Source organism: Pyrus communis, chromosome 1, assembly GCF_963583255.1.
Source record: "Pyrus communis chromosome 1, drPyrComm1.1, whole genome shotgun sequence".
In the NCBI taxonomy this organism is placed as follows: domain Eukaryota; kingdom Viridiplantae; phylum Streptophyta; class Magnoliopsida; order Rosales; family Rosaceae; genus Pyrus; species Pyrus communis.
Genome location: NC_084803.1, coordinates 21,878,325 through 21,950,413, shown reverse-complemented (window position 1 = coordinate 21,950,413; position 72,089 = coordinate 21,878,325). Strand labels below are relative to the sequence as shown.

Here is a 72,089-nt window from a genome sequence, read left to right as displayed (position 1 = left end):
CGTTAAGTACTACATACTCCAAAATAAGAGCCTAATACAAAAAACATCAATACATCACTACAAAATACAAAATATCAAATGTGCAACGATATGCAAAATGAAGGAGTTTTTCTTTTCAAGGTTGTGAAACCTTTCTCATAAATTAAAACCTTGCCAATGAAACTCAAAGCTTGCATGTTGTTCTTTTTACAAAATCCTTCAATTTTCATCAATCATCATGGGGGAATGGTATTGGAACTTTGGCTTGATTTATTGTCTTCAAGAGTTATATTGATGATGTTTGCAGTAGGCTTTCAACATTAGAATTCTCTTTCGCATAAACTAAGTATAGAAAAATCACATTATAAATCATTCAACTTATGAGAAGTTTACCAAAAATAATTATGAAAAGAAAACATTGGGCGGCCAAGATTAAAGCTCAGCCGATCCATCAGTCATCAATTTTCTAATTTAATTAAATATATATATATATATATATTAACTTCTAGTTCAGTTCATAATTAAATCCTACTACTGTTAATTATATAATTTTTTTAGGGGTATAAAATTATTAAGTTAATATTTTTCTTATTGTGTAACGGATTACCCATGTGTATACATAGACCGACCTGTTATCTTAACAAGTGCTTATTGGTTTACCCAATTCATTATCTTGTCTACTTGAAAGCTTGTTAATTTTGTGTCATTCTATGTCAGATTAACAGGTCATGTCAAAAATTATCAGGCCTAGTGTGGTAGGGAGTTTGAATAAAACCCCTTTTAATTTTAAATTTTTTAACATCCATGAGGGCCCATTGTGGCACGTGGTGCCCATTCATTATTCACGTGCGTGTCATGTCACGCTTTAAAGAGGTTTTGACAGAAAGACAAACAGAAGTATGAAAGTGTCACACAATCCTCATTTTCTGTATGAAATTGGTACCTCTTAAATAAAAAAAAATAAAAAATAAAAAATAAAAAATAAAAAATAAAAAACTTGATGTATAAAAGTTTGAAAAAAACTACAATACTTGAGGATAGTAAAATGAAAAATGCCCTTTTAGGTGCAAAAACTAAAACAAGTGACCGTGACTTCCAACTATCCTTACATATTTAATCTTAGATTCTCAAATTTGAATTTTTTATTTTTTATGAACTAACGATATTATCACTTTAAGGGGAGGGGTGAGCTTAGTCTCACAATAAGCTTGCAATAACGTGGTTCAAATCTACCTTTGACGAGAATTGAACATAAGACCTCTCACTTATAAATGAAGAGGAATACCACTATAATGTGCCTCAAATTTGAATCTTGTTCTCCCACTATATGTATATTTGTCTTGTGCTGCATTTTGCAATGCTAAGACAAAAGAGTAGTAAGTAATTAAATGCTTTAAAAACGCATATGGAATCAACAAATGTTTGTCAATATCTCCCGTTTTACTATTCCTTGATTTATGCCCCTTTATTTCCCTGAATCCAACGGATAAGAAACTTATCTGCCCTTGCAAACCTCCCATAATTAAGTCACAATACCTGTTTTTTCTTAAACGAGAGAAAAAGAAAAGGCAATGGCAATTAGCTAGTGTTACATTGGGTTTTATCAAAGGGAGTTGATATTTACTTCAGCAATATTTGAAGTGGTAATAACAATTGTCTTCGTCGGTTTTCCGTGGTTATTTATTTTGAAGCGCTTGAGTGTGCATGCCACTGAAATCTTCATCATTTTCTGCTCCCTGTACTATTGCCACAATGGCATTAGTTAGATCTTCGTCAATTAAATAAGCTTCATAACTTGTTGGCAAAAGGTTTCCTTGTGTTAGTCGACAAGTTACTAATAATAGGTTGACTCGCATGCATATATGAAAACAATAAATCTCTTGTTAACAATAATTTCTAAGTGTTTGGTTAATTTTGAGAGATGCATGAGTGGATGGTATAGGAACTACAGTTTCAGTTTTCAAGGACTCAAGCCTGACGATTTGGTCTGTGCAATAAAAGTGGTAATTGAATTGAATTGAGAAAAAGGGAACTGCAACTGCAAGTCCACGGTGTCGGTAGGATAGTTCAATTCATGCATGGCAATTGGCAATCCTAATTTAATATATATGTTGCCTTCTCTATATGCTTCTTTGACTTCATTCAATTTTATCTATCGATGTCTGCTCTGAAGTTCCTATAGTTAACAAAGCCAACTTGAAAGTTTCAGACATCCTCTGAAAAAATAAACTTAATACAACCACGTCTTTATAAATTTTAAAACTTTCACCGAAGTTTCTTATCATAAACAAAGTGGACATACGACCATAGGTATGACATAATCTTAACTCATTATTCTAGTACGATTCATCTGGTGGTCATTTCCTTTTCTTTTTCTAAAATACTCAATTACGACAATATTAAAAGACTCTAACTCTAGACCTATCAAAATCAGAATTCATTTTCGTAACCTTCCTCACCACTTAATCATTTTGACTGTGTGTAGTAGTGCACTAAACTCATTTCGCTTATGAAGGGTCGACCTAGTTTTCTGTGGTTTGTACGACACAGTACTTGAAACCATAATATAGGTATAACTTATAGGTTACTAAGAGAATGAGGTAGATGTTGGAAGAAAGTGGAATATATGTGGATAGTGCGTGTGAATTAATTGAAATGATTCCATCGTCCCTATTGTAAAATATAAAAAATGATTCGAACTACTAAAACTTACTTTAGATTTCATATAAGAGAGTTGACAAAGAGGTTTTTCCTGATAATATAGATTCATTAAGATGATGTCCATGAAAATGATTATATAAAAGATATGTACGATGGCCAATATTGTGATATTACGTTTGCATTTTGGTCATTTTGAATCACATACATTATTAATTGATTATATGCAAAAGTATAGTTACAAAAAACATACATGCAACATACGTACCTAAAATACCTACCAGTATAATAAAAATATACTAATAACTAGTATGACTTTATTACCTTGATATGAATATACCATTGTATTAAAAAAAATATAACAACTCCAATTTAATAATAAAAAAAGCCATCCTGATTTTGTAAGAGATGCTAGGCTAAATTAATGATTTCATATCTTATTGATTTTTTTTTTCTGATTTTTATAAAATAATTAATAATATAAGGTAAATCGGATAAATGGTCTATGTCGTTATAAGGTATTTGGAAGATAGCACATGTGGTTAAAAAATTTGGATTTAAACCCATGCGGTATAGTCTGTTATCAAAATTAGTTTAAAAGTGATTTTTTTGCAAATGTCCACTAAATGCATGGATAAAACTGTACTTTGACGTGCTGTTGTGAAAAACAATATTTTAGTACCAGTAAAAACATTTATAGTCCGATTGATCCATCATTTTTATTGTGAGGAACAATTTTATTCCAATTCATCCATCATTTTTACTGTGGAGATTTTAGTTTTTTTTTTTTTTTTTTGGGATTATACTGAAATTTAAAAGAAGAAAAAGAATCTAGCTTTGAGGAGGAGGAGGAGGAGGAATAGCTGCTGCTTCCTTATTGTTTGTTGGGATGTTGCCATTCTGGCAGGGATTCACGGGTTTTGTCTGGTGAGTTTGATATGCCAAGCAATGGTTGCAAGATGTGTTGCGAATGCAATACAAACACTACCGGAATCGGTCCTAGATATCCCTGCCAGAGATGTGCAGATGTATTTATGGAAAGTGTATTCAGGGCTATTAGTGGGATGGCATCGAGATCAGTGATGAGGTTGAAAAGAAATTATAGACCTTCTTCTTATCCGTACTTCTCAGACATGGTTTTGTGAAAATACACATTTACAGAGAAAGCATGAGGAAGAAGATGGTTTTGTGAAAAATACAATTTTAGCCATGTATTTAACGGACATATAACTGAACAAATATTTTTGGACAAAATTTGCTAACAGGACCTATACCACAGCGGTTTAAATCTGAATTTTTTTACTACAGGAGTTATCTTCCGAATACCTTATGACCACATGAATCATTTATCTGATTTCGATTATAAACATGAAATTCTGTAATTTGGTTACAAAACCTTAAGTAGAAACTCCATTCATATAATTCTATTTTCTAATTAAAAATAGTTAATCTTGTGTGAAATTACGTCCATCAAATGATAGGATATCAGATCCAGCTGTTACTATTAACCCATGGATGCAAATGATGGAGACACGAAGGGAGAGGACAATGAGATGATTTCGTAAAAAGAAAAAGGGAGATTCGCGACTCTGCCTTCCATCGACATTTGCATAACATTTGAAATTTCAATGTGACAAAGTGCGGTAGGCCACGCAGAAGAACACAAAAGCTGTAAAGGAGATCGAACATTTTTTGGCCTTAAGGTTAAATTAACTATAAAGAGAAGAATAATTCTAGCAGGTATTGAATTGAAAAGCATAAAAGATGCAGGTACAAATGTATACTGTCTACTGTAGATATCGGTGGGGACTCTCTTGACTTGATTGAAGAAGATTCAACGTTAAATGTTTTTTACGAATATGAACTTTTCTGGAAGCTTTTAAGTTTGAATATCCTATCCTTGATGTAGCCTGATATGATCTAAAGGCAATTGCCAATGGATCAGGTTATAGGGCTATGGATTGCCAATGGATCAGGTTATAGGGCTATGGATTGCCAATGGATCAGGTTATAGGGCTATGGATTGCCAATGGATCAGGTCATAGGGCTATTGATTGTGTTTAGCCTGCAATGAGAAAAAAAAAATTATCTCCAATCGAGGTTGGCCCAAAAGAAAAAAGGACCCACCGGCCCAAACTGAAGCCCTTCGACCATTGGGCTGAGCAAGTCTAGCCAACCAGCTAGCCCATTTGAGGGGCCCAACATGCAGTACCCGTTGGATTTAGAATTTTTTTTCTTTTTTTAAGGACGAAATTAAAAAAAAAAAAATTTGGGTAAATTATATTTTACCTCCTTAGGTTTGGGGTCGATTGCGACCTTATACAACATCTTTAAAACATTTCAATTTCATATATTTACTTATCATTTATTTCAATTTCATATATCCGTTAGAAAATCTGTTAAGTAATGACGTGGCAAACATGGGATCCACATTTATGCTAACGTGGCTGCCAAATTTGTCCCACATGGCAAAAAAAATAATTTTTCTATGCATTTAAAATATATAATTTAATCAAAATATTAAATACTAAAATAATTAATTAAACAAAAGTTAAAATAAATAAAATAAATAAAAAAACCTAAAACCATGCCTTCCTCATCCCCAGTCACAATCACCCATTCCACTTCTCCGCCTTTCTCATTGCAAAATTCCTCTCCTATTTAGGGCTGGTTTGGTATTGCTGTACTTTGAAAAAAAGCTGCTTCTGCTGTGCTGTGAGAATAAGCAATTGTGAAATAAAGCAGCAAAGTGTTTGGTAAACTTTTTTGTAAAAGTGCTTTTGAAAAGAAAAAAAACAGTATTATAGTGTTTGGTAAACTTTTATGTAAAACAGATGTGAATAAAAGCCAGTTTTTCAAAGCTGGGTTTTGCAGCTTCTTGTTTTTGGCTTTTTTGCACCCAAAACTGTGAAAAAAAGCTGAAGCTGAATGTTTACCAAACACAAAAACAGCTCCCAGCTTTTCTTGATACCAGCTTTTTTCAGAATCACCTCAGTACCAAACCAGGCCTTAATCTCATCATCCCCGTCACCAAAATCCAAAGTAAATTGACTCTGATTATCAAATTGATGTACAGAGAAATATCCATATGTAGAAACCACATTCCTTAGGTCCTGTTTGGTACGCAGATGGGAAGGAACGGAATGGGATGGGACGGGACGGGACGGGACGGGACGGGATGAGATGGAAGGGGACAGAACAGAACCGAACCTTATGTTTGGTACGCGCAGGAGGAACGAAACAATTGTTCCGTTCTATGTTTGGTAAGCGCATGACGGCACGGAACCAAAAGATTAAATGACTAACTTACCCCTGTTCCGCCTGTTGTTTGGTACAATGTTTATGCGTGGAACAGAACGGGAGACTTTCCCACAAATCTAATTAAATATTTCCATGTAGATTTAAAATATTTAATAATAAAAAATAATTTTTATTTTTATATAATTAAAACTTAAAAAATAAAAAAGAAAAACAAAAGTTTCCCATCAAAACAAAAGTTTCCCAAAATCTCTATCTCACTAAGGTTTTCAAATCTTAAATATTTCAATCTTGATTTTGTTGCTCTAGCAAACCCCCATCAAAACAAAAGTTTCCCAAAATCTCTATCTCACTAAGGTTTTCAAACCTAATAGCAAATAAGCAAAGATCTTTTACTGCTACAAGTTGAGATTTTGTTTTCTGGGTTGCAAGATTTTTTACTCATTCCCCAGAAAAAAAAAAAAAAAAACCATATATACTAAGAACCTAACTGCAATTCAGAGTTGATAAATCTAGGTTCAAAGCCAAAGTCGCTGTCGAGTACATTGCCGTTGTCGGTCACTGGCAGCAATCGACTCGCTGGAAACTCGTTGCTCAAACTGAACTCGGGAGTACCCATCTGAGAGTGAGAAAGATGAAGCAGGGTTTGGGAAAGAGGAGAAGCGGGGTTTGGGAGGCAAAACCTGTAGTGACTAGGCGGCCGGAATGGGAAGCTCAGTGGGCGGCGAAATGAGCGTTGAGGTAAGGAAGATGCAGCTGGGTTTGTGGGGAAGGAGGATGAGGAGGCTACAGGAGAGAGGGAGGGTAGAAGAGATGGAGGTTACGGGAGAGAGAGGGAAGGTAGACAATGGAATTAAGGAAAAAGATAAAGGGTATTGTTGTCCAAAAAAATTATAATTTTGTGTTCCACAGGCGTGGAACGAGTCGTCCCAGAGGGGTAAGGTGGAACAAAAAAGTAACCAAATTTGGTTCCGCGGGACAGCGCGTTCCACTATTTTTGGTGCACCACACGTGGGACGGAACACCTCGTCCCACTGTGTTCCGTCCCATCCCACATACCAAACGGTACCTTAGGTCGCGTTTGGTACGCAGGACGAGACATCATAGAGTGGGATGAGGCGTTCCATCCCACGTTTGGTGCGCCTAAAATGAGTGGAACGCGCTGTTCCACGGAACAAGTTTTGGATGATTTTTTGTTCCACCTCCCCCCTGGAACAGGTTGTTCCACGTCCGTGGGACAGAAATTTCCAACATTTTAAGACAAAAATGCCCCTTGTCTTTTTCAAAATTTACATAATCAAAATCATACAACACACCCACCTTGGATGGGTTAGTGAAAGATACTGATCTGATGGGTATTTGGACCACCTTAGATGACTCACAGAAGCCAGATTTCATTAAAGTGTTTATGGAGAGCCTTTGAGCATTTGGGGTTTTAGTATTTGTGGTTTTAGTATGATGAACTTTATCAACTTCTAGTGTTTTCATTATTGCTTTAGCAAGACATTATTTGTTTTTTAAGTGAGGACGAATGTTTGATTTCTGATATTTCATGTTTAAGTTATGCATATTTCATTTTCTTTGTTTAAGTTCTAAATGTTTAAACCCTAAAACGTTTACGATATGCATGATCATTAAACTTATATATTTTTCAACATTTCTCATGTGCTCTTGTGTGGTTTGCCTTGTTCCTGCAATGGGAAATATTTAGAGGGGTGTCCTTCTAAACAAGGCCAATTCTAATGTTTGTAGAACCTGAACTCCCAGAACAACAACCCACAATTGAAAGGACCAAAATTAGGGACTAAAAATTGAATTGGGGTGTGGGTTTTGCAATTTGCATAATAAAATTTGATGGGTTTGTGCTGAAAATTCGAATGGAGGTGTAAAAAACAGAAACAATTACAAATTTAAAAGGGGTTTGCATGTGAAACACAACATATACCTATTAAAATTTGGACCAAGAAAAACAAATAATGGATAATAGTGTTCAAATTTGAACAACTTATAAAAAAAAAAAAAAAAGAGTCTTGTCCCATTCTGCGCATAAAATTGTACCAAACAACAGACGGAACATGGGTATTTTAGTCATTTTAATCTTTTGGTTCCGTTCCGTCCATGTGCTACCAAACGCAGGACGGAATAACCATCTTGTTCTGTCCTGCGTGTACCAAACATAACACAGAACATCCATTTCGTCCCGTTCCGTCCCGTCCTGTCCCGTCCCGTTCTGCCCGCATACCAAACGCTACCTTACAGAACCAGCCTAACCCCATGAGCCAATTTCGGATAATTTGATTTATGGTTGTTGAATTCAAGCATTATAGAAATATACACACATCAATTAGGAGAAGTAACAGATCAAACAGTTCAAGAGGAACATCGACAAAAAAAACGGTCACGCTGTTGCTACTTGCCATACTCACATCACGACTGCTCTGCCTAGATCAATTCTTGATCTGTTAAAAGCTTGAAACCAAGAAACCCGACCATGGAGTCCAAAATCATACGACCCACGAAGGACCCTAGCAGAAAACAGAGAAAATAGAAAACAAAAAAGGAAAGACCTTCATTGAAGGCTAGAAGCCATGAAACTTGCCCATGGAGCCCAAAATCCAACGACCCGTGAAGCCCCAGAAGAAAAACTACAGAGAAAATAGGGGAAAAAAAGGAAAATGACCTCCGAGAGGGCGCTGACCAATCTCATCTCCCTAGAGCATTTCCCGACGAACTGGAATACGATTGAGCTTTCTGTGCCCACAACGACCCCTTCAGATCGGCGATGGACACCACGTCTGCCGAAAGGGCTGGAACCAGAAGCAGCTGGAACTGGTTCACCTCTGCTCCACTGCGTCGCCTCTGAAAAAGTGTTGGCATGAATCAACATTACCGTGAAAAACACACTGAGCCAATTTAGGTTGTGAGTTTTTGTTGGGTTACGGGTTTTAGATGAAAGGAGTATTGGAAGAAGCATGTGTGTTGTTACAGACAGCACGACACACATGTGTGCTGTTACAGACAGCACGGCAAGCATGTGTGCTGTTACAGACAGCATGGCAAGCATGGGTGCATGTTATTGCTGAATCTGGAAAGGGAAGAAGCATGTGTGCTGTTACAGACAGCACGGCAAGCATGTGTGCTGTTACAGACAGCATGGCAAGCATGGGTGCATGTTATTGCTGAATCTGGAAAGGAAAGACAGCAAGACAACAAGGTTGTGCATGTGATTGCTGACTCATGGACAACAGTGAGGTTGCTGCATGTGTGTTTTTGCATCCGAAGCTTTCTTTGTATTGTGTATAAATATGCCTTCCCATAAGGCTTTCTAAGATATGAAATATATTACAATTCAAATCAGAAAATTCAATATGGTATCAGAGCAGGAAAAATAACCTGCTTCTGCATTTCTTCCAGCTGATCGTATTCCATCTCCGACATGACGGAAGAGAATTCTTATTCGTTTGGAGATGAAAATTCCCAGATACCTTCCTCCTCAACCGTGTCTGAGGTGGATGTCAATCCAAATCAAAGATTAAGCTCGGTCTTGTTAAATGAGTTTAATTACTTACCTTGGTCGAGAGCAGTGAGTCTTGCCCTAGGTGGAAGGTCCAAGCTAGGGTTCATAAATGGAAGCATCGAAGTTCCTGATGTTTCTTCACCAACTTATGAAATCTGGCTTTGCAAGGATCAGCTAGTTATGTCATGGCTCCTAAATTCCATGGAACGTAAACTAGCTGAAATATTCAGTTATTCTGAATCATCATTCAAACTATGGGAGACAGTCAAGGAGATGTATGGCAGCCAGAACAATGCTGCACGTGTGTTTCAATTGAAGAAGAACATTTCCAACATACAACAAGAAGGAAAGCCCTTTGTTCAACTTCTAGGCAGCATGAAGAGCATGTGGAATGAGCTGGAAATGTATCGGCCTCACACAACTGAGGCATCTCATGAACCCCGAACTACCTTCTTTCACCAGCGTATGTGCAACAATCCAACGTGAAGAAGTACGAAGGAAAGTCATGAACACTAGCACAAAGACTAGTGTAACTGAAGCAAGGGCTTATCTAGCCAACGAAAGAAAATACAAAGTGAAGAATCCACACTTAAAGTGCCAACACTGCAACTATACTGGTCACGTTAAGGAGACATGCTGGATTTTACATCCAGAATTAAAGCCAGAGTTCATGAAGGATAACAAGGGCTCACAAAGACTGAACCGTGCACCACATAGAGCCAACAATGCAACTACCTCAACCTCTCATAGGTCTGATGCACTCAATAGCTTTGCTAGGCAAGTTTGTTGGATTTCTGACAGAAACACAACACATGGCCCAAGATGACATACAAGGTATCATGACTGCTTTTAAAACTGCTCTTAATGTAAATATGATGCATGATTTGTGGATTGTTGATTCGGGTGCCACAGATCATATGACCAACCATGTTTCTAAGTTTCACAAGTTTGAAAAATTTTCAAAACCGTCTCAAGTCTCAACTGCCAATGGTGAGAGTTCTAAGGTTTTAGGGAAGGGAAATATCAACTTAATATCGGACAAAATTGAGTCAGTAGCCTTATTTGTTCCTTCTTTTCCATTTCAACTTCTATCTGTGGGAAAAATCACCAATACCTTAAATTGTTTGGCCATTTTCTCTCCTCACAATGTCATTTTTCAGGATTGCCTCACCAAGAAGACGATTGGTGAAGGGTTTTACCTAGATGGCCTCTATTACATATCAAAAAACAGTCCCAGAGGATTTCAAGCCAAGTCCAGTCCATCCCAAGATAGTCAATTGTGGCATTAACGTTTAGCTCATCCTTCCCAACCTGTTTTGTCTTCCTTGTTTCCAAACTTAGGGAATGATTTAATTTCGTGTGAAACATGTCATTTGTCTAAAGCCACCAGATTGTCTTTTACCTCATCCTTATCTAGGACTAGTAAAGTTTTCGAACTAGTTCACTCAGATGTATGGGGACCAACGTTTGAATCTTTTGATGGTTATAAGTATTATGTAACTTTTGTCGATGATTTCTCTAGAGCCACATGGTTGTACCTTTTAAAGTCTAAGAGTGAAGTGATTGAAGTTTTTAAGGATTTTCACAATCTTGTTAAGAATCATTTTTCCTCTCAAATTCAAACCTTAAGATCTGACAATGGCACCGAATATATGTCCCATATCATGTCATTATGTTTGAGCAAGCATGGTATCATGCATCAAACAAGTTGTGTCGGCACACCTCAACAAAATGGTGTAGCTGAAAGGAAAAATCGTGACATTCTGGAAAAAACGAGAGCATCAATGTTACAAATGAACGTACCAAAGAGATTTTGGTCACAAGGAGTCATGGCGGCTGTGTACATCATCAATAGACTTCCTAGCCGAGTCTTGGGGTTTAAATCTCCACTTGAAGTCATGAAAGGAAGAAAAATCGACCTTTCACATCTAAGAGTCTTTGGCTGTGTCTGTTTTGTTCATATACAGTCACACCATCGAGATAAGTTGGACCCTAGAGCTCTCAAATGTATTTTTCTTGGTTATTCATCAACACAAAAAGGATATAAGTGCTATGATCCTCAACTAAGAAAAATAATTGTATCTAAAGATGTACGATTCCATGAAGCTAACCCTTTTTTCAGCAAATCACATGAAGCCACAAGTCAGGGGGAGTGTATCTTAAACCTAATTCCTCTACCAAGAATCTGTACTTCTACACCTCCCATTGAAGTTAATAATGAAGGTACTCATCCTGATAATTCTGTGCATGATGTTGACTCGGTGCATGATGATGACAACGGCAACATAGAAAATCCTCAAAGTGTGGATGACAATTTGAACGAGGATGAGACAAACCTCCTAGTACCTCGACGCAATCCTCGGCGTGATAGACAACCTCCCACAAGGTTTCAAGATTTTGTCACATATAAACCGAGGCATCCAATTTCAAATTACGTGTCGTATCAAAAGGTAACTCCATCTCATGCTGCATTTCTTAACAACATTTCAAGTCACAGTGAGCCTCAAAACTTTTATGAGGCTAATAATCAAGTTGTGTGGAAAGAAGCAATGAGAGATGAACTCAAAGCACTAGACCAACACAAAACCTAGAGCATCACCAAACTTCCACAAGGAAAAAAGGCAGTGGGCTGTAAGTGGATCTATAAGATCAAGTTTAATTCTGATGGTTCGATTGAGAGGCATAAAGCCAGGCTGGTGGCTCGAGGATTCACTCAAACATTTGAGGTCGATTACAAGGAAACATTTGCTCCTGTTGCAAAAATGAACTCAGTAAGGGTTCTACTGTCTGTTGCCGTCAATAAAGGTTGGTCTATGTATCAAATGGACGTGAAGAACGCCTTTCTACATGGTGATCTTGAAGAAGAAGTCTATATGAGATTGCCACCAGGACACCCTCAAAGCCAAGAGCCTAATTTGGTGTGTAAGTTACATAAGTCAATTTATGGACTGAAGCAATCACCACGTGCTTGGTATGCAAAACTAAGTACCGTTCTTCATAGCATTGGTTTCAAAAGAAGTAATGCAGATTCATCATTATTTGTTCGCACAAGAGCTGCAAGCAAATTAGTTGTGCTGATATATGTGGATGACTTAATAATTACAGGTGATAATGCTGCTGAAATCACCACACTCAAACAGTCACTTCAACAACAATTTGCGGTTAAAGATCTTGGGGTGTTGAAGTATTTTCTTGGAATCGAAATGGCATCTTCTTACAAGGGACTATTTCTTAATCAACGAAAGTACGTCATGGACCTACTTAAAGATGCCAATATGAGTGATGCCAAGCCTGCACTTACCCCTCTTGATAGCAAGCTCAAGCTTGACTTGGGAGGCACACCACTCTCGGATATCAGCTTATATCAGAGGCTTGTCGGCAAGCTGATCTACCTAACGATCACCAGACCAGACATCTCACATTCAGTAAGTATTGCCAGTCAGTTCATGCACTCTTCCACCATCGAGCATCTGAACCTTGTCAAAAGAATCTTACGTTACTTAAAAGGGTCTGTTGGTCGTGGCATCCTCATGGCAAAGAATGACAACACTCAAATCATGGGGTACTGTGATGCTGATTGGGCAGGAAACGCAATCGATCGCAAGTCCACCATTGGTTATTGTACCTTTGTTGGTGGAAACCTGGTCACGTGGAAGAGCAAGAAACAAACTGTCATCGCTAGATCAAGTGCCGAAGCTGAATATCGTGCAATGGCCTCAACCGCGTGTGAGCTGATATGGCTAAAAGGACTTTTATGTGACTTAGGTGTGTTCACAGCTCAACCAATGACCTTATTTTGTGACAACCAGGCTGCCATGCACATAGCATCAAACCCCGTCTTTCACGAGAGGACGAAGCATATTGAAGTCGACTGTCACTATGTCCGTGAACAAGTACAGTCGCAGGTGATTCAGACACATTATGTAAAAAGCTTCGATCAGCTGGCTGATATATTCACCAAACCTCTGGCTTCTCATCGGTTTCAAAGACCCCTCTCCAAGCTTGGATCCATCAACCTACTGGATCCAGCTTGAGGGGGAGTATTGGAAGAAGCATGTGTGCTGTTACAGACAGCACGGCAAGCATGTGTGCTGTTACAGACAGCATGGCAAGCATGGGTGCATGTTATTGCTGAATCTGGAAAGGGAAGAAGCATGTGTGCTATTACAGACAGCACGGCAAGCATGTGTGCTGTTACAGACAGCATGGCAAGCATGGGTGCATGTTATTGCTGAATCTGGAAAGGAAAGACAGCAAGACAGCAAGGTTGTGCATGTGATTGCTGACTCATGGACAGCAGGGAGGTTGCTGCATGTGTGCTTTTGCATCCAAAGCTTTCTTTGTATTGTGTATAAATATGCCTTCCCATAAGGCTTTCTAAGATATGAAATATATTACAATTCAAATCAGAAAATTCAATAGGGAGGGAGAAGAAATTATGGGTTTTCGTGGTTACAGACTTCTTATTGTGATTTTGAAAATTAGCATCTACGTTCATCGGAGGAGATTGCTGAAGAAGAAAGATTGGGTGAAGAAGACAGAGAAAAAACGATGTGGGGGTTCATGTATATTTTTAGTTTCTTTTAGATTAGTTAAAAATTTGGATTTTTTATTAAATAATATTTTTTATTTGCATGCTGTAAAGTTAGTAGCCACATTAGCATAAATGTGGATCCCATATTTGCCAGGTCAGCACTTAATGGTTTACTTGACCAATTTTCTAACGCATGTATAAAATTAAAATATATGATAAGTATATGTATGAAATTAAAATGTTTTAAAGATGTTGCATGAGGTTGTAATCAACCCCAAACCTGAGGGGGTAAATTGTAATTTACCCTCTTTTTTTTCTTTCCTAAATACATAAACCATTTCTAACCATTTCTCACATCATTTTCACCCTCACCTTCTATTGACCTCAAACACTCTTTTCATAAACACCCTTACCTCTTCCGATAATCTAAATTAAAAATTTCCAATATTTTTCAAATGACTACATCTTCAACCAAAGGAAAGAATTGGACCCAAAAAGAAGATGAATCTCTTTGCAAGACTTATAGATGGGTCTCGGAAGATAGTATTAAGGGTATTTCTTAAACAAGTGAAGGCAGTTGGACTTGTACGTATGTCCAAAAAGTATTATGAGTTCTACAAAGGCACCACTCCACCGAACCCTAGAAACCACGAGAGTTGTTCTTCACGATGGAAAAAGCAACTTCATCCAAGGTTGAACAAATGGCATCAAGCCTTGATAAAGGCCGAAAGGAGACGTGCTAGCAGAGCTAATGTATACGACGAAGTAAGTGTTTTCACAAGTTCTTTTAAATATTTAATTATATTACATTTAATTCAATAAATTAATTTCCTTTAGTTTTTGTAATTATATTTTCTAGGTACGCCAAGCAGAGCAATTGTATATGGATGACATGAAAAAACTCCTTACTCATCAAGGTTGTTGGGAAATTTGTAAAGGATGGGTGTTATTGGAAATGTTTCCTCAAATACAGTTGGGGATGAAGAAGTATCTCCTATCATTGAAGAAAAAAGGTTAGAAACTCTGTCTCCGGGTCAGTCTATTATACCTAGGGCTATGAGATGAAACAAGGCTAGAAAATTAAAGGAAGAGGGTAAGGAAAATGAGGAGTTAGCCTTTTGAGACAAAATGGCCTCTTCATTGTAATTAATGGCGGAGCAAAATGCCATTGCCGCAGAAGAAAGGAAGCGGAGACATGAAGAACAGGAAAAACAAATACAAGAAGAGATGAATGATAGGAACATGGAATGGGACACCACGATTATGACTCCAATGAGTAAGGCATATTTTGAAAGGAAAAAGAGGAAAATTATGGCCCGACGGGAGTTGTTTTCAACATCTAACTATACTCCTACAATGACTAAAGATCATTAATAGTAGTTGTTGTAGTTTTAATATTTAAGTTGTTGTAATCTTTAATATTTAAGTTGTTGTAATCTTTAATATCTAAGTTGTTGTAGTTTTAATATTTAAGATGTAGTATTTCAATTAAATTGTGATCTTTGAATTAATGTCTAAGTTGTTAACATACAAGTAAAATTAAAATACTTATAACATGAAACAACATTTAACAAATAACAACACAATCTCCGGCCTAATACTACTTCGTGCAGTTATTGAAACTTAAACAACATTTAACAAATAACAATACAATCACCACCCTAGTACTACTCCGGGAATTATTTAAACTTAAACAACATTTGGTCCATTAGGCCTACTCCATTGTTCTTTTGGCCTAAAGATGTGCAACAAAATCCTGTTGTAGTACTTGTTTGTGGTACACAAACGTATCATCCTATAATGCCTCATGTATTCATTTAAAAAGATGTTACCAGTTCTTAGATCTAAAGGCAAATTAGGCCCATCATATATCCTCGCACGAGCCCTCCTTAACCTATCTAGATCGTTTTGGTTGTCATCAGACTCTCCATTAATATAGTCATCTCGCTCATTCTCCACAATCCTGTTGTGTAATATGATGCACAACGTCATGATGGAGTTCAATTTATCTAGACTCCACCCTATTGCTGATTCCTTAATAATTTTCCACTGTGCTTGTAGAATACTGAAAGTTTTCTCAACATCTTTCTGGTACGCCTCTTGGTGTAAGGTAAACCATCTTTCGGCGTTATCCACAAAGTTTGCAATTGCTTGGACAAGTGTTGCCACCTCGACTAAATGCCATCTGCTAGGTAATACCCCAATTGTACTGACGTTCATTGATGTAATAGTCCAGTCGAGGTGATTTACCCTCCATCAGGTTAGTAAAAAGGGATGAACGCCCGAGTACTATAATGTCATTTTGGGATTTGGGACTCCAAATAAAGCATGCCAGGTCCATGTGTCAAACGAGGAAAGCGTCTTTAACACAATAGTTAACTTTCTCGATCTTCTTCTAAATCCTCATTGCCAACTGGTGGGACAGTTCTTCTACTTTCAATGCATACAATCTAATGACCCGAAAAACCACGATCTTTAGCTTTGCAAATGAGCCGAGCAAGATCTGCTTGATTTGGTTCACGGAGGTATGTATCTTTGTAAAGCTAAACAATTGTGTAACAAAATTGAGCAAGATTATAAAGGCATATAGACTTAGACATACCATATGTATCATCTATCACATTAGCTGGGGAGGCATAGGCTATCATTCGGAGTGTAACATTAATCTTTTGGTAAGGCGAAAAGTCAGGACGGCTTGCTTTATCAATCTTCTGCCAAAATTACGGATTGACATGTTGGACATCATGAAGCAAACACTGGGAGACATGACACCTCATCCAAAAACGACGTCTGAAATCCTCTTTTGGGTACACTGTGTTGAAGTTAAGTAGTTGTTCATCAAAGTTTCATGCGTCATCTTTCTTTGTCGTCGTTTGTAAGAGCGACCAACAACAGAGCCATCCCATTAAGATTATTGTTGAATTTCCTTACAAACCATGGTTTCGGCCATTGTCGCCATAAATATTGTGTTACGCCATGCCTCATCTTCTTCATCGCACTCCTCATCTTCTCATCTCTGCTCTGTCCATTTATCTTCTAACTTGAAATTGGATGAAGACCCCTAGTTGGAATTAAGGGTGGGTTCAAAAAATTGAAAACCGAAAAAAACTGAAAACCAAACCTAACCAAAGCTGAAAAAACCGAACCGAAAAGTAATCGAGCCGAATCGCATTTGGCTGGTTCAGTTTCGGTTTTTAAGGTCCAGAAATCGAACTGGACCGAACCGAACCGAAAAAAAAATCATATATAAATACTCAAAAACATATTGGCATCATGGTTTGAACCCTTAACCTGGAGTTAGGGATAGTTGCTTCAAGCCAACTTGACTGCAAGCTTTGTGTTGTTATAATTATGCCAGCAAGTTATTTATAGTTTCTAATATTTAATGCTTTATAAAAAATTTTAACTTTACAAGCCCTAGCCATCTCATTCCTATTTCAGCTTTCACCTTTTCTCAAACATTCTCCCTCTCTCCCTCCTTCCTCTCTTCCTCCAAATCACTTTCTCTCCAGTCTTCTCCTATCCTCCTCATGGATTCCTTCTTCCAAACCATGATTTTCCCTCACCCCTTTCGAATCGGAACCCCCTCTAAATTGGAAGACTCTAATCCGGGTTCATTCTCTCACAGGTAATTTTGACTCAAAACGAATATGATTTATATTGTGATTTTCGGAATTAAAATGGGTTTTTCTTTTAATTATTTTGCTGGGTTTTTCTTTTAATTATTTTGCCATGGCTGACAAAAGGTTTAGGAATAAAAACATACCCCCAAGGTAAAAATCTCTCATGGCTGCTATTTAGTTCTATTGGGTTTATTTTCATGGAAAAATCAAAGAACTAACACATGCATGCGTTTTCTCTGTGAGGACTCTCGGATCCACAACAAGAAAGATGCACCGACACCCAATAATAATAATGTCAGATCCATGGTCGATCGTCCCAGTTCATATTCATTTGATGCAGAAGTTTCTGCATCTTCATTCTTCAGTGCTTATTTGTTGCAGATTTTGTTCCAAATTAAAAAAAAACAAAATCATGGAAAAAACCGAACCAGACTAAAACAGAACCGAAAAAAAAATTGAACCAAGCCAAACCGAAATTTCAGTTCGGTTTTGGTTTTGGCTAAAAACCAAACCAAGCCCTAGTTGGAATGTAAAGAGGATCTAAAGTTGGAATTCATTGCAAACTTGAATTGAAATGACAAATTTTAGACAATGACAAGGGATATTGGAGAGGGCAAAGGTGAGGTGTGAAAATTTTACCCCAATATCCAACCAATTTATTAACATTGGAAGCTGGAGATAAGAAGTGTCACATAGATAAGAATGCTATTTGAAAATCCTATCCAAAAAATTATTAAGATTACATAAAGATAAGAAATATGGAGAGTTACTCATTTAGCAACACGTGTCACTCAAAATACTATCCGAAAAATTATTGAGATTATATAAAAATAAGAAATATGGAGGCTTATTCATTTAGCAACAAGTGACACTCAACATATGTATGCATAACCTTATTTTAATATGGTAGTTTAATTAAATTAACTAATAAAGTTAAAGAACAAACTTAAAAATAATAAATTACTTGAAAGGGCTAAAAATATCTCATTCGGTTGGAGATGATATATAAATATGGTCTGACACTATATTTAAAAATAATTTCTTGCATGGCTATAACTCTGAATGTGACATCCCACATCGTCCAGGGGAGTGATCCTTATATGTATATTCCTATCTCTACCTAGCACGAGGCCTTCTGGGAGCTCATTGGCTTCAAGTTCCATGGGAACTCCGAAGTTAAGCGAGTAGCGCGCGAGAGCATTCCCAGGATGGGTGACCCATCGGGAAGTTCTCTTGTGAGTTCCCAAAAACAAAACCGTGAGGGCGTGGTTGGGGCCCAAAGCGGACAATATCGTGTTACGGTGGTGGAGCGGGCCCGGGAAGTGATCCACCCCGGGTCGGGATGTGACAATTTGGTATCAGAGCCTAACCCTGGTCGCGTGTGTGCCAACGAGGACGTCAAGCCCCTAAAGGGGGTGGATTGTGACATCCCACATCGCCCAGGGGAGTGATCCTTATATGTATATTCCCATTTCTACCTAGCATGAGGCCTTTTGGGAGCTCACTGGCTTCGGGTTTCATGGGAACTCCGAAGTTAAGCGAGTAGTGCGCGAGAGCATTCCCAAGATGGGTGACCTATCGGGAAGTTCTCGTGTGAGTTCCCAAAAACAAAACCGTGAGGGCGTGGTTGGGGCCCAAAGCGGACAATATCGTGCTACAGTGGTGGAGCGGGCCCGGAAAGTGATCTGCCCCAGGCGGAGATGTGACACTGCATAGGGCTAAACATAGCCCCTTCCGTTGGAGATAGCCTAACAGACATTGTTCAGATTTTTCAACCCAAAACGGTAAATATGATGTAGCTAGATAGGTTATTAATTAATGTAGGATAGTTTGCTTCAATTATCCATTGAACTGCTTTGCAACTTGCAAGGTAGTCTTTCATTAATTTGCGAGTAATGCTACTATTACCACATTATTATACATATTTTATATACCACTTTACTTGGCAACTTACTTTGACAATGCCGCATCTTTAGTTTTATTTTTATTATGAATATAATTAATACATTTAATGTTTAAAAAAATTAATAATCAAAACACTCTAATTAGAATTCATTAGGTCTCACGTCTGTGCTCCACTCCATCTTCTTTCTCCCTCTTACCCTAGTCTCCTTCCCTTTCAACCTTCTGCAATCTCCATTTTTTGTCAATTTTATTTGGTTTTTAACTGATCGTATTTGTTTTCCCTTTTACTGTCGTAAAAAAGGGTTAGCTAATCGTTTCTTTGAACAATGCCTGTATATGCATTTAAGAAAAATTAAAAAAAATTGATGAAGAGTCAAATGAAAGAAGTTTTCTATTAGATTGAAGGTCATGGGGCTACTATTCTTGTTCCTCAAATTTGTGCTGCAATTGCTTGGCAATTATTGAAATTAATTATGCTTTTTTTTCCTTTCTCCATTGGCATTTTTTTTTTAATGTTCTTTCTATTTGTTCTGGAAAAAGGAGGAAGGAGGATGAAGAAGCACAAGACAATTAGAGGAACTTTAAGGAGGGAGGAGGAGATTGGGGATGACGAAAAGAGTATTTGAGGACGACTAAACAAGGAATGCAAGAATATGAAAATTGAAGTGTTTTAATTCAAACTAATATCTGTTTCCAAATAAAAATGAATGAAAATTAATAAAACCTACGTAGAAATCTAAGTATACTGTAATTAAGTGATGTGGCATGTTTAACTCAGCCGTCACATACGGTTGTATAAAATTATGGTATAATAATGCAGTATGAATAGCATTATTGTTAATTTGCATTTCTTTTAGAATGAAGATATCCTCACTTTCTCGTTATAACTGGTCATTGGGTATAAGTTCAATGGTTGTGATATTGACAAGTGTCATATAAGCTGTTGTGAGAATATCTTTATTTGCAAGCTATCATAGTTAGGATATATATTGATATTGTATAGTGTAAAGTTCATTCTCTATTACTGATATTGCAAAGTGTAAAGTTCAACCATTATTAAATACTTCATAGCAGCCTTTGAAATTATATTCAATATTATGTGTACCAAAATCGCCTCAAAATTTGCTTCTTAGTTCATAAGATTTGTCTTGATAATAATTATTGGTTAATCTTTGATGTTTTTTTTTTTCTTCTTTTGGATTGAAGACAAAACCACAGGGAGGATTTTATTCAAAAGATGGATTATACCACATACCTTCATCAACCCATTCTGGTTCAAAGAGTAAGATAGTGATTGGTGTTGCCTATCTTGGACAACAAGTTATATCAAGTGTTTGGCATACCAAACTAGGTCACCCTCTAGTCCCATAATCTCTCACATATTAAGAAAGTCCAATGTACTTGTTTATAATAATATACCTATGTTGTGTCATAGATGTTTGGAAGGCAAGTTTACCAAACTTCATTTCAATAATGATGTGTTTACGTCTATATGTCCATTTGAGGTTGTTCATACTGACGTGCGGGCCCGAGTTCCTTGTGTTTCAACTGAAAGATTTCAATACGATGTAATCTTTATTGATGAGTGTACTAGATACTGTTGGATTTTTCCACTATGCAATGAAGGTGAAGTTTGTTCCACTTTTGTCTCATTCTACATATTCATTTTGAATTAGTTTAATGTTTCAATTAAGATTTTAGAAAGTGATGGAGGGTGAGTATATAGGAAAATCTTTGTTGGATTGGGGAATTAGCCATCATACGTCATGTCCTTATACACCATAACAAAATGAGCTAAAGAAAGCACATACACTTCATTGAAACCATTATTACACTTTTACAAACAGCATCATTGCCTTCTTTTTTTGGTCCTTTGCTTGCCAAGTATCTGCGTATCCTAGCAACATAATGTCTACTCTTACCTTGGATCATAAATCTCCATTTGAAGTATTGTTTAAATCTGCTCTTGAGACTAATCACCTTAGGATATTTGGGTGTTCATGTTTTCCATTACTGAGGCCATACAATAGTACCATATTGTAACCAAGAACCACAAACTGTGTATTTCTAGATATGCTTCTAAGTTCAAAGTCTACAATTGTTATGAGGGAGGGGTCCAAAAAGAGAGTATGCATATCTAGGCATGTACTCTTTAATGAGTCTAAGTTTCCATACCTTGCTCTTGTCAATCAAGTGTCTCATAATGTCTCTCATACTATCTCTCCATCTGTCCAACCTTTGATACCAGTACCAAATCATAATAATGTTCCCTTAGTCCAATGAAATCACTTCAATTACTCCTACATTTATTCAGTCTATGCCTCATACACCTTTTATGTCTAGTCCTGTATATGTGCCCATGTCATCTACTACACCTAGTCATAACTGTGCAACAGAAAACTAATCCATTACTACTTCTACAACTCAGTCTTCCTCTTCTCATATCCATGTGGTACTTGAATTCCATCCTAAGAGTTTACAAGTTGCCTTAACGTATGCCATACATGAAAATTGGGGGTGTTGATTTCACTAAGGTTTAGCCTGGAACCTATAAGTTAGCTTAGAAATCTCTAGTTTGGGCTGCTACTATGCAAGAGGAATTGTCAGCCTTATATTCTTAAGGAACTTGGTCTTTGGTTCCCCATCCCCCAAAAAAGAATTTAGTTGGCTGTAAGTGGGTTTTCAAGATAAAAAAAAAAGGATGCAAATGGTACCATTAGACGATCTCCAACCCATGGGATAAAGTTTCAAACCTTTTTTTGTTTGTTACTTATAATTTAATGACTATGATCAAATGATATCAAATCTAATGATTAAAAAAAAAAAAAAAAGATTTGAGGGCCCAAAATTAAATCTAACATCTAAAATAATTTAAGAAAATTATTTAAATCAAATTTAACTCAAAACTTTATAAATACCTATGCATTTATATGATTTTTAATTACTTATTAGAATTTAAATATTTTTAGATTAAAATGTACGTAAAAATAAATTAGGATAATTTACATTTATTTAATTTTCAAAAAAGTTACCGAAAATAAAAAATTAGACTAAAATCATTATTTGATAATTTCAGGCTAAATTTTTAAGCCATAAGGGTTGGAAGAGAAAAACTGTTTCTGGGAAACGGCTTAATATTTTCTGGGCTAAATTTTTAAGCTTTATCCCCAAGGGTTGGAGAGGGTCTTAGGAGGTATAACGCTAGGTTACTTGTTAAAGGGTTTAATCAAGAACAAAATTTGATAATGGTGAAACCTTTAGTCGAATAACTGGAAATGCTACTGCTACTATTACTGATGTTATCACTGCTCTTACAAAGGAAGTTGATATTAAGGATTTGGGATCTTTACATTATTTCTTGGGAATCCAGATTGTTCACAAAAAGGATGGCATTTTTCTTTCTCAGGGTAAGTATGTTACTGTTTGGGCCCAAAATAATATTGTTGGGCCGAGTGTAAGTTTGTGCTCGGCCCAAAGCCGTGTCAAAAATACTATGGGCTACCTGATGATTCCGGGCCATTTAGCAGGGATGGTCGAGTCCTATCGTAAGAAGGAGTAGTTCATATAAGCAAAAAGAGTCAAGGAAGTCCTGGTGCAATTAGGATTCTTGACCAACGATCAATAAAGCCCCAAACGGGGATGAGTTCAAAATCCTAATGGGAGTGGGTTGTTCGAAGCAAAGTTGGAACGAAACAAGAACTCCCAATCCAGGTGGGAGTTTAATTCGATCTCAAGGAGTTAGTACTATAAATACAAGAAATCAGGCAACAATTGAAGACCTTTAATTCAACACACAATTGCCTTGCGCAAAACCTCTCAAACAACTTGAGATTTTTATTTTCTTTTTCTCGCCGACAGACCTTCAGTTTGGACAAACACCACTGTGGAGGCAACCGGCGAACACCTTCAGTTTGGATAAACAGCACTGTTGCCGTAGAATTAGCCGACCGAGGAGCACCTTCAGTTTAGATAAATAGCACTGCGTCGAGGCCGACTGGTTACCTATCCAAGTCTCGGCCGACTGGTTACCTATCCAAGTCTCGGCCGAGAAGGGTTTTTGAATCCTTGTTGGCGGAGGTCACCTTATTAGCCTTTTCGGCGAAGTAGGGTGTTACGAGCTACAACATTCGGCGTACTGGACGCCGAGTGATTTTATGATTGGATACTCACAAGTGAGTTTCAGAGTTCGGCATTCTGACGGCCGAACATATTTACCATCAAGACATACAGCACCTTTGAATATTTGTGTCCGTATATTCTAGTGTCAATTCGACGTGCTTATACTCTTACGAATATAATCACGGTGACCGAATCAGGCACCGATGATTTGTGAACTTCGCAGAACTAGCAGCCTTATCTTCAGGCTCTAGAACCTAAAGACCGTGAGTGTTCTTTCCTCGGTCGCAGTCGCAAGATAAAGAAGTCAGCAACGCGCTCAGCGCAACATCAACAAATTCTACTCCTCGGCCAGGCTCGGCCGACGAGTTGGCACGCCCCGCATTCAACCGAATGACTTAGTTAGCTTATTAGTTACTCGGCTTGCGCGCCGCGTAGGTTTTGTAATTTTAGAGTCAACATTTTGGCATGCCCAGTGAGACCTTGTGCTAGACCTTCGGAGTTCATGACCATTGAGACATAGTTCGTAAAAAAGAAAACAATCATGGGAAAGTCAACAACTGACTTACCAGTGCAAGGCCTTGGGTAGGATTTTCCTCAGGTGAAAAATTCGATCATTGTTACGCTGCCCGAGGCTACAAGTGTGACACGCTGAGATAATGAAATCTGTCTCGGCGAACAGCGTCGCAACCCAGAAGTTCCCAACCAAATGGCAGGCATTTTCGTTGAAGGAATAGTGGAAGATTGCGACGAAGATGGTAATGAGGGTTCTAATCTGCCAACTGGGTCGTTTCTTCGAAGACGACTCGACGAACAATATCGACAGGTCGAACAGTCGATTGGCCAAAAAATGAATGATTTGCTAGACGCAATACGAAGCAACAATGACACACAAACCAGGATGCTTGAACTATTGGTCAGTAAAGTCTTCGAAGATGGTCATATTAACCAATCTCGGCAGCCTTCTTTTACAAATGTGCCAGTACAAGCCGAGAAAGGGTCCGCTTAGCTACAACCATTTGACTTAGAGAAAAGAGGCGGATCAGGCAATAGATCTGACGGACCGAACCAAGGGGAAAAACAGCATCCGTCAATATGACCGAGGTCCAAAGAATGATCGACTCGGCCCTAAAAAAAGGGGCCAAAGTTCCCAAAGTTCATCCACCCGTACCCAGCTTATGTAGAAAGGTTCGAATACCCTAAAGGCTTCAAGATCCCCGATTTCAGTCTGTTCGTCGGAGAATCGTCCTTATCCTCGCTAGAACATGTGGCTCGGTTCACGGCGCAATGTGGAGACGTCAATAGTGACTTCCATAAACTACAGTTGTTCAACTTCTCACTAACAGGGTCAGCTTTCGCTTGGTACATTAATCTCCTACCAAACTCTGTCCAAAGTTGGGATGAATTGGTCGAGAAATTCCATGAACAATTCTATCGACGAGGGATAGAAATGTCCGTTTCATCGTTGGCTGGGATGGCTCAAGCATCCGACGAATCCTCAATGGAATACTTAACAAGGTTCAAGTCGGCTAGGAATTGGTGCCGAGTACCTCTTCCTGAAATTGAATTCGTCAGAATCGCCCTAAACGGTTTAGACGTGGAATACAAAAAGAAGTTTCTGGGGGGCAAATATTCGAGATATGTACGAACTTGCTCAACAAGTTGAGCAGTATGATTATTTGCTCCGATAGGAAAAAATATCGAAGTCACCATCCCGGGGAACATTATATAAGAATCCCACGGTTAGCTATGCATTGGTCAAAAGCGAGGACCCCTAGTATGCCAGTGTGGACGCGGCTAAAATAGTGATAGATAAACCTTACGTTTGCAAGGCGTTATCTCAAGTTAGTCCCAAAGACGCCAAAACCTACTCGGCCGTCGAGGAGATGAGTAAAACATCGAAAGTTTACACTTTCGATATCACCAAAGCTGATGCAATTTTCGACCAGTTATTATTAATAAAGATCATCAAACTTCGGCCAAGACACAACATCCTTAAGGCCGAAGAATTGAAGGGCAAAACATATTGCAAGTATCATAATTCAAACAAGCATGCTACCAATAATTGCGTTGTGTTTCGAGACGCGATTCAAAATTGGATTAAGAAGGGTAAGCTAAAATTCCCGGAGAAACAGATGGCAGTCGATGTCAATCCCTTGCCCTCGACAACAATTAGTATGGTGGACGCTCATCTCCCTAAAAACAAAGGAAAAGGGAAGGCCGAATACGTTCCAGTGCAGCACGTCCGTAAGCAGAATGGTCAACCAAGATTGAAGATTGATTTATTTTCAAATGCACCACCTATGGAGCCCTCAGGGCTGGCCATCGATGAACCCATGATAGGTTCTAGTTCCGAAGAAACTCATGAATCAATGGTTTTATGTGACCACTGTAAAACACAAGTTGAACCTAAAAAGAGGGAATCTTCGGCACCAACTTTAGACCCACCATCCATGACCGCTACAAAACCGCCAAAGGAACTCGGCGCTAGTCCACGACGCCAAGTGTTTGAGAGACTCGGCCCACAGGTACAAGCAAAAGACCCAGCCCTAGTCAGATGACGTCTTGACTTTGATGTGCCATTCTATAATGAGGATTATTACTCGCGCAACTCAAGCAGTTCAAGTTCGTTAGTCGATCGAAAAACCTTCAAACCGCCTAGGCCACAAGACCAATGTTGGTATAGTTACAATTCCCCAACTGGCCTATATACGGCATTATCTAAATCTCAAAAACGTTGTCGCCAGCGGATAAATTGCATGGCTCGACGACAAGAAGTGTAGGCCAACTCGACCACTCGATAGCAGCCAAAAGAAGCAGTAGGAAGTGGTGACGATCGGCCAACCCCAACTATCATCACCGAGTTACTTGAGGGAAAAAGGCAGCTGCTCGCGACTTTGAGACCACCATTAAAGAGTCCGAGAAACGCATCAAGCTCATTCTTCGGCCCGGGGAAATGAGAGCCCGTCTCGAGCATTTTCGACAAGAGGCCGAAAGGAAACTTTATCTGCTATCATCACCAGAATCGATAGTCAAAGTACGGCGTAATCTGCACCCTCCATTTGTCGGTGAATCATTGGAGTACATGCGGGAATTTCATAAAAGATATTCCGCCAATAACTTATACGGACTACCCAAGGCATGTTAGGAAGCCCTCGACCTAGCACTAACTTGTCCTGATGTCGAGCAAATTATCCAAAAAACTTGCAATCCAGCAATGAAAGCTAGGCTCCAGCATACACGTGAGTCTCGGGTTCTCAGCTTTGAGGTCGACCCCTACACGGATATCGACACTGTCGAATTACCCTTTTCACTCGACGACCTTCAGCATTTGCGATATCATTTCGAAGTTTTCTCGGCAGTGTCTCTTTTCGACCTTACGACCGATGAGAAAAATTGTGTGGTGCATTTCGACGCATACCTGGACACAAGGAACGCCCGCATCGCCTACGAAGAACGAGCCCGTAAAGTACTACAAAAACGAAATAAATCTTTGGCAGTAAATGCGCTCGAGGAAGGTAACCAGAATAGGATAGATTCAGCCCACACGCCTCAGGAGCAGGTTCATACTGAAGCGCTAAGTAGTCCAATGGAAGACGTTCCAATGACTAATGTTATGTCTACTACTCTGGAAAGTGACGACCAAGACCCGATGGGTTCCTCGGTCCTCGAGCATATGGAGATCAATATGGTCCATGTCCTCCCGGCTGTGTTCCAACCAAGCACCCATCAATCAAATTTCTTGGATGGGGACGTCGTTGCCGAAGAAGCAACACAAGTGGATTTCGTCGCTACTAACGACGATGGGGAAGTCAGTAAAGGTGACAACCTTAAGGCAGCCTTGGCCGAATTATTTCCCTGCTCCTCCTCGATTAATCTCCAACATCTAAAGCCGTTATACGTCACGGCCCATATCGAGGGATATCCCATTTCTAAAGTGTTTATCGACTGTGGAGCCACAATCAACATCATGCCGATATCAGTCATGAAGGCATTACGCCATTCCAATGACGAGCTTATCCCATTAGGGATAACGATGAGTAGCTTCATCGACGAGAAGTCTCAAACCAAATGAGTGTTCCCGTTAAAAGTCAGAGTTGCTGGTCGTCACCACATGACGACATTCTTTATAATTGATTCAAAAATTGACTATAACGCATTGCTCGGCCGCGATTGGATCCACCAAACCAACTGCATCCCTTCATCACTATACCAAGTTCTCATCTTTTGGGACGGCAAATCGGTTGTAGTACACCCATCCGATAATTAGCCCTTTGAGAACAACATGATTTAAGCTCATTATTATGACGACCACGTCGGCTATATCACCCTCCAGGGTTTTAACGAGGATGGAAAGCCGACCAGAATTTCGGTTCAGAAAGCTATCGAGGTAGGCGGCGAGACTGTACAACAGGATTCGGCGAGAATCGGCCTGGCAGATCTAATTACCAATGCCGATGATTGACGCCACCAAACAAGAAAGATGTCGGGCTGCGATTTTGTCAACCATAGAACGTCTGTTGGCCCATTGGTACGCCATTGCCAAGCAACCACATTCCGGAATAAACTTAGTTGAATTTTTGGCCGAAGCGGATAACGGCCCCATTCTATCTTTCGACAAAGTTCAGGTCGCACCGGCCGAACTCGAAGATAATCGGCCCCAGGTTAAGGACCCATTGGAAGAAATCAATGTGGGCATAGCCGATGAGCCTCGACCGTTGTTTATTAGCGTGTTATTACCACCTTCTATGAAGGACGAGCTTTGTAAATTGCTTCATGAGTTTAAAGATTGTTTCGCATGGAATTATCATGAGATGCCAGGCCTTGATCGAAACCTCGTCGAACAAGAGTTACGCATTAAAGGTGGGTGTAAGCCTTTTCGATAACCCCCACGTCGGTTCTCAACCAAAGTACAACTTGGCATAAAGGATGAATTAGTTTGGCTTCTAAAAGCCGGGTTTATTCGGACCGCTCGGTACGTCGAATGGTTGGCCAATATCGTCCCAGTGTTAAAGAAAAATGGAGCCCTCCGCATTTGCATCGATTTCCGTAACTTAAATCTGGCCAATCCCAAGGATGAATTCACAATGCCAATCTCGGACTTACTAATTGATGTCGCAGCCAATCATGAACTGCTGTCTTTCATGGACGGCCATGCCGGTTACTACCAGATCTTTATCGTTGAGGCTGACGTCTATAAGACCGCCTTCCGTTGCCCAGAGGCACTTGGTACCTATGAATGGGTTGTCATGCCATTCGGCCTCAAGAACGCCGGCGCCACATACCAACAAGCCATGAATACGATATTCCACGACTTGATCGGTACGATCGTAGAAGTTTATATCGATGATGTGGTGGTAAAATCGAAAAGCCATCAAACGTACTTGGATGATCTTCGGCAAGCGTTCATCCGCATGCGCCAGCATAATCTAAAAATGAACCCGGCCAAATGCGCATTCGGTGTATCGGCCAGTAATTTTTTAGGGTTTTTGGTGCACCATCGCGGCATTGAAGTCGATGAAAATAAAGCTCGCATAATCATTAGCGTTCCACCCCCGACAACCAAGAAGCAACTCCAGTCATTGCTCAAGAAGATAAATTTTCTTCGCCGTTTCATCGCTAATTCGGCAGGCAAAATGAAAGCATTCTCTATGCTCCTCAAACTTAAGGATTCCGACAAGTTTGAGTGGCGCGAAGAACACCAAACGGCTTTTACGCAAATCAAGGTGTCCCTTTCGACACCACCCGTACTAGTTCCACCTTGTCACGGTAAACCTCTCAAACTGTACATTTCGACAACTGCTTAATCCATTGGTTGTCTCCTCGCGCAAGATATCGATGTTGGGCGTGAACAAGCTATCTTTTACCTCAGCCGTAATCTGAATTCATTGGAGCTTAATTATTCACCTATCGAAAAACTTTGCTTAGCTCTGTTTTTTGCTGCATCAAAACTTCGGCACTATATGCTCCCATCAGTCACGCAGGTCATTGCCCAAACAGAAGTTATTCATTACATGCTCACTCGGCCTATCGTCAAAGGCTTTATTAGAATTTAGTTTGCAGTACGTACCCCAAAAAGCCGTCAAAGGCCAAGCTTTCGTCGATCTTTTGGCCCAACACATTTCTCCGTATGGCTTTGGGGGCAGCAACGTCGACATCGGTTTAATCACAACTCGCGACAGCCACTGGACGATGCATTTTGATGGTTCCAGTACCTCGACCTCGGCTGGTGTTGGTATTTTTCTCTCGAGTTAGATTTTGGCTGTACGAATAATCAAGCCAAGTATGAAGCTCTTATCATCGGCCTTCTCATCCTACACGATTTAAGAGCAACTCGTGTTCTCGTCATTGGTGATTCTGAACTGGTGATTAACCAACTCAACGGCAATTTTCGTTGCATGAATTGTACTTTGGCGCCCTACCACATGGTCGCGACTTATTTGGCCGAGTCGGTTGAATGGATCATATTTAAGCACGTTTCTCGTATTCGAAACACTAACGCCGATGAACTCACCCAAATCGCCTCCGGAGCACAACTCATAGGGGGCAAGCTAAGCTGGATAACACCCACAGTCTTGCGATCGTACCCAGCCTTGGTCAATCAGTAAATTCTCCAGCACAATCACATGATACGCACGAGGGTGATGTCGCTACCATCGTTACTGGAACGGGAAGACCCCGTAGAAGTATGTGTCATCGAGACACTACCAGACGATTGGAGAAAGACGATTCTACAATATCTCGATAACCTGAACGGGAAACATGACCGGAGAATGAGGGTCCACGCCACGAATTACGTGTCATACGAAAATGAATTATACCGAAAGGGTGAGGATGGGCTACTATTATTGTGCCTCGGCCCACAGGAGGCTGTTTCGGCAATGGCCAAGGTACATGAAAGAATTTGTGGAGCTCACCAATCAGGATGCAAAATGCGCTGGTTGCTTCGACGACACGGTTACTTCTGGCCAAGTATATTAAAGGATTGCATCGAATAAGCACGAGGATGCATACCGTGCCAGATTCATGGACCAGTGAAGAGAGCCTAAGTCGAATTACTCCATCCAGTTACGAAACCATGGCCGTTCAGGGGATGGGCAATGGACGTAATCGGCAAAATCACACCATCGTCGGGAGCGGCGAAACACGCATGGATAATAGTAGCAACCGATTACTTCACTAAGTGGGTCGAGGAAAAATCATACGCCGAATTATCAGCCAAAGAAGTTTGCAGTTTTGTAGAGGAAAATATTGTGACTAGATTCGACGTGCCAGAAACGATCATAACCGACAATGGCACAATCTTCACAGCCGACAGGTTTAGGGAATACACGGCAAGTCTGAATATCTGACTCCAGTAGTCTATCCCGTATTACCCACAAGCAAATGGGCAAGCCGAAGCAAGCAATAAAGTATTAATTGGCATTCTTGAAAAAACGGAAAAAGAGAGGCTTAGGATGTGGCATTTAAAGTTAAATGAAGCATTATGGGCCAACCAAACTTCACCTCGGTCCGCCACCAGAACAACTCCTTACGCGTTAACTTACAGACACGACACTATGTTACCAGTTGAGTTAAGTATAAACTCATGACAAGTAATCGAGCAAAGTAGTTTGTTTAGTGTCGAATATAGCCAAGCTATGCGACAAGAATTAGAAGACTTAAAAGAAAATCGGATCAACGCAGGTAATTTATTAAAAGCACAGAAGAAAATTACCGAGCGAGCTTATAATCAACGCGTCAGACAAAAAACGTTCAGCGAAGGAGAATTGGTTTGGCAAACGGTGTTGCCCGTAGGAAGTAAAGACCCCAGGTTCAGCAAATGGTCGCCGAATTGGGAAGGACCATTCATCGTCCACAAGGTTCTCGGCAATGGGGCATATCATCTTAGAGACCGAACCAAGTTAATTCATAAATTACTAATCAATGGGAAGTTCTTAAAGAAGTATTATCCGGTCACATGGGAAATGCAAGAATAGTCTGTTTCATTAACAAGCTTGTAAAAACGAGTATACAAGTACATATGATCGACCTATTTATAGCTGAACACCTTTAAGGTGATGAGGGAAGGAAAGTTTCGAGAACAGCCTTCAATTCTAACCACCTCACTTGGCCTATCGTAACCTCGGCCTGTCGATTCCTCTTATCCATCTTCAATTGCTCGACGTGCCACACACTAGCCACATATTCGGTCAGGCAGGATTTGCCGCCCGACTCGAAGTCTCTTGCTAGCTCAGAAGCAATGGCTGACCTACGTTTCTGAAGTTCCGTAATTTGACGGTCAAGGTCGGCCAGCGCATCTTTTTTCTTCTTCAGCATATCGACCCGTGGACGCAAAGCTTCTTGAACGACCATCGCGGCTTTCAAGTCATCTTCGGCTCGGAGAATTCTCTCGAAAATACCGAAATACTCTCGATTTTGTTCTAGAGCAGAAAAAGCTTGAGTAATAGCTTCGGTGCTTAACTGACCATCAACCACAAGATCGTTTAGATATGCTCCTACGGAGTCAAGGCCTTGGTTCGACCGTGGACGCGGAAGTTTGGTTCAGCCGTGGACGCGGAAGTTTTTGTTATGAGAGTTGAAGAACCAGCCGCCCCTGAAGTGGTCGCAATCAAGGCGTCGAGCTCGACCTCCCATGAAGGCTGCACAGGAAAGGAAAATGTCAGCAGAAGTTATATGGAATGCATAACAAAGGGAATGTGTTTCTAGATGGAATGCATAACAAAGGGAATGTGTTTCTAGACCTTTCGGTAGGAGACTTCGACCATGCCCTCTGGTTCATTGCTCGAACCTAGAGAACTTAATGGCCGAGCCCAGTGCCTAAGACCGCTTCTCAATTCACGCGGCCGATGGAGGTTATCTACATTTAATGGCCACGACGGTGGCCAGGAAATATAGCCAACACCTTTCGGCGCATAAAATTATCGGTGAAATGAACGTTCGGGCACCTGACATTTAATATTTTTTTTTAGTTCAGATGCGTCATGATAAGATTAATAAAGAGAGAAGAGTGAGCCTTACAAAAGCCGAGGTAACTTCTTGCGGAGGAATGTTGAGGTCTTCATCATGTGGATGGAGCAGCGTTTCAACCGTCGCCTCAGGCTCGACCAGGGGTTTCTTCCCACGATCGACCATAGGAGGATCCGGTTGGATGGCTGCCTCGACCACAAGGGGAGGATTGATGGGAGAAAAGTTGGTTGGTCGAGGGCGACGCTCGAGCGGGATCTCATCACTCTAGTCGCTCTCATCGTCCTGAAGAAAATTTTGTTACGACTGGAAAATTGAATAAACAAAGGTCATTAGCAGTGGAATCATACCTCTTCCAGAATGACCGTCGGTCGCTGGATGGGGGATGCCTCGACGGGTCCAGCCGTTTCCTCCAAGATAGGCGCAATGGTCGGCTCCGAAGCTATAACTAGAGCAGTAGCCAGTTTGGCCGTAACCCTAGTCGTCGGTACGGCCGGAGGTAGTTGGTCCGCCGAGGCCTGGGAAACCAGGACGGGAGGAGAGACGACAGGAGTGATCGCTCCCGTGGTCTGGCTCGAGATAACGTGAATCTCCCGTTCCCCCTTCTTCGCCAACTTCTTGACGCATTTCGAAGGGTGAGGAGCGTCATCTCCCGTCTCGGCATCCCGATGGGGGCGCTTGGTCGGCGGGGTTCGCCTGGTAGTAATGGTTTTCTTCGAGGGAACCGATTTTTTCTTGGCCACCGCCACGACGACCACGTCCGCCCGTCTCAACACACGACCACCTGAGAGAACGAAGTAGAGTCAGTAACAGTGGGCAAGTAGTTGAAGTAGAAAGGGCGAAATGACAATGTACCTTAGGTCGTTTCTTTGGATTGGGCTGCAGAAGCTTGTTTGGGGCGGTTGCCGAAGATTTTACTGACCACGTCTTCGGTCGAGACGCCAAAGAAGTCGCGGGTGTACTCTTCCCACCAGTCCCCAAATGTGTTAGTACCCAGAGATTCAGGAACGGTCAGTTGGAGCCGAAATTTCTTACACTTATCCTGAAACTCTTGTTCCGTCGTTTTACACTTCCTCTCGGAGGAACCAGAAAGACGTCCTTGACTTAAGAGGGAGCGAGAAGCGAGTAGGGGTAATGGGCAACCTTGGAGGTAGCCGAGCTGCCAGGCGACAAAATTAGGATGATAAACTTCCTAACTAGCTTGGCGGGCGTCACAACCGAGGGAAAGGTCGCGGGTCAATACGAACGCCCCCAATGTTGACGAAGATTAGCATCTTCGGTCCTATGCTATGTCATCGTCGGAAGCTTGATCGAGGCGTGGTATTCCTGACGTCGGCATACCAAGAACTCGTCGTCAGAAATGACGTCTAGGCCAAAGAAGTGTTTAAGGACTTCGTCGGCCCGGTGAGGAGGCGCCGGTCGAGAGGCCAATTGAGGACCAAGCACTGCGGTAGGTTGGAAAACGGGGACTTCGGGCCGAAGTGTTGAGAAATAAACCTGTAGCCAAATTTGGAATACCCAGAGGGTTCTGTTCTGGTGCGGGTCGATTTTGTTGATGGTTGTGTCGGCCAAACAATGGAAGAGATTGGCGAGGATGGCCGGACTGAGCACCAAGGAGTAACCGCTAGCCAGGGCTTGGGCCACCGGCATGTTCTCGATCAAACATTTGTTCGACCGGGTACAATAGATGAATTTGTTGTACCAGTAGAATGGAAAGGCTTCATGTTCTCTCTTCCTAAGACTCTCCTCACCTCGGCTAGCGAAGTGGAGGATAAGGGTGTTATAGTTGAAGAAGTTCTTGTGAAGCTTCTGAACTTCTTCTTTCGAAGGCTCTCGATCTCCTCGGCTGAGTGTCTCGACGGCCCATTCGTCGAACAGCGTTTTTAGGTCGAGGTTCGACAGACATTCGAAAATGGCAGCATCTATTAGGAGACCAGATAGGGAAGTCCTAAGAATAGTTGAAATATCAAGGACGGTGGGGCCAAGAGGGCCGAAAGGAAGGATCATGGTGTTGGTGGCCGAACACCACAAACTTAGGGCCGCCATGAGCAGCTCTTTATCCATGGTGATCTCCATGGTCGAGAGCTTGATGACGTCATAAATGCCTAGAGCTTCCCATTCTTTGCCAAATAATGTTTCCATTCGATCGACCCATTTCAAGATATAAGAGTGCGGATGTCAGTGGGAATGAACCCATTTCACACGTGATGCCAGAGCATAAGTAAAGTCCAATAAAGTAGGATGAGAATTATACCATCAAAGGTAATCTCCAATACCAAGATTTGCCAAGAGTCCTTGTCGATACGTATGCTCAGCTACTAAAACCTGGAGGGGCAAAAAGCAAAGGTGAGTGGGCCTAAAAATAAAGATATATAAAAACATTTTTTAAAAACATTATAACCCCTCGCCGTAAAACAAGTATAGCTTTCAAAATATACATACTACATATAGTATGAAAATACTTACCATAACCTGCAATATCTCAAGAATTCAATACGTCACATAACTCATTAATAAATACATGACATATGTAATCACATAATCTGGCATAAGCAAACATATCATATCTAGTGCTCATCGACACATGCTGACACACAAGTTCATGTAGAGATATTTTGACATGAACAGGACTAGGTGTAACAATGATATACGCTCTAGTATAACAATCACGTGAAGATTGGCGCTATGCACATCACATACGAGTCCTAATTGCCTATAGCAATCTAGGATAGGACTGGCACCTACAATGGATCCAAAGTGAGCGTACGATGCGATGTGCACATACAAGTGAAAGACTGGCCCTAGCCCAAGCGAGTACTAACACCGGTGTAGCAAATGATGAGCATATAACATAAATATAGTTATGCCACAATGATTCGATAATTCTAGTCAACATAATATTATTCATAACCGTAAATATAGTTATGGCATAAATAATAAAACACATACTTGTGCATCCCATAGGACGTAGCATAACTTCATAATTTCTATCAATATGCTAAGTTTTATAAACGTCACGCTAACCTAGGCATATTGTAGAAAACTCTTTATGAAATGTATAAATGGAAACTAACAATTATATATGTATGCTATATAAAAGAAAAGACCCACTCACAGTTACTTGCGATGTCACATCCGTCCGAGCTAGGAAGTCGAAGTCTCCAATAGTAAGCGCACCTAATCATAATATTGGCACCCATTAGTAAAACTCAACTTAAATGGGATTTGGAATCAGGGCATTGAAATAAGCTAAGGAGGGTCCTCAACAAATTTTACAAAAAGTCAATGGTCAATCCTAAAAAGTCAATCGAGATGTCGGGACATTCACTAAGTTAAAACTTTGAAATTTCACTAAATGGATGTCAAAAACAGACTCAGAGCGTTGAAATTAGCCTATGAGGGTTTACGAGAAAATTTCAAAAAAGTCAACACGCCAAAGAATATTCTAAGAATATTCTAGGAATATATATTCCTAGAATATTTTGAGCCCAATTTGGAACAGAGCTGGGCTAGAACATCGGCCCAAGGGTTTAGGCCGGTTAGGCTAAAGATTTGGGCCAAGATTTTGGGCTGGGTTTTGGGCCTATAGAACCTTTTTTTTTTTTTTTCCTTTCTTTCTTCTCCGACCGGTTGCCGTTGCAATCGCCGGATAAATCCCTGCTCCGACCACCTAAATTATTCACTAAACCTAGCCTTCCAATAAATCAAATCGAAGCTCGAAGAATAAAAAGCCGAAATGTACCTTTGGTTTCCTCAGCCGCCCCCAGAGTCGGCTGGAAATGGGCTCGAAAGCCGCTGGAAAACTTAGGGAGAGTTTCCCCTAAATTGTTCTGCACCAAAACTTTGACATTTCTCTCAAATAAGTCAAGAATTGCAAACAAATCAGATATCTAAGATGATTGACGTTAACTTTTCGGGTTTACCTTAATCGGAAACATCATGTCCTCACCGGAATCCTCTTGGATTCGAATGGAGCTCGGCATCTATTGCTAAAATTAGATTAATCGAAATCAACCCAATTAAGTCCAAAATTTTAATGCTCGCAAGTGTACTAATCATAATATAATATAGTAAGCAAGCACAAGATCGTTCCAACTAAGATTGAATGTAATTCTAACTATCTAACTAAATTTAAGTTTCACTTGAATTGGAAAATAAAAATTGATGATTTGAATAAGAATTTTGAAATGGTGACTATAAATAAAATGAAATGAACTTAGCTAAGTGATGACAACGACAAAGAAAACAAATTATAATTCAATTGTGAAAAGCACTAGAGCATCCGATTCACCATAACCAATCCTACTTAATTCCAACAGTTAATTATTAACAAATAAACATCCAACTTGACGGTCTAGTTCCTCTAATTCATATAGTATCCATGGCATCTAGATTACTACGTATACTCATATGTGCTAATAATCTATGGCATCTAGACTACTAAACACATACAAGTTCATTAACAATTTGGGAACTAACTAAAAGACCGCATGAAACCTAGTGTATGGCATCACTACTACAAAAGTTCCTTATTGTGTCGGTGGTTGGTGTCGGTTTTATATAATAAAGTGGCGGCTAAGATATTTCCGACACCCCTTTCCAAGATGTCGAAATTACTGTCGAGTATAACCGACATAAACTATTAATGTCGCTTATAACCAACATAAATTTTAATCTTTTTAAATGGTGGTGTCGTTTAAAAAGAAAATCACGTCGCATTATCAATAATGTTGCTTCTACGCGACACTAATAATAGTTTTTAAATATTGTAAAACCCAATATCGGTTGTAGCCGACACTAACAATTATTTTTTAATAGTTTAAAACCTAATGTTGGTTGGTTCCCATTACTTCACGTGACTCTCTCTCTCTTACACACATATCAGCACATCACATCATTTTTTAATTTCTTTCTCTTTGGCTGGTTCCCTCACGTGGGTTCTTTATCTCTCTCTGACACGCATGCCTCATTTCTCTCACTTTTCTTTCTATCTTTCCTTGTTTTTTTTTTTAATTGGTTCTCTTCACTACCTCTCTTTTCCGTCTCCATAATATCTCTCTCTGTACCCACCCACTCAACCTTCTTTTATCCCTCTCTCTCATTCATTTTCTCTCTCTTTTTCCTTGACTTCTCCATTTTCCATCCCTCCATCTTCTTCTCTTTTGGGCGGGATATTTCCCCCATTTTTAAATGAAAAAGAGGATGTCAGTCTCCCTATTTCAAGAGGCTCACCTCCCTCATTTATCTCTCCCTTCTTCCAAGCACACCCTAAAACCGTAGCTCCTTTCTCCACATTTTCTTAAACCCTAACCTCCGTTTCTGCAAACCAAACCTTAATCTTCCATCATCAACCCATAAGACCTCGCAGCCATGAATTTACTACATCACCAGAAGGGTAACAGTACCGATCTTCGTGCCGACGCACTCAAAGGTAAACTTTTCACCCTTCCTTGACGATTCATGCACTCAGGTTCACAGATTGAAATATACCATACAAGAAAAAAAAATCTTCAACTCTCATGCACTCAGGTTCGCAGATCCATAATTTTTTAAAGGTATAAAACCTGAGTTTAATCTATAGAGATTAGAGCCCTAATGTTGAAGTAGTAAAGTATTGGAGTACTGATCTGATGGCAAGCATGGCAGCATGGAGCTACTAGTATCATATATGGCAGCATGGAGCTACAAAATCTATGGTCTTCGACAAACGCAAGCACGGGAAAGCATCATGGCAACTACTAGTATTATATGTAAGCATGAAGCTCTGATTAGTATTATATGTAATTGTTAGTTTTTTATCTTCATCTTGTAACCGGTTCTCTAATAGCTCCTATGTATGTGTTATTTGTACTTCCTTATTTATATGAAATAGAATACATTTAACAAGAAATTCTACATCCAAAGACCCCAGTCGAATTCTTGAGTAAATTGAATCTGTGAGTTTGCATCCCATGTGCCATCTATGTAGGAATGCATGATAATTATTCTATTTATCAAGATGTTGGGTAATGTCAGTTAAGACCGACAAGAGATTGAGTATTTTATTTGTTAGCTGCTAGTTGACGTCGGTACTTAATGTCGCTTATATCCAATGCAAGCTTCGATGTCACTTTTAAGCTACGCTATTGTTCTTTTTTATTTTATATTACTTTGCTTCTTGGTGGCAGATTAAAGGGTTAAGCAACGTCAATACCCTTTTTGTGACGGTAGCATTGGTGTCGGTTCCTCTATCTGACATTGCACGATTTAATGTCAGATTTTTACTAAAAATCCAACAGTAATTGGGGTTTCTTGTCGGTTTTGCGACCGCCATTGATATCCCCTTTTGTAGTAGTGCATCTACAACAAGGAATTCATGGTAGTGCTAAAACCAAATTAACAACATGGCATATGTGTTAACTCACATCACATAAACTCAATTCAAGCCCAAGTGGTAGCTAATCACAAGAATTAAAATCAAGTTCATAAGCACAGCAAAATGATACTCAAGGGAATGCAAATTCATAAATAATTAAACTTAAACATTAACCAATCATGGTTAGGCTACATCATAGCCCTAGCAAAATGAAATTAGTTCCAAAACATAATCAAAATTGGTACTGAATCCACAAGAAATAATAAGAAAATTTATTATAGAAAAGGCCTCAAAAATCCCATGCTTTGCCGCTGCCGTCTACCCCTTTCTTTTCTTGTGAATAATTGATCCGTCCCCTTTTCTTTTTCCTCTTCTGTTTTAATTTTCTTCTCTGTAACCGACAATGAGTTAAAACCCATTTATTGACAACATTAGAAGAAAAGAAAACCGAAGAACTCTTCAATTATCTACTAGCCACTTTGTTCAATAAACACACCTTGATTACTTTCTCCATTTGCCAACGTTTTCCCTTGTACCTTTAGTCTACTTGCTGTTGCAAACCCCCTATGTGCCTTCTTTAATTATCCGCTCAATTCCAGTCGAAGTTTCATCTCCAAATAGATATCCACCATGGCTGAAAATGATCAGACTTCCTCTGCAATTGAACAAATTGTGCAGCCAAATATCCCGAATTATGCTTCTGGCAAAGACCCATGAATTAGAAACTACTTTGTGTAGGTGGTTCACCATATTTCTCTCCAATTTAACTTCACTAAGATCTCTCTTTATTCTGGTTTTGTATGGAGGCTAACCTTAGAAAATGGGCGAGGAAATATGCAGCTTTCTTTTGTTTTTGTTTTTCTTCTTCTCCTTGTCAGTTCAGTATTGCATAGACTTGTGATCTATGAAATAAATACGTGCTGAAGGCTTCTCCAATTCCAATAAGTGACCTGCACTACAAATAAATCAGAAGAAAATGAATGTAGACCATAAGTATATTATAAAGCCAAATAAGTAGATACTTAAATCATAACAGACCACTTGGTTTAATTAAAAATAATGAATTATAACATGTTATTTTCCTCCACCTCATTAATATAACTATAAAAGCACAACACTAGGTAATTCATTTCATCTAAGTACAAAATATCACAGGAAAATCTAGTTTTCAAGAGAAAATAAATACTAAAATATTTGCTCAACAGCATCCTAGCCATGAGCAGAGAGAAACTAACAAGAGGGAAAGAGAGAGAGGGAGAGAGTTCGGGTGTTGGTTTGGTGGATCTCACCGGAGATGACAAGGTGGTGTGGTGATGCTTGTCATTCCGGCGAGGGTGGTATGGTGTGGGTGGCTCTTTGCACTTGTAGAAAGAGAGAGGTAAGACGGAGCTGTGAAAGAGAGAGAGAGAGAGAGAGAGAGAGAAAGAAAGAAAGAGAGGGAAACAGGGACAGTAGGGATAGGAGACACACGTGGGTAGGTTCCACCATGCAGAAAATCTACACAAAAAAATTAATAAAATAATGAAGGGTGTTTATCTAGAATAATGAATTTACCAAAATGCCTTTGAACTTCGTAAGTCCATAAAATCTCCATCGTAACTTCAAATTCAATTCTGCTTGCATCCACGCGTTCGTAGTGATGAGCACTATGAGGATACGCTAAATGAATGTTTCATATGTCTCACAACACGCTGGCCAACGAAAGTCAACATCCACGCCTATAAGGGCATTTTCGTCAATTCACTCTTTTAAAATTAATAAAATTGTAAATATAGGGACGGGTTGTCACAATCTACCCACCTTAAAAAAAATTCATCCCTGAAATTTGAAATAAGTTGTTATACATAAAACACTCAAAGATAAAAAGAAATATATATAAAGAAGAAATCAAGCTAGAGCGGTTGCATGAAAGAGAGTGACATTCCATCAAGATCGGATTGCAATGATTCCTCTTTCATGCCTCCAAACTCATACTTTCCTTCTCCTTCAGTACAATACTAAAATTTAAATCATTTCTTAAAACATAAAGTCAAAAATAGATATATAGTAACATATCGTCAAAACCGAACATAGAAAGATTTCACCTACACACTCATAGTGTATCGTACTCCGAGAATAACTGTGTAGTATCTTTGGGCCAAGCTCAAACAATAAATAAATAAAATAATGTAAACGGCCTAATTGTCCACTTGCTTAACGAATCCAACAAATAAGTTATCAATATTACGGTATGTAGCCCGCAATACCGACAACTCACTGTTGTCACAATAAGTAAGAAGATAATTTTCGAAGGTGCAATATTACCATCTTGCCCTTCCCTATGCAACCGAACATTGTAAGTCACATATACCAAAGCAAGTAGATTCATTATTAATTTCCACTCGGCTTTAGCAAAAAAACTATATCAAGAAGGCTAAAAGAACACTCAAGAATTTGAGGGTCAAAACAAGTTCATCGAATCTAAAGTACAAAGTAACTAGATTAAATGTATAACATCTCGCTATAACGGTAACTTCTGAAAAATTCAACCACCAACAATAAAGATTTGCTTAGCAGAGTATTTATTAGGTGATTGAGTAATTAATGGTCGCAACTAAAATTTCAACGTCCGAGCAATTTTTCTAGACGATCTGTCTACCCTAGAAACCATACGAAGTGTAGTAGGGTAGACGCGTACCCAAGGTCGACTAGAATGCCTTCTGGCATAAATAGGTGAATATGGAATCACAATCAGAGTAGATGCTGATTGAAATGCCAAAAAATCTGATAAATTCAAGAATGAGCAATTTTATCAAGAGATCTAAAATGCAGTTCATCTGGACCAACAAAAGGTGAGTTGACTTGTCGAGTCAGTCAGTAATCATTGAACATTTTCATATTATCCAGTTGTACGAGATGCCTCGTACCAGAAGCTTATTGTGGTATTTCCCCATCTCCATTTGGACACTAGAGGTGATTACAACCATTCGAACAATTTCTTGATGGTTTGTAGGTAACACCATATCAATACTCATGAATTCCAACTGAAATGGAATAGGACAAGCTAAATGTGTTCATTAACTACGTTTGCACAACTGGGGTGATACACGATGGTGCAATCGTAGACGTTGATTTGGTATCTCCATCGTCGTTGTTAGATTTTAGCTCTTCTCAAAAGAATATGTATTTGAAAGGTCTAAGGTTGATGAAGATTTTAGGCACGTTTCTCCACAAAGAAGTGTCATCCGGTTTCAAGTAAAGATGGTAACTGTTGACTCTAGGTCATGAATAAGGTGGTTCATTTTGAATGGTTTTAACCGTTGGGAAAAATAAGTGACACTCCGTCATGTGGCATCTACACAGCCAAAACATCTAAAGAAAACGTCATCGTGGATTTTGAAATGATCAATGTCATCGAAAGGTGTAAAACAAAGGTAAGGTGAGACAACACTTCAGTTGTCAGAAACTTTATTCATATCCAACATCTCAAACTAAATTAACTTTCCTCGGTCGTAAGTGAGGAAAGACACTATAGTCGAAAAATCGCTAACAAATTGTCGATAAAATCGACAAGACCAAAGATATCTCGAATTTCACAACACTTGTTGAGGATTTCAACTTTCATCTGCCACAACCTTTTGAGAAAAAGAAAATAATATTGTTTACTGAGATCACGTCTCCCAAAAAAAGTACCAATTTAATCAAAGTTAACAGTTGAGAAATTTGGTATAAAGCTGACTGTTGGTGTTTAGAAAATTTGATCTCATTGCTGAAGTAGGTGGGAAAGTCATCGGTAAGACCACTCTTGAATACTGGTTGACAGTTCCTAGATATTGGATAATATCATCACTTAGTAGCACCACCGTAGGCTCATTACAGGTTAGAGCCCGCTCAGGTGGATGGTTTCGAACGATTGGTAAATGACTGGTCCGGTGAGGTGGTTTCATTAATCCTAGGGAAAATACTTACAACTTCGAGGATTTCTACTGATCGTAGGTATAACAACTCATACACTTGTGCCTATGCTCGTTGAAATGACTAGTACATCACCAAAAGAAATTCTAGAGACTAGTATTGGTTAGAATATCCTAAGGTCGGAAATCTGGAGTTTGGTAATAATCTACTTTAGAACGGACTAAACAGAAATCAATCTTCCTCCTGAAGATCCGAAATGATAACTAGTGCATTTAAGAAGATTAGTGCTATCGGGGACCAAAAATGACTGTCCTCCAAATGTTCTTCTGTCGATTGCTACCCATTTAGCACCACATTATCATTCGGGACATTTCTGGAAATTTCAACAAAAATTAAAACTCCGTAGGAATTCTGATACTTGGTATACTAACGGGTACTGCCAAGGAATCAAAACTATTTATGGTTTCCTAACTCAAAAGGGCTAGTAAAGATAACGAGATAATAGTAGTGGAATTGATGAGCAAAGTCTTCGGTGGTACACAATTACCGACACAATAGCCCTACTTTAAGGCCACAAACTCGTCTTCAAATTGGGATTTTCCTTGGCCGAAAGGTTCTTTGTTTATAGTCTAGAGGTGGTCACTGAAATGTTCATCTAGAACGTCAATACATCATCTAAAATGTCCAAAGCTTAGGGAAAACTAACACATTTTTCATGCTCGACGAGGTGGTAAGATTCGACATTTAGGTTCAAGAACCAAGAATGCTTACATCATGCATGTGATGAATGCAATACTGCCCAAACTTATGCTCTGATACCAAACTGACACAACATGATTTGGAATGTCCACTTGGACTCCGAATCGAGCTATGTTAGCCGACACTCGGAAGGTGACGAAGCCCTAAAGTGCAGTGATGTGGAAAATGTGAATAAATTTAAACCTAAAAGTACCTAAATATAAGAGTACGCATGTGAGCAGGATTGAACCCATTTCACATGTGATGTCAAAGCATTAGTAAAGTACAGTAAAGTAGGATGAGAATCATACAATCGAAGGTAATCTCCAATACCAAGGTTTGCCAAGAGTCCTCGTCGATACGTAAGCTTAGCTACTAAAACCCGGAGGGGCGAAAAACAAGGGTGAGTGAGCCTAAAAATAAAGTTTTATAAAAACCTTTTTTCGAAACATTATAACCCATTGCCGTAAAACAAGTATAGCTTCCAAAATATACATACTACATATAGTATGAAAATACTTACCGTAGCCTGCAATATCTCAAGAATACAGTCCGTCACAAAATTCGTACATAAATACATGACATCTGTAATCACATAATCTGGCATAAGCAAACATATCATATCGAGTGCTCATCGACACATGCTAACACATGAGTTCATGTAGAGATATTTTGACATGAACAAGACTGGGTGTAACAATGATATACGCTCTAGTACTACAATCATGAGAAAACTGACGCTATGCGCAGCACATACGAGTCCTAATTGCCTATAGCAATCTAGGATAGGACTGGCACCTACAATGGATCCAAAGTGAGCGTACGGTGCAATATGCACATACACGTGAAAGACTAGCCCTAGTCTGAGTGAGTACTAACACCGGTGCAGTAAACGATGAGCAGATAACATAAATATAGTCATGCCACAGTGATTCAAAGATTCTAGTCAACATAATATCATTCATAGCCGTAAATATAATTATGGAATCAATAATAATACGCATACATGTGCATCCCATAGGACGTAGCATAACTTCATAATTTCCATCAATGTGCCAAGTCTTATAAACCTCATGCTAATCTAGGCGTATTGTAGAAAACTCTTTATGAAATGTATAAATGGAAACTAACAATTATATATATATATATATGCTATATAAAAGAAAAGACCCATTGATAGTTACTTGCGATGTCACATCCGTTTGAGCTAAGAAGTCGAAGTCTCCGATAGTAATCGCACCTAAGCATAATATTGGGACCCATTAGTAAAACTCAACTTAAATGATCAAATTTGAGAAAACGAAGCGCAGATTTGGAATCAAGGTGTCGAAATACGGTAAGGAGGATCCTCAATAAATTTTACAAAAAGTCAACTAAAAGGTCAATGGTCAACCAAGACGTCAAGACAGTCACTATGTTAAAACTTCAAAATTTTCACTAAATGGATGTAAAAAACGGACTTAGAATGTCGAAATTAGCCTAGGAGGGTTTCCGAGAAAATTTCAAAAAAGTCAACACGAGGAATATTCTGAGCCCAATTTGAAACCAGGTTGGGCTGGAACATTGGCCCAAGGGTTTCGACGGGTTGGGCTAAAGATTTAGGTGAAGATTTTGGACTGGGTTTTGGGCTTAAAGAACTTTTTTTCTTTTTCTTTTATTCTTCTTTCTTCTCCGGCCGATTGCCGCTGCAACCGCCGGATAAATCCCTGCTCCGACCACCCAAATTCTTCACTAAACCTAGCCTTCCGATATATCAAATCGAAGCTCGAATAACAAGGAACCAAAAAGTACCTTTGGTATCCTTAGCCGTGGCCGAAGTTAGCTGGAAAAGGGCTCGAAAGCTACCAAAAAACTGCAGGAGAGTTTTCCCTGAATTGTTCTGCACCAAAACTTTGACATTTCTCTTAAATAAGTCAAGAATCACAAACAAATCAGTTATCTAAGATGATTGACGTTAATTTTGGGTTTACCTTTGTCGGAAACATCATGTCCTCACCAGAATCCTCTCGGGCCGTGAGCAGTGAGAGTCCATGAGAGAGAAACTAATGAGAAGGAGAGAGAGAGAGAGAGAGAGAGAGAGAAAGAGAAAGAGTTTAAGCGTTGGCTTGGTGAATCTCGCCAGAGATGACAAGGTGGTGTGGCAATGCTTGTCATTCCAACGAGGGTGGTACAGTGCGGGTGGCTCTCTACACTTGTAGAAAGAGAGATGTGAAAGAGAGCTGAAAGAGAGAGAAGGAAACGAGTGATGGTGAATTGAGAGAGTATAGGAGAAAAAATGACACGAGGACAATAGGGATAGGAGACCCACGTGGGTGGGTTCCATGCGGAAAATCTACACAAAAAAAAATAATAAAATAATGAATGGTGATTATCTAGAATAATGTTTCATATGTTATTAAAAGAATGTTTCATATGTCTCATATGTCCCACGTATTCGTAGTGGCAAGCACTACGAGGATACATTAAAAGAATGTTTCATGTCTCACAACACGCTGGTCAACGAAAGTCAACATCCTCACCTATAAGGGCATTTTCATCAATTCACTCTTTTAAAATTAATAAAATCATAAAATTAAGGACGGGTTGTCACATCTCAGAGTGACAAAGGGATGTGTAGTACACTATCTTAAAGGGGATTTGAATTCCGTGATGCTGACTGGCAGGTGATCCCAATGATAGAAGATCTACTACTGCAATGTTTTTGTTTCTGGGTTCCAATCTTATTTCTTGGTCCTCAATGGTAGTGCTATTGACAAGTGTCAATTAATTAGATAGGCAGTTATAAGCTGTTGTAAGCTATCATAGTTAGGTTTTGCACTAATATTGTGAAGTGCACAATTCATTCGTTCTTAATGACACTACAGTTTCAATTCTTCTTTTCTAAGAAAAATCTCGATTTCTCTTCTATGCAATCAGCTTCTTTCTCTGATAATCTTGCTCTCTAGGGTTCATCTCATCTTCGTTGACAGTTTCTTGTCTTTAAAAATGAAAGGAAAATGTAATATTTTGAATATTTTAGGGTTATTCTTTAATACCATGAATTGGTTTGGCATAAAAATTTTATTTCACTAAAAAACTGTATCTAGGCATACATAAAAAATTGTTATGAATCCATTCTTTTTTTTTTTTTTTTTTTTTGTTCATACAAATATTTTGAAAACACACAAACTCCCAATAAAATGATATTGTTTTAAACTTATACAGGGTTTCATATTGCCATTGAAATCAATAGTAGCCTAAGTTAAGGATAAGGAGTAAGTTATGTATAAAAATAAAAAATAAAAAATGATTGCGATATTAGCTAAGCAGGGTATTTTAGTAATTGATGAGCGAATAATTCACTATCCTCGTACAAGATGAAATTAAACACTCTTTAATCTCCCGGATAAATTGGGCAACCCCACCAAGAATAGGTGAACTTGATTGATCTATAGTGTATGCATGTTAGAATGTTCTGATATTAGCTGGTGAATTGAAAGAGATCATTGTCATAAAATGACAACAATTTGATGGATGTTCCACGGCAGGGGTTTGGTAGGGTAACAAAATTGAGAATTGAGAAAAGGGCAGTTCCTACTTTAATAATTAATTTCTAGAGGACCCTTAATCTTCATAGTTGTTGAACTAATCTTTGGATGTACCACTACCACTATTTTTGCCCTATCAGTCCGTCCGAGGGGTCAAAATTTTTGAAAGATTCAAGTACATTCATGCATTCTGATTGCTGAATAGGTGGCATATTGTTATCCTATCTTACTATGTCCTTAATGCATCCACCAACCAACAAAGTTACAAAACAAGAACATCCCACTTCCCAATAGTAATATTCTTTTGTCTAGTTTTCTATTTGGCTAAATGGCATGGATTTGTATGTTATTAGACTATTAAGTATTTGTCATTTTTCAATGAAATCACACATTTACATTGGATTGTTTTGTCTTACACACTCATGTTCAATTATGACTTATTTGGAAAAACTTTTGAAATTATTGAAAGCGCTTTTGGTGAAAGTATTTTTGGATTCCAAAAGCACCTGAAGTGCTTCATGCAAGAAATACCACTTATGTGCCTCTTCTAGAAAGTACTTCAAGTGTTTTTCCAAGATTCACCTACATTTGTAATAAGGATTAGTTCAAAAAGCATTCTAATCAAAGTGCTTTCAGTCATTTTAAAAATACTTTCGAACGAACCTTATTTTGTTTTTGCTTGATTTATTTAATCTTATGGCCAAAAATAAAAAAAAAAGGTATGTCAAAATGGAAAAATGGTGTAATTATCATTTCTGTTTCAATATTATTTGAGCGGTTTTGTGTTATTTTCTTGTTGCAAATATTTGGCAACATGGATGCAACTTCTCCTATAACAAACTACAAAGAATAAATCTCAGTAAAACAATCTATGTTGACATGGTAAATCAGTGGCCTCTTCCAAAAATAGTGGGATACTCGATTAAGAGGCTTTTAAGCCATTTAGCATGTATAGAAGCCTTTGTACTTGGGTTCCATAGACCTTTCCAGTAATCCATGGGATATTGGTGTACCCGCATAAATACATCATCTGCAAAATGAGTGTTAGGCCTGCAAGTCAAGCAATTAGGCATAGATTGAAAATAAATCTTTGTATCTCCTCGTATGCTTATTAGTATTCCACATTGTACATATTAGAAATATCTTGCAAACACATCAGATAAATCAAAATGATTTCAGATGATTCTTAACCCCTCAAGATATTAAATCAAAGAGATTCTGATACCCACCACATTTTCATATATATCGTAAACTGTTCTGTTTCATACAAATGGCTCTCCTACCCCCACAATTCGAGAAGTATTCTCAAATTCATTTGACAAAATTCATTAGTGACAAGATATCAAACAGACGCTTCGAACTCAGAACAATAATTAGTATTATCATGCACATTAAAATATATATCATACGTTGTCTACATGTACTGAAAATTCTGGGCTCTTCCAAATCAAAGGTCCTGAGCAGTGACACCTTTTGCACACCCTCTAGACCAGCTTTGGTTTTAGGGAAGTCAAATTTTGATCAAGACCTTTAACCATGACTACCACTCAACTACTTAAGAATATCGTCTGAATCAAAAATTTGAGAAACGCCAAGAGATTTTTGACTTTTGGTCGAGGGTGAGAAGAAGTCCAAAAGTTGGTTCCTCATCTCAATCAGATGATCACTAAAAGTGGACTGTTGACTGGATTTGTGCACGACCAACGCTAAATCGGACAAGGCCCTTACCAACAGTATGGCATAGTCTTTTTAAGATCCCAGGGCTGTCTCTATAAGTCCTTTCTTTAACCCAACGTGAAAACAACACAAAATCAACAGGTTCAAATTATCGTGTTGACTCGTATAACACACAGTTGATAAACAGTTTGTGCTTCGGGTCGGTCCACTTAGAAACTAACAGCTTTTACAAATTTACATAATCATGTGACCTACTAACCATAAAACACAACATAGTACATCTAAACTAAAGGTGAAATGACAAGTTTAACGCGTTTATTTGATCATCTGCTAAACGGGCTGATCGTGCCACTGTCGAGAAACATATTTAATCATCGTCGTGTTCGGGATTGGAAGGTCCAGAGTAACAAGTGTGTCATGTTTGAGTTCACCCTAATCTGTCCGTGTCCAAATCATGTCAACGCGAATTGACCCGTGAACAGGGACACCCCAAACTCTTGGGATAATTATATTCTCTTCATAGAATTAGCGCAGCTGTCTGAAAATAACCAGTACAGTAGTCCAAGCATGTTCAAAGTTAGGTTGGCTTCACATTTTCTACTCTTCATCTCTTCAGGCTTGTATTTAACCAGACAAGACCGAGCCGGACCGAGGACTCCCTTGAAATTGGGGTTCTCCTGGAGATGGACCACTCCTCCACGACACATGCATCCCTTTCCCATTTTCAAACGGAAAATGCAGGCGTGGAGGAGCGGCACTTTCCCCGAACTCAGTTGCAAGCTACCCCCCCCCCCCCCCCCCCCTTGATGCCCAAGTTTATTTGAAAAATACAGTCGAAATCCAAACAAAATCTCAACCCAAGGCAAGAACGAGAAAAATACCGTTTTCCTTTTTTCTTTGGGTTACAACAAACATTACATTTCACTTCAATCTTGGGTGGATATCAGTGAATTTAAAGAAGATCAATTGCTACCTGCATACATTTTATTTTGAGGAACGTGGTTGAGTACCATACCATATATGCCACAACTCAAGGAGTTGTAGAGAGCCTCTTAGTTCGCATTTAATTGATTGATTCCCTACGGTTTATTTTCTGTCAACGTGATGTTGAGAAAGGGTATCAAGGGACCATCTAAATTCTAAAACGGTTTCATCTCCAACGTAAAGTAGTAACCACACCTTTTCATTTTCTGATGAAAGAAACCCCCTTCTGAATGCTTGTTGCTAGTTCTCTCTTTGCCTTCTCCAAGCCGGCCCTGTTTTGTATACTCAGAAAAATGTAAAACTTGTTGAAAGGAACAAGGCAAGTCAATTATAAGGGCTCAAAACAGGTAAAATTACTGACCTCTCATACTCATTCAGGGGACCAAGAGGGTATATTCCCTCAGCTCCAGTACGGCCAAGCCGTACCTTGGATGCAAAGAAGGGAAGTTCAGTAACCTACAGTAGGAATGCATTCCTTGTTTGCTATAAAAAGAACAGAGACAAGTTTATGAGATACACTCGGTCCATGCGAAGTCAAATAGAATGCTAGTAACATGCCTGAGAAGCCACAAATGCACATTCGACTATGCCAGCATCTCCTCGCAAGCCTCGGAGGCATGCATCTGCAAATTTAACAGCAGCATATGCCTGTATTTGTTTTCACTTGTAAGATTAACATGGATCCAAACAGCTAGAAACAAGGACTTGTGAAGAAATGGTGAACCAAAAATAAACTAAGCCAAAGAAAGAACTGTTAAAATTACTAACCATTGATAATGTTGCAGAACCAGCTCCAGCTTTTGCCTGAAAACAATGTCAAAATTGCCTAGTCAACTAACACTCTTGAGTCTCAAAATAAAATGGCAGCATGAGATTGCAAAAGGTTTTGAAGCAAGGCACCATTTATTAAACTTCCAATTATGTAAAAGAGACACTTAACTCCTCTAAAAGATGAAACTATAGTATTATTGTCATCATGGACTTAACTAAACAATCACAAAAGCTAAGTAGTGTGTCAAAGGACCATTTGAGTATTGAGCACACTTATTAGTAGCCTAGAGACAGTAAAGCAGGTTTCTATACGAAGCAAAAGAGAATTCCAAGACTACTTAACCCTTTGCATAAGATCATATTACAAACTTCAGGAATCCATGCCTACACACACTGAGGGAATAGCCAAAACTCTCAACACCATATGCATCCATTTACCAGGACATTATTTGTTCGCATCCTAAATGGTAATTCGTTGAGGAGCTAGCTCGTGATAACTAAATACCTTATCCGACCCTGTTCAATGAATATCACGTTGCAAACCCTAAATTGCACCTATTGCTGTACCATAACAACAAACAACTACAGCCACTCAGTTTCTCAAGATCCTTATGGCTTTTCAGCCTCCACTTCATTTAATTATCCCACCTGTTAAAGCATCTTCTGAGTTACTTTCTCAAAGTATAGAACTTATAATTCTTCCAAACTACTGTCTACCAGGTGTTGGGGCTGTATAACTAATTTCCAACACTTGTTCTTTGAAATTATTCTATAAATCCTATTCATTAAAAAAATAACAAATAAGAGGAAAAATCTATGATTATTTCCTTCACTTGAAGTAATGTAGAGTGTCAATGTAATACCAAATAACAAGCAACCACTCAAGAACCTTAGCATTTTGTTACTCACCTCCACAACCTCAGTTCCACCATTCTGTATGCGATACGTTAGATCATCAACTTCTTTCGGGGTGAAAGAACATGGAGGCTTAACCTGCATAAAGCAATAGCAAGAATGGATTCAAATAAACTCTATACCAACCTGTAAACAGACACATAGTTGATAATCTGAAAATAAGCAGTCCCTACCTGAGACAGAAGAGGCAAAATTGTAACCCCTGCATGACCCCCAACAACGGGAACATCGACGTCCCTAGGATCAAGTCCCAAAACCTCTGCCTGCAATCATATTTCATAATCTGTAACCAAAACGCGCAATTGGGTATCAATAAAAACATGATAATTGAGTTACTAAATGCATACCACAAAAGTATTGGCTCTAACAACATCAAGCATGGTAACTCCCAACAGTTTCTTAGGGTCAAAGGTACCGGCTTTTTTTAAAACTTCAGCAGCAATGGGAACAGTGGAGTTCACAGGGTTGCTAATCACGTTAACAATGGCGTTCGGACAGCACCTGGCGATTGCTTCACTGATCGTCTTGACAATTCCGGCATTGATGTTAAACAAATCGTCCCTTGTCATTCCGGGTTTTCGAGGCACGCCGGCCGGGATGATCACCAGTTCCATTCCGGTTAGCGCTTCGTCCAGCTGCTGCTGCCCCAAAAACCCGCGCACCTACAAAACTCAATAACCCAGTTTTACAAGTTTCGAAATTTGTGAATTGAAATCGATGAATCAAAACAAATATGAAATTTGGAGTTTGGAGTTTGGGAGCTTACGACGGCGCCGGTGTCCATGTGGCTGATATCGGAGGTGACGCCGGGGGTGTTGACGACGTCGTATACGTGGAGAACGGAGATCAAAGGGTTCATCTTCATCAACATGGCGAGAGGCTGGCCTATGCCGCCGGCTGCTCCGAGTATGGCTACTTTGTAACCAGCGGTACCGCCTTTGGCGCGGCAATTCAAGCGGCTAACAGTGGCAGCGTTCTCCATCTGGATATTTGGAGGGTCCAGATGGGCGGAGATTCTAGCAATCCGTTGATTCACGTTGACTTCTGAGCTAGGATGCTGCTGCATCGTATGATCTTGTGAGGGGAAATTGATCTGATCGTCGATAAATAAATGAACAGAGAGGGAGATGGAGAGGGTGAGTGATGACGTGAAAGCTTTGCTGGGAAATTTGGAAGTCTGGAATATGGAAACTGATCTTATCCCAAGTTGAAGTTCCCAAAAACCAATAATACGACCGATCCGAACTTTCTGACTTCTGGCGCTTCACAGCCCGGACCTGGCTTCTCATCCCATACACTCTCATCTCTCCTATTTGTGCGATTACGGTTAAGTCACGTCAATATTTTATATCACTATTGTTTTTTATCTTATTATATCCGTGAAAAAAATAGATAAATTAGAATTAGATGCCTCATGTTAGATTTTTCTAAATTAAACATATGTTATTTTTCAACGTTTGATTAAAGTGCTTTTACTTTTAATTAAACTTTATATTCCAAGTATATTCTTAATTTAAGTATTTTATAAATTCTTTTAAATCCATTTCTATGTAAAATAAAAAAAAAATGCACTCAATAATATTCATTAATTTATTGCTATTTTTATGGAATCTCATACCTTCCTCAATTTAAGGATTCAATTATAACTACTGGGGTTCAAGATTAATGGGATGAAATATAGTTTTTCCAATTTCCAACTCAACATTTTATATAGATTATAAAAAAAAAAACAAGAGTTCGTTTATAATTAAAATTGAGATGTAGACTAGACTGCCTAATTTCATGCAATTGAAAATAAATTTGAATTTTTCAACAACTACTTATAGTAGACACGTGAACTAAGAGTTTTCACATTTTTATTTTTATTTAAAATGAGTCCTTATTCCAATAATTAATTATTAAGAGTTGACAAAATATTTTTTAGTGCAATGTTTTAATGTGAAAAGTTATCTTTTTTTTTTTTGTTACACAACTTACACATAACATACAATAAGTTTTGTACGTACCAAAATAAAGATAATACAACGTACTAATAACTTGGTACGTACTAACTAAAGAATTGCATAATGTACCAAAAGCAATATTTTATAACGTATCAAAATACTAATACGTACCCAGATTAAATTTATATAACGTACCAATAACGTACCAAATGATTGCTACATTATATTTAATATACCTGTTTGGTATGTTATATTTGATATATGTGCATGTTATATTTCATAATTGTATGTTAATAGGTATCTTATATTTGTAGATATGACCTTTGATTTTCCTTAAAGCCCTTAATGAGATCGCATGGCCTAATAGTGTGATATTCGGGTTCATATGAGTAAGTATGAAGGTACATGAATGTGTAATAAGGAATCTATCCCCATCTGATAATTGTTCGATAGAATGAGATATGCCTCAAAGCCACTTGAAGATTCATCTTGGAAATCTCTAGCAGAGTAGATGTTGATCAATCTATATTGGTAAGAAATCATTTAACATGAGATTCATCATGGTGATTATAGATGACTGTTCATGATTTGACTTTAATTCCATATCACATAAATCTTGATCAAGATATGAATGATAAAAGAACTTAATTGCCTTGTAACTACAATTAAGTTCGAAATAGTATTATGATTAATTTGCATACACTTTTACTAATTTGGGTAGCCATGACAAGTTGCTAAATGTCACTCATTATTTGTGTAATTAATTTCATTGTCAGCATTAGCTAGAACCTAAGAGGTCACACACATATGATAAATTCTTAGAACATTATATGGATGATGATTACAAATAATTAATTGTTAATTATATTGGATTAATTACTTTGGTTTACTAGACATGATTTAAATTAAATAGGCAATGAGCCTTATTTAATTCAAAGGGGTCCAAGTCATAAATCCAAAGTGGGTAAGTGAGTGGGATTGGAGTGTGGGATAAAACCCAACCGCCAAACCCTAAGGAGGTGCTGCAATAAATACTCCTTGTGTTCTCTTAATGTGCGCAATGCAAAAGTTGTTTAGTTTTCTCCCTCAAATAAAAGGGAGAGAAAACCCTATGCCAAAACACCTTAGTGCCGCCCATTTTATACTAATCCAAGTGAGATATAGTGTTCTCATATTTAAATCAATCACTCTATCATCCAACGCTAGATTTATCAATGTGGATGATCTTAGAGACTCAACACTTGGGGAGTTTCACGTGATCAATCATGAAGAGGAAGATTGCAAGCATAGGGATGATCCAATCATGCGTCGTGCACGTGGCTAGATATTCAAGTAGGTTAATCTCTTCTACTTCTTTGTTTGTTGCTTGATCAATTACAATGAACCAAATATATAATTGGCATAACATATTGTATGTTTTTATTATTACTTTTCACTGCGTATTTGATTAGTTGAATTAAACTATTTCCAATAATATGCCTGGAAACCGAACAATAACCTCTATCAAATACTTATTATTCTTCTACAAGTTTTAGTAATTATTCTTCCTTAGCCAGCAAGGCAATCTGAACATGTCGAATTAACATTAAGATCTGGAGATCGTTCAAACACGAATTGCACTTTCTCATCCTTAATCCGATCAATGTGTCAAAAGCAAGTCTTAGAGTAAAAGATTTTTCATGGGTGTTAGACTTGAAGTCCGAATACGGTGGTAATCTGATTATCGCAGTCAAATTTTTTGTAAACACTAAGCTTAGGAGATAGCATTTTTCGTTGCAATGTTATCAAGGCGAGCTTAAAGTTATATCATAGGCATACAAACTTAATCGTGTTTAACTCCACGACTCAAACTCCGAAGTTGGTTTACTTTGAAAAATTGTTCGATTAAACTTTATTCCATGATAAGAAAGTAGAGGATGAAATGTCCTAAGTATTTTACCCTAACAAGATCAATCACTTGAGTAAATAACACTTAGCAAAAATGTGTGAGCAAGTTTTTATCAGATAGAATAATCAAAGTCCCATAAATAGGGAAAAATGAGTACAATTTCGGTGGAGACAAGCCCTCACCCCTGATGCAAAATTTCTCTAATCCATTATTTTCCAATAGAGATCCTTGTTGTTGCAGCTTGCCTAGCTCACTTTAAGAGGATGCCGAGAAGGCTTCAATGAAGAAGAACCTGCTCAAGAATCTTGTCACTCTGCTCAAGTTAAACTCGCATGCAAAGATTGCGAGGAGGATGTCGCATTTGGCTAAGGAGCATAGTATGAAGCTAAGAAAGGGAAACTTGATAAGGGAAATGAATTCACCCTTAAAAAGTTGTTGATCATCCTTATTTCATTCAATAATTCCTCATAACAACGAATAAGTGTATCTCTAATTTCTTGACTACGTATCCTAATCATTGAAGACTCAAAGTGAGGGATGGGTTCAAGCAGTGAAATATTGAGAAAAATCATGTTTTCATCAGAAATATGGAACAAAAAAAAAAGATTTAGAAGAAGCAGAAGCGAACTTGTTCTACTTATAGAAGATTTTATGAGTAATCTCAACATTGAATCCAAAGAGTTTTTGTGTTGACATCTATTGTCTGATAGCCGGAATTACTAGGAGATGGTGAAAAGCAACCCTTCGCTCCTCATGTGTGCGAGAAGTGAAGTTTTTTCATCATTGTCATCTTAAAGTCATAGCTTTCGAGGCCCCACATCTAAATCTGGAACACCTCAATTACCATGCAACAGTAACGAGGTTAGAATGCCACATGTTAGAAGAAATTAAACATTATGTATTTCGATTTACTTTGACAGGTATGGTCTTTGGATAACTATTCATCCTCTAGAGCCCATTTAGATACATAGTTAAGAGTAATTGTGAGACCATGATTTTGTAGGGCTGCAAAAGAAGGATCAAAATACAATATCTCAGAAGTTTGGTCAATAAACTCAACAGCTCTGATCAAACTAAGCTACACAAATGGACCAACGATGCAACAATCATATAAGTTTTCTATATTCATGGAGATTCTTACAATCTGGAGATTAGTGTGCATCACAAGTAATCACACTCCTACGATGCAATATCTCCTCTTAGATATCCTCTTGGATTCTCCTTGTTTAATATGGATTTTATATCCCAAAAAACTCTATGTCGACTAGTGTAAAAACACTCTTCTAAGATTCCCCTCTAGCAACACAGTTCAATATAAGCGATTTGATCACAAGCACTAATACATTGTTGAAAATATGTACTATAGAAAATGTGAAAGATCATAATTTTAATCTATATTTTATAAACCATATGATTTGACAATTGATGATTTTTTTTTTTTACCTTTTTTTAATACTTGAAGAAGTAATTCAACGATCAACTACCAGATCATGTGATTTACGGTTAAAAAAATGAATCTCCCTACCATCACCTATAAAATATTGGAGTAGGATTCTCTCCCCTCCTAATCTCTCTCCCCTTCCATCCCTTCTTATTTAAACGGTTGTGATTACGCCACGTCTACATCTTGTTTTGAAATTTTTATATAGAAAATAAGACAAAAGTGTGAGAGGAGGGGATGAAAGGGGATGGTAATAGGAGGGGGAGAATCTTACCCCATTTCCAATGAATTGGAAAAGTTAAATAAAAAAGTTATATTTGACCCAATTCCAATGTTCTTAAAAACAGCCTAGGCGGCCGCCTAGGTGCTAGGTGGTGGTGACCCGAGGCGTTTTCTTGCAAATCGGTTAGGCTCTAGGCGGGTGAGGCGGGCTAGGAGGCTAGGAGGTTTTTGTTGTTTTTTTTTTTTTTTTGAAATTAAAAAAAAAATTCCTATCTACATTACTATATTTCCTTATTTTCCTCCTATTTTGCATTTTGTGTGGTTTTAAATTGGGAACTTATTATACATGTGTCATTCTACAATACTACTCACTATGGTTCTATGACATATATGCTTAATGTGTTTTTAAATTTTGGACTTGTTAGATACTCTTTTTGCATTTTATTATTCTTTTATTATCTTATCCATGGATTTCATACAAGTTTAAATTTTTGTAAGTGTCAATATGCACTTATTTACAAGATATACAAGAAATTTACCTAAATCCGTCTAGGCCGCCTAGCCGCCTAGGTGCTAGGCGCCAGTCCGCCGCCCGACTAGCGCCTAGCGTTTTTTAAAACCTTGCTCAATTCGTCTCAAAAGTATCTATTAAGGTGGGGTCATATATGATTTTTGAGTTGATGTAAAGTTATATTTGACTTTGAATAGACTCTAAACTTAGGGGTGGGCATTTGAAATTGTGATGCCAAAACCATACTAATATTCTCACATACTGTCTCGATACAATTGAGTTTTTTATATAACGAAGTATTTACACTAAGGGGTGGAAAATTGGTTTCGAACTCGTCATTCACAAGATTTGAACCTAAAACTTCTCACTTACAATTGAAAAGGAATACAACTAAACTATAATACTAAATAACAATACAACTCAATTTTCTTAAAGAAATTTCCAAAATTATCGTACTTTAGATTCTGGAAATGATTCATTCAGACTCATAAGCCCACAACCATTTTTTGGGCCTCCAGAAAATACCCCATTCTTCATTCTTGTATTTCATAAGATGGAGCCCAATTTTCTAAACCCTAAAAATAAAGACCAGTTAAAAAATACTTTTTTTTTTTTTTTGAGCAAAAGGATATTATCTACATTAAGGGGGTGTGAGAATGAACCAAGTCTCACAATGAGCTAGCAATAATGTGGTTCAAATTCTCCTTTAGAAAAAATCAAACAGAAGGCTTATTACTTACAAGTAAAGATGAATATCAGTATAATGTAGTACTAAAACGCGACTAGTTAAGAATTAGATATAAGGAGATTCAAAGTTTGAGGAGAATAGAACACACTTCACATCAAGGTTTAGGAAAATAGTTGAGTCCTGTCTTTGGTGGCAAGCCTTTGCCCTTGATTGCCAATCAAAAGATAAAACTCATCCTTTATGAAGGAAACCGGTTGAAAGAACATATCGCACATCTTGTGGCTTTGTAATGTCGCCTAAACCATCCTTTAAGCTCTTTGATAGGAATGTTTTTGGGCTGCATAAACCATCATTTGTACCTTGCTAATGTCTCCTGAATTTCATCACCAAATATGTCTCTTAGGTTCATCTATCTAATGTTTTGTAATGCATTTCTTATTAATTTTGCTTGAATTGGTTAGTACATGATAATCGCTCATCCAAACATAACATAATTAATCTTTGAGTGCCCTAGTAAATTTAATTTTAAATTACTAGCCTAAGTGTTAAGAGTAAGACGAATGGTAAATCAAAATGCAAGCACAAATTCAGTTCTGCCCAGCAGGCTGTAAACTGTTTTGTCGGCCTTTTTGTTTCCATTGGTAGAGGCACTCGAAAAGCACTAAAATAATGAGCTTCTAGATTAACAGCACGTCGCTTTTGGTGTCTTATATTGTGGAGAACGTTTTGATGGGTTCCTTTGAAAATGTTGGTACTAGAGAATAATTGACGTTTAAGGCACAATACCACCACCAGTCGTGCTCCAATTTTTTTATGGATCAACTTAAAATCATGATTTCATAGCAATTGAAGATTATTTAATTAGTAAAAGTAAGATGTTAATTTTAATTAAGTTGAATATTGATTGTTTAACTCTATATGAACATATTGTCTAAAAAAAATTTTTTTTTTTTTTGAAAGGCCATTTTATTAGATCCGCACAGAGCTCCTAAAATGTCAGAGACCGGCCTGCCACCACCACCACCCTTTTATTGTCCACGGGGTGGATAATGGATATTTATTTATACTAACTTAAATAACTCACAAATGTCACTTAGTACTACGATCTAGTGGTATTTTTCTTCAATTGTAAGTGAGAGGTCTTAAGTTCGATTCTTGCCAAAGACAAATTTGAACCACATTATTGCTAGCTCATTGTGAGGCTAAACTCACCCTCTCTCTCTTAGCATAAATAAGATCGTTTGTTAAAAAAAATAAAACTCAAATAATCCCATCATTTCTTTTGGAAAAAGTACTATTTTTTGTTCATCCCTCATAGTACATTAGGTCGGTCTTTCCCTCTTCCTAATACGAGAATAATCATAATTAAATGGGTGAAAGGAAAGAAAGGCTTACTTTCTGTCTTACCAGAAAACGAAGTCATTGTACGATTGGAGTTGCAGGGACACTTGAAAAAAAAAATATTTTTCACCAATTGTATAATAACATGTAGTATTTCACTCCGTGTTCTGGGCACACTGAAAAGTTTTGCGTTTCACAGGCCAAATTTAACTGCATGGCCTAAAACAAATGCTTCTTCATTTTCCCATCTCGTTCTTCAGGCCCCAATCTATATAACCGTATCTCTCCCTCTCTCACTCTTCTCCCATAGTCTCTCTCTCTCCCTCTCTCTCTGTGAAGGAGAAAGAAGCTAGAGGGAAGAAGCCAGAAGAAGAAAATAAGGGAAGAAAAGAGACGGACTAAGTGGCGGGGTCCAGCTTTGGGCAAGCAAAGTCATCTCATCAGTAATGGCGCAAGACATAGAAGACAAGGACTACTTGTTTCTCCACCACCACCGCCCAATATTTCAAGTGCATTGACCAAAATGCCCTGCCCTACCCTACATATGAAGACATTCCATTGATCCATTGGGGCATGATCAGAGGTCACTTTCAAACAAATCCCAAGAAGGAAGAAGTGGTGGATCAATTAATGTAACTGATCTCTTATAGGGTTTGTGTAGAAAGAGTACCAACTCAAACAACACCATTCCTTGCTAGAAATTTTAGAGGCAGACAGGATGGAGCCAGGCAATTCTAATTACAGTTTTCTCATGTATTTTCTATTTGGTAGATTCCAAAGTAATTCTACATATTGTTATTGTTTAAGATTTATATATACATATACCAGCTACCCTTCAATTCTTTCTCTGTGTGATTCTTCTGACTTTGTTGAATATAAAGGAGGTGAAGAAGGGAATAAGATGGTTAAAGGGTTCGTTGGTTCGTCATCGTCTTCATGGGTGAAAAGTTCATGGAAAGTATAAACAATTTATAATCGAGGGATCTGGTTTAGTTCAGTATCTAATCTGATTTTTTTTCTCTCTTTTATTGTAATGATGATCGATATGTGCTGCTGCTGCTGCTGCTTTTTTTGCATTCTCTTTCTGATATTCACTTGAATTTCATCTGTTTAAATATGTATATGTAGTTAGATGTACTGGATTTATATAATGAACTAGAGGCTCCTATTGCTACCTAACAAATTAAGTCATGATTTTCTTATTATCCAAGTCATTATTGTGCGTTGATTAATTGTAATTAGATGATTGTGTGATCAGTTTGTTGGTTTTCTTTTAGATGACATTTTGTAGTATTTAGTATCTGATTGCAAGGATCAATATTCCAGACTAGAAAATTTCCGGCAAGTTTTCTTGAATCCCTCTACCTCCCTCCACCGGCTAGTATAGTTCCGAATTGAATGCAATATTTTTTGGGAGCAAAGGTTTTGTTGCGGGCACCAACTTATTTCAGCGTCTAGTACGTACATATAGATCGTTCGTCGTTGTTATTGTCAATCTTTATGTTTCAGATGAAACAAATATCAAGTAAATTATACATACTCGATACTGTAGATTGGTAATCAATACAGTGAGTGAATGACAGTCGAATTTAGACTCAGTAGCCTTGGCACTGCAATATGTCTGCACAGGATCGGTTTAACTTTTTGAAAATGAAGTTAACCTCGCCGACACTTTTGGGATTGTATTTCTGTAGAATGGATATTGTGCAAGTGTAAAATGCGTGATTTAAGTTTTTTTTTTTTTTACCTGCATCTCACGTGCTTTATATTAGGTTATATATTTTTCATGGGGGAATTTGATTTGATGATATTCATATATACTACAGTTTTGTATATACGTAGGGTACCATTGGAAACTGGGAAAATATATAGTTTGCTTCCCAGCACTTTCGTTTGTTCAAATATTTCTGCTGTCTACATATCTGTTGGTGTTTATTTTAGGGTTCTTGGTTCTTTCAAGTATTTCAGAATTGAAAGTGGCCATCAATTGTTGAGACTTTGTTATTATTTTGAGGAATAATATATATATTATTCATATGCTTGCTCTATTACAGCCGTGTGTTCTAGGGCAGTACGTATATGTTTTCTTGTCTGGCATCTTTCTGTCATGTTGTATATATTTCAGGGAATCCACGGTCAAGAAATGCGGCAATTTTCAATAATATTTTGCGCACGGTGATATGAATCAACCATTTGAAGAAAAAAAAATAGGATAACTAGTAGTAAGTTACGGTTATTCATTATTTTCGGACCTAGAGAGATTATGGAGAATTTTAGTTTATTCATGGCCTCAATCAATCATTTGCATGTACGAGCATAAAACTCATCATTTTATGTGTTTTTGCTATTTTTCAAGACAATCTATATATGTACGAACATCAACAAGGACATTTTTGCATAAACATCAGGGAACTAACTCCATTTTTAACAAAAAGATAAGTGAAATTCTAACTTAAATATGTAACATGGAAAGTTGATCAAACGATCCCCCTGGATAAAAATAAAACCCTATTTTTTTTTCTCTTTTTTTTTTTTTTTTTTTTTTTACAAGACTTTGCATCTACAGTTTCTAATGATTTTATTGGTGATTGTAGTTTTTGAGTTTTCCGAAAGACCATCAAGACGATAGGACGTCAATAATTATTTAGTCTAGTAGCAGTAAATTTGTATTCATTATAAGATGTCTACGATTCACATTTTATGGACAAAAAATTGTTGAATTAAAAAGAAAAAGACGGACAAATGATTGATTGTTCTTGTAGTTAGGATCTTTTTTTTCAATTCAGTGTGTTTTGGGTTCAAACCCTTTACTAGATTATGATAGTTTATACTGAGAATATGATGAATGAAATTTATATTCATAAACCTTAGTGTTCCGACAAAAATAAAGAAACCTGAGTACAATTAAGCAAGCGTAATTTGGGCCTTTCCGCAGGACCTCAGAGAGCAACGCAACAAATGTTGGCCCAAATTTTGTTTCGGAAGTCTCTCCCCGAATCTTTTGCTGTAGGGGAATTGAACTGTTGTTTTGTTTGTGCGAGAGCGTCCGACCACAAACAAGAACAAACAACCGTAGTTAACCCAAAATACCGGCGTGGTACCGATCAAAGGCTTTCCGGCAGTTTTGTATAATTCTTAGAACTCAAGCAATGGACAAGAGAGTAAAGTATGCGTTATAGTGTTACTATATATGAGACCTAGATGAGGATATTTAAACTAGTTCAGAGAGTAAAGTATGCGTTATAGTGTTAGCATATATGAGACCTAGATGAGGATATTTATACTAGTTCAGAGAGACCCTTTTTAGGTATAGAATTTGTAATAATCGGGAAATTTCTAAATGATATTTAGCATAAGATATTGCTCTCTTTTAGGATTGTGATTACTTGCAACGTATGAAAATCCCTAGACTGTAAGAATCTCCAAAAAAATAGAAAATCGTTATGATCCCAAGTCATACCAAGTTTCCGTATCTTACGAATAAGCATGGTCGATCTCAACTAAACATGCGGGCCTTGCCTACCATTCCAAATCCCAACAAGGTGTAGTGGTGTCATTGGTTCGTTTAGACAGCTTAGTCTGATTTGGAACCGTTAAGTCCATGATCGGACTCATAAGCACCTGTATTCCGATCCACTTCACTCTGGGCTTTTTGTTCGAAATTCATTGACCCGTGTCAATCCAGTTCGGTTTCCAATGCTAGGTATTGGAGACGTTTGATCTTGACAGTCGTACAAAAGACAATGATGACAATGAGCCAGCATATCGCGTGCGCACGAAGCCTGAAAGGCTACTTTTTATGTTCTGAAAGGTTCTACCCGTTGGATTTGTGAATCTCAGGATGAATTGTTCTAAATCAAATGGCTACATGATTCCAAAGAATTCCCTATAAATATCTCACCTTCTCTCTTATTCCACTCCACCGCGTCCAAGTCTTCTGAATACTTTATATGCAAAAAAATGTAGGGTTTAGGCTTTGAAAATTCCCAAGTCCTTTCGAATCACCAACTCTATCATCAAACTATGATACCTCATATTTTTTGATACCTCATATTTTCCACCAATGCCCAAAGTTTGTAGCAAAGAGGACTGCAAGGCCTTCGCTAGACAGAGGCGACATTTACTCAACAACTGCATACTCTAGTAGGAAGCCTGTGAACATATCCATGCTCTACTGCCTAATCTGTCAATTCTTGGATGACCATGTACCATTTCACCCTTGGTATTTGGATCCGGGACTAAGGTTCCCAATCTTGAACTTTACAAAAGAGGTTATGGTCGTCTATAATCTCATCCTATGCAATTTGAAGCTACCATCGTATTGGATTATTACCAATTTTGAACTCCTCAACGAATGGTATGGAGTAGAACTCGGCATTCAAAAAATTTGCATGTTGTACACGATCCAACAAAGTTCGAAGTGTCACTACTTCTTCCAAGCTCGTGCGAGTTTTTAATGGGAGACTTATATCACTAACTTGCCTAAACAAGATAAGGATTGGTATAATTATATTCTTGTTATCGAGGGAGAATGGGAAGGCAAGATCATCGGAGTTCGAGTCCTACACATTCTAGCCAGGACCTGGTGATTGACAATAATATGAAGTTGGAGTTTGTTGCCCCTAACTTATTGACAGAGCCTTTGCAATCATTCTTGAGGAGCACCAAGATCCAGAGTGGAATAAAGCTAATGGTACCGATGTCATTATCGTTTACTATTTTGAGTAGTCGATTACGGCTCCACTCTGGATCAATGAAGCTGAAGAATAAAGGAATACGGTGCATTGAGAAACCCAAGAAAAAGAACAAGAACAAGAAGTTCGATGAAGCAGTTTCAAAAAAAGTCCAGCAACAGGGCTTCACACAAAAGAAAGTATGCTAATGAGGGAGGTTCTAAGTCTTTATTTAAGGAAGGTTGACAAATCTACCATCGTTGGAGAGACGACTCCGGACGAAGTAAGAGCTCTCATAGTGATGATGCTCAGTGTCTAAGCTATTGAATAAAGATGAGAAAGAAGAGAAGACAGAGAAACACCAGCCAACGATTGCGAAGGACTCCTAGAAATCCAGGATGAATCCATTAAATGAGAGTAGGGGAGAGAAGAGAAGAGGTAGCGGAGAATTAGTAGCACTGCGATCATGCTGCAAATCGAATGGTCATGATGCTAACTCCACCAAGAGTTAACTTGCGTTCCTACCACTATTCTAAAAATCTTTGCTTAGCACCATATGCGCTAAGCGGCTAGTCACTGTTCAATTAATCCCTAAGTATTTGAAAATTAAAAAATGATGCTTAGATCTCCTTAAGCAGGCACCTAGACCTCATTTGGCATCTACCTAGCCTGCCTACCTGCTTAGACTTGCCTAGGCATCCTCCTAGGTCGCAGGTCGCAACTCTCATTTAGACAGAAAATCAATAACTTTCATTCTAGATTTTATTTTTGTTTAATAAAATATAAGAGACTTATTGAACAATTGGATGAACACTCATTATAAGCTTGTTCCCCATATTTTCAGTATGTTACATTACTTTATCAATATGTCATTTTACTTTGCAATTTATGTATCCTAATACAATTAGTATTTTGTAAATATAAATAAACACTTATTTAATACGAAATAATAAATTTACTTGAATCCGTCAAATCTGATTAAGTTCCGCCTAAATACTAAGACTCAACCCATCACCCAACTAATGTCAAACATCTTTAGAACCTTGGTTCCTGCTCCCTCGTATGTGGCAACACCATCCATTCTTGCACCAACTCTCTAAAGGTAACAATTTCTAGAGACCCAACTCCGCTGTAGTTCTCATCGCACCTATTTCGAGAAGGTGTTTAATGAGGCCCTAATTATCAGAGATGCAAGCTCTTCCGCTGCTAACATAGCTAGAGTTAAGCAGTCCACTTCCGACGAATGCCCGTGGACTTGATAATGTAAAGCATGCCCAAGCCATTATTCGTGCAGCAATAGCTCCAGAAAGAAACTGAAAATAAAAATAATGAAAAATAAACAAAAGAAATTCAAACATGGAAAAAGGTTGAAGAAAACTCCACCATGTTCTATACAAACCAGTTTTCCTCACTGTTCAACTTCCAAAAATCCCATCTCAAGCAGTTTCACTTTTATTTGATTTTCAATCACATCTAGATCTAACTAATGTGTGCAAGAAAATTACACCTATCCTACAAATCATGCAAAAAAAAAAAAAAAAACGAAAGGGAAAATCGATTGAAATTCGCTAGAGGTTAAATCTGAATTGGTGGGTTCTTCAATCACCATTCTGCAAGTTCATCTTTTTCATTCCATTAGCACCATAATGTTCAAGTAATCTGATTGGGTGGTTATTTTCTTCAATTTTTGCAGAATTATGAAGAAGGACGAGGTTTTATAGAATAACAGCAGGTTCTGCAAAATTTTGGATCAATTTTTTGGTGATTCTATTAGGTAAGGCCTGAAACTTTTCTTAATCTTCCTCTTCTTTATTTTTATTCCATCGAAAGGTATTCTTATTTCGATAAACCTTGCAAAGGACAAATAAAAAAGCAAACCCGTGATGGGAAGTGAAACATCAAGCATGAAGTTCAGTTGTTGGGCAAAGCAATGGTGGTTTGGTTCTTTTTTCTCTTTACCATTTTACATTCTGTTTGTTACTTCAATTTCTTTTCTATTTTCCTATATGCATGTTTTGTTTAAATTCATCATGAATGTGTGTGTGTGTATGTGTGTATTATACATCCCAATATATATGGGTCAATTGACAAATTTGCACATCGTATGCATGTCATGTCTTTGACGGGATTATGAGTGGGATGGATTCTAATTAGGGAGCTTTAATGAAAAGGGCTTGAGCCAACACATATTTAACCAAAAATCATCCCAAAATGTTATTTAACCAAAAGGGTTCAAAGTTTAATAAAAAAATCATCCAAAACTATTGTCCACGGGCCAACAAATATTCTACAGAGTCCATGCACCACCATAAGGACCAAAACTATTGGCACTATCTTGGGAATGTCTCCGCCTCCTTATCTTCTTTTTCCCTTCCTCTTTCCTTGAGCCACTTTCCTCATGCCTGCTCTTCTCTCTCCTTGAGCCATTTTCTCCATATCTGATCTTTTTCCCCACCTCCCTATTTTCTTTTCCCTTCTTACTTGACTTCCCTTTAAATGAAGCTTTCATCTTCTTTCCTGATGATTGCCCACTGTCACCTACACCAGAATCTTGTCCCCACGGCAGGGGATCATCTTCATCATCTAACTACCAATTGCCCGATAATTCCCCAATTTCAAAAACAACTAAATCAAAGTTCAAATCAAAGTTGAAAAATGAAGCATTCATCGAAACAAAGCAGCCGAAACAAGTTCAAAGAAGTTTAATGGCAAAAACCGGCGAAAAAGTGTCTGAAAATAAAAAGAATCAAAACATAAAATTGTTTCTGGAGAACCCAAAACAAAACACTGCTTCTGGAAAAACAAAAAAAAAAAAAAACTCAGATACAGTGTTTTGTCTGTGCACAAACAAACACTGTATCTAGAAAGAAAAGAATCAAAATCCAGAAATAGGGACTTAAATTCCAGAAACAATGACTTAGATTCCAGAAACAATGACTTAAATTCTAGAAACAGTGACTTAAATTTCAGAAATTCCAGAAACAATGATTTAAATTCCAGAAACAGTGACTTAAATTCCAGAAATTCCAGAAACAATGACTTAAATTCCAAAAACAGTGATTTAGATTCCAAAACAGTGACTTAATTCCAGAAACAGTCTATGTTTTAACCTTTTACTGTTTTTTTTTCTTTCATGCATCAGTTGATTATATTTAAGAAATATGATGCTTATTTTGCTTTGAATCCAAATACAATGAATTTCACTATTTCTTTTCTAGCTTACACTTAAGAAACAGTGACTTAGATTCCAGAAATAATAACTTAGATTCCAGAAACAATTTTATTCAAAATCCAGAAACAGTGACATGTTGTTATTATTGAATAACATGCATATTTCAAATTTATTTTTTGAAGAAACAAATAATGAAAATTATAGTTGGGCCATTTATCCATTAAAGACGAAAATCTGTAATCAACCTTAAAAAGTTAGGGGTAAAATCGACAAATCATAATTTATTATAATTGGGCCATTTTTAGTTGGACTATTTTAATATGGGCCTTGTACTAATCATTAAACAAAACTTATAGCATGGTTTTTTTTATTAAAACTAAAAGTTTTGAAGCCCTTTTCATTAATTTTCCTTTCTATTTAATCTGTCCAATACTTTATACCTTCATCAACGACTTCCTATTGGAGAAAACATCCCCAAAAATGTCACTTCCAAGTACTGAATCTTCATATAAATAATTTTCTGAAATGGTATTTATGGATGCAAATTTCTTCCATCTTGTTATTGGACGAAAATGCACCTGCAAAAACAATTGACACCTTAGATTAAGGCCAAGAGCCTCACACACCCACAATGAAGGGAGGGCTTTGGTTGAAGAACCTCCAATGCCAAATTAGAATTTTGAGGGAAAAGTGTTTAGAGAATTTAGAGAATTTTGTAAGAGGATTCAACTTAGGTTTTTGGAGAAAATGAGATGATATGTATAAGGGTATGGTCAGCCCCTTTGGGCAGATGGGGACCGGCCACTTGGATGGTTTTTTGGGTGTGATTCATAATTTGTTAGTTAATTAATAAATTAATTGAGTAATAAATCAATTAATTAGGTAATTAATATAATTTGAAAGGAATGATTTGGGGGTTAGCTTGTGGAGAAGATTTGATGAGGATGGATGAAATAGGTTTCGAATAATTACTTATTTTGATCACTTTTGACCTTGATTGAATTGTGATTGTTCACTACTCGCGCATAAAAGCTTCAGTATGCCTTGTGGGTAATTTTGTCTTTTTCACCCTAGAATCCATGTGTCGCCTCCATATTTTTCTTGATTATTTTTGGCTCCATAAATGCCCTCACACTTGTTGGGCTACTCGTAAGAAAGGGCAATAGGTGTAGAGATTTCTTGCTTTAGGAAACGTAGGATTGTTTTCGATTTTGATGTAGATTCCTTTTTTAATTGGAAATTAGATTCTTTTAGGAAAGGGAAATAAATAACTTCTCAAGCCAATTTAAGTTTACATTAAGTAAATGATTAAATTAACTTTAGAGAGCAATTTATTCTACCCTACAAGAAAGAAAGCTAGAGGATATTTGTTCCCCCCCCTCTAGCAATATTCTACACTTGCCCGTGCAAATGATTGTCTTTCGTTGCTTTCTTCGTTTTCTCCGCGCCCCATCGAGGTAAGAAAAATTTAATTTTCCTTGTTTTCTTCTCGGATAGTATTGTCGTGAGGCAACCGTTGAGGTGGTGCAACACGTCAGCTGGTAAGGGCTAGGAGTTTGCTCGACATGGGTCGAGGAGGTGTTGTGGCAGGGACCACTGCTTAGGCTGCTCGGCTTGGCTAGAGCCAAGGGTAACTTGTGCAGCTAGGGACGCAGATTGAGGCATTGGGGCGTAGTGCTAGGCAAGCCGCATGGCTCATGTCATTTGGGCTTTTGGACCTGATGTGGGCCAGGCCAAGAATTGAGAGAAATAAAAAGGTCATGGGCCTCATGGGCTGCTGGAATGCTGGGCATGCAGGTCTTCTGCTTGCTGGTCCGAGAGAAAAAATGAGGGAAAAGCCAGTATAGGTTGAGCTTCTCTACTGAGTACCGTGAATGACATTGGTTGTTTAGTCTTTTTCGTCGAGAGAAATGTGGGCTACTCTAGAGATATGAGGTAAAGATGATCAAGGCAGATACATTGGCTCGTCTGATCGCTGTCGTGGAGCCTACTATGAATGAAGGTGGAAAGAAGAGATATTCCCCACCTACTCAAGAAATGCCGGTTGAGAAAAAACTGAAGACTTATTTCGCTGCTCGTGAAGGTCCGCCTGCTGTCGAGAAGCCTGTGATTGACATAACTTTTTCCAATGGGAAGAAAAATGAGGCTGTTAGATCTGAGCCTGTGGTGCCTGCCATGTCAAGAATGGCTAGTACGATTGATAATAGGATTGCTCAACGTAAAGGTCTTATCATGCCCCTAGTGCCGAAGTCTATACCAAGACGTACGTTGGGAGCTAAGTCTGGTTCACCTTTGGAAAGGCTTGCTATTATGAAGAGCGATAAGGTGAACTATGCTGTTAAAGTGGTGCCAAGGCCTACTTCCCCTACTGCTGAGACTGATTCGCCTGTTGGGAAGAAGAAAATTGCTTGTGTGGGCAGATGTAAGAAATCCACTAAGCCTGCTTCTAGGGAGGCTGCCGAGATTTGTGCACTTTCAAAACCAGATTTGCTTGAAGACATAGACGTTTGTGCCAAGTTTGTCGATGGCGTTAGATAGGTTGTTTGCCTAAGTTCCTTTGCGAAGCATACGACCAAGTATAGGAAAACTGCCTTACTTGCCATGATGCAGGCTATTCTGGCAACCGAGTCTATGCTCCTTAACCAAAAGGATACTAAGGCTGCAAAAGAGGTGGCAAAGGTTGTGGCAGCCGAAGCTTATTCTTCTACCGAGAAGATCAATAGGTTGGAATCTTAGCTCATCGCTTTGAAGGGGTCTAATATCTCTGCCCCCACTTCTCTGCAGCTTGAGACCACTTGCCAAGAGATTGTTAACTTGAAGACTAGGCTTGATGCAATCCAAGTTAAGTATGAAAGTGCAGAGAAAGAGATCGGATGTTACATACCTTAGATTCAAGATCTTGAGCTTGCCGTTTCTGAGCTTTGTTCCACTGCTTATGCAAAGGATAGAGAGTTGATTGCTGCTTATAACCAAGTGATCCACTTCAAGAAGGTTGTTGATAGGCTTGAACCCCAAGTGTTGGAACTCCAAGGCGCGCTAAAGATCAATGAAAGTTTGAAGAAATAAGTGGGTGAGCTGCAGCACGTTCGTGTTGGTTTACTCAAGGAAAACAAGCAGCTGAAAGGTGAAAAGGCTGGGCTCGAGGCTTCGTTTGTTCAAAGTCATGCTGATTCCTACAAGCTGGGTTATGTAGATCATCTCTTTGGTAAGCCATCTGACTTCGAGTTTGCTGGGAAAGACTTCAAAACCTTCTCTATTTCTCCGAAAAACTTGCTTGCTTTTATTTTTTAGGCTTCTATTGGTAAAATAGTCGAAGAAGTTGATGCCCAGGTTGGGGCAGTTGGGGATAAAGAGCTGCATGGTGCTGCTGCTGAGAGTGCCAAGGCTGCTGAAGGTGTGGTGACCGAGTAGTCATGAGGTACCAAAGTTGCTGAGGAGTAGTCTTCTATGTAGTTTTTAGGATTTTCTTTATTCTCCTTGTTGCTTTTACTTTGCTTGAACTCCTTCGGTCTTTGCTAGTCGTTTATCAATTTTGCTAGAAAATTTAATAAACATGCTTCATTAGCTTTTCTCCATCTTCACTTCTTTTGTTCATGCCCTAACCTTTAAACTTTATTGACCAGTGGCAGGCATGCTATTTTTCTATAAGCAAACAGGCCGCGTAGCCTATGCATTCATAGGTGTTGGTGTAGAACTTTGCAAAGTTGTTAGCCATAGGGTCGGCAGCCGGACGCCTTACTTACAGAAATAGACAAGTTCGCGTGACCACTAGGCTGTTAACCTTGGCTTTCTCCAATTCCATAGGTTGCGTGGCAAGTATCACAACACTTTAGAACTTGGTATAGGTCGTTTTGCGCTTGGCAAAGGTGAAGCTTATCAACTACATAACATGTCGGTAATGGATAAAGCTTCGTATATGCATGCTAGCTTGTTTAACCCTACACAAGAATGTGCGATTGTATAAGTCTAGCACGGCTTTACTGCTCGAAGGGCAATTTGTAGGCAATCTTCCAAAAACCGTAGGCTACCTTAGTGCACTCAGTAGCAGTTTTAGGATTCTAGGGCAGCCATTCATAGGGCGTACTGCGTAATGTGCCTTATTTATCTCTGAGGCCCGGTTCCTCAAGAATTAGGCTAAAAGACCCAAAATCCTTCAGTTAGTCAAGCCTTGAAAAATATCATTATGGCTACTTTTAGGACTCCCGGCGCAAGCCATCGTGCACCTAGTTATACCAGGGCAGCCCGACTCATCCACGTTTGGATATTCAGAGTGTACGTTTATCCTCCCGCCTTAGAGAACAGATCCATGTGGGTGTCGGGGAATTGGTTTACCTTCTCGCACTGGAGAGCAATTAGTTTATCCTCTCACACTGGAGAGCAAACCCAAATGGATGTCGGGAATTGGTTTACCCTCTTGCACTAAAAGCATGGTTGGTCCCTCGGGGGGTGCAATTCCTGTAATAAGTCCCTAAAAAATGCGTGGTCTTCTTTTGAAATGCATGAGTGATCAGTTGTTATAAGCATGCAGTCGAGCCAAGTTGTAGATTACTTATGAATTCCTCATTGAAAAATGAGTGAAACGAACGAGAACTTAGCCGTAAGGTAGGAACTACATAACAACTAGATAGTTCTCGACTTACGAGGTGGTACCTATCGAGCTGCTTAAGTCATCGGGCTTTGATGTGGCAAGAGGTCACACATAGTACTTCCTCAGATTGTAGGTATTCCACTGCCTTTCGATCTCTTTGTCATTCATGGTGGTGAGGATGTAACTACCCTTGCCGTCTACTTT

The 72,089-nt window shown here is 38.5% G+C and overlaps 1 protein-coding gene and 1 long non-coding RNA gene across 2 annotated transcripts; both read right to left on the bottom strand.

The window, feature by feature from the left end:
- Positions 1–39,051: 39,051 nt before the first annotated feature.
- LOC137719127 (uncharacterized) lies at positions 39,052–40,134 on the bottom strand. Its single transcript, XR_011066199.1, has 2 exons — positions 39,409–40,134; positions 39,052–39,303 (listed from the first exon to the last, which is right to left on the bottom strand). It is a non-coding gene; the product is annotated as an uncharacterized lncRNA (long non-coding RNA).
- Positions 40,135–49,618: 9,484 nt separating this feature from the next.
- On the bottom strand, positions 49,619–52,650 carry LOC137740334 (malate dehydrogenase, glyoxysomal-like). Its single transcript, XM_068480199.1, has 8 exons — positions 52,185–52,650; positions 51,766–52,080; positions 51,592–51,681; positions 51,413–51,496; positions 50,501–50,536; positions 50,291–50,380; positions 50,094–50,188; positions 49,619–50,004 (listed from the first exon to the last, which is right to left on the bottom strand). Exons 1-8 carry the CDS (start codon positions 52,482–52,484, stop codon positions 49,932–49,934), a joined length of 1,083 nt encoding a protein of 360 aa, XP_068336300.1. The 5' UTR covers positions 52,485–52,650; the 3' UTR covers positions 49,619–49,931.
- Between the last annotated feature and the right edge of the window lie 19,439 nt (positions 52,651–72,089).

What these genes read in the sequence shown, in the direction of transcription:
- LOC137740334 (XM_068480199.1), bottom strand. Translation starts at nt 52,484, where the DNA reads ATGCAGCAGCATCCTAGCTCAGAAGTCAACGTGAATCAACGGATTGCT. An exon ending in ACATGGACACCGGCGCCGTC is followed by an intron (nt 52,081 to 52,184) that starts GTAAGCTCCCAA and finishes TGAGTTTTGTAG; the next exon opens with GTGCGCGGGTTTTTGGGGCA. An exon ending in GTGGAACTGAGGTTGTGGAG is followed by an intron (nt 50,537 to 51,412) that starts GTGAGTAACAAA and finishes CATTGTTTTCAG; the next exon opens with GCAAAAGCTGGAGCTGGTTC.